At 35.8% G+C, this 72,089-nt stretch overlaps 3 protein-coding genes across 3 annotated transcripts; 2 read left to right on the top strand and 1 right to left on the bottom strand.

Moving 5' to 3' along the window:
• The first annotated feature begins 21,885 nt into the window (after positions 1–21,885).
• On the top strand, positions 21,886–40,717 carry Pc (chromodomain protein polycomb). Its single transcript, XM_077437162.1, has 3 exons — positions 21,886–22,134; positions 22,275–22,791; positions 38,077–40,717. The coding sequence occupies exons 2-3, from the start codon at positions 22,723–22,725 to the stop codon at positions 39,034–39,036; spliced, it is 1,029 nt and encodes a 342-aa protein (XP_077293288.1). The 5' UTR covers positions 21,886–22,134; positions 22,275–22,722; the 3' UTR covers positions 39,037–40,717.
• Positions 40,718–41,725: 1,008 nt separating this feature from the next.
• On the top strand, positions 41,726–44,220 carry Fuca (alpha-L-fucosidase). Its single transcript, XM_077437161.1, has 6 exons — positions 41,726–42,048; positions 42,293–42,561; positions 42,633–42,771; positions 42,869–43,338; positions 43,416–43,927; positions 44,009–44,220. The coding sequence occupies exons 2-6, from the start codon at positions 42,309–42,311 to the stop codon at positions 44,117–44,119; spliced, it is 1,485 nt and encodes a 494-aa protein (XP_077293287.1). The 5' UTR covers positions 41,726–42,048; positions 42,293–42,308; the 3' UTR covers positions 44,120–44,220.
• A 582-nt stretch (positions 44,221–44,802) lies between these two features.
• Positions 44,803–51,327, bottom strand: Tbc1d8-9 (TBC1 domain family member 8/9). Its single transcript, XM_077437160.1, has 18 exons — positions 51,129–51,327; positions 50,440–50,606; positions 50,189–50,356; positions 50,009–50,105; positions 49,666–49,929; positions 49,336–49,600; positions 49,034–49,248; positions 48,815–48,941; positions 48,457–48,736; positions 48,196–48,389; positions 47,774–48,118; positions 47,513–47,698; positions 47,074–47,265; positions 46,784–46,992; positions 46,548–46,705; positions 46,209–46,454; positions 45,971–46,080; positions 44,803–45,898 (listed from the first exon to the last, which is right to left on the bottom strand). Exons 1-18 carry the CDS (start codon positions 51,170–51,172, stop codon positions 45,722–45,724), a joined length of 3,444 nt encoding a protein of 1,147 aa, XP_077293286.1. The 5' UTR covers positions 51,173–51,327; the 3' UTR covers positions 44,803–45,721.
• Positions 51,328–72,089: the final 20,762 nt, after the last annotated feature.

Here is a 72,089-nt window from a genome sequence, read left to right as displayed (position 1 = left end):
GTGGGGGGGGGGGGGAAAGCGACGTTGCCGCTTCTCAGCAGTCATCGGTCGAGTCGCAGTCGCAGTCGCAGTCGCAAACGCAATCGCAATCGCAATCGCTACACATCACGACAGAACACAACAGACGCAATGCGATGAGATGACGCGACGCGACAATCCTGTCTGTCACTATCTACATATTTATACAGCTCTTTCGTCGCCCTGGGCTAACAATTATTTTTGCCGCCCTTTATATATGTATCATTATTTTAAAATATCAAAAAAATATATATACATAGATACATTTGAGATGTTATGTCAAAAAAATTGCAACCTAAATTTCCTTCAGTTATCATGCAGACGAAGTAACAAAAGGCAAGAAATTAAATGTGATTATGAAATTAAATAGTATTTTAATCAATTTCGGTAAGTATGTACATGCATATATTAATAGGCATTCTGATTTCTGGAGAACTCTCGATTTTACTTCTCAATTTTCTCGAGAAATTTTGATGAATGAAATAATGTATGTATGTATTAATATTATATTACATGTATGTAGTATTGCAGATAGCTTTGAATATGTTGGACTGCCAACCGACAACTCACCATATTTCATTTTGGTTGGCATTACATAGTTTGGAATTTGATAGAAATTTCAATTGTGAAATATTAAGCGGCAACTCACCACATTTCCATTTTAACTTTTAATAGTTAAAGAAACTCGTAAATGAGCTCGTATGTATGTACATATACCTGACTCGGCTCTTGCTGCTATACATGAACAATATAAAAAATAAATCTTTTTGGATTATTGAAAAAAAAAGTTTTTAAAATCGGATAGAGTAATAGAAATCCATTAACAATTATTTGCCATTCGAATACTTTCGACCTTACAAGAAAGTATGCATATTTTCAAAAATCTAGCACAAACCTTCGTCTTGTCTAAGTGGTTATTTTATTACCTAAGCAAATATGTGAGTGCTAGATAATTGTAAACAAATTTGCAAAATACTTCATTCAAACCCCTTTTAAAACCTTCCAAGAAGTACATATGTATGGATACTTTCAAACATTAGACACAAATCCGCCATTTCTTATGCAACGGCATAGAAAAGGCTGTGGTTGCAATACTTGGTACAGTTTTCGGCCAGTATTTTGCTAACAAAATGGTCAGTATTGTATTATTAAATGTTAGTGTATATATAAAAAATGGACATTGTAAAAATTTGACTTATATCGCCAGAAAATATAGCAATGCCCGTTGGATGGAATTGTCTATCAAGATCGTATTAACTTTGTGATTATACCAACCAAAAAGTAATATGTATTGGCCATTCATCAAAATAAAACTTATGTACCATTTAACATTAATACCTACTAACCATTTAGGTTTTATTATTTATACAGACTATTTGTATACTGATCAATCTACTATACTGGCCATTTAATATAAAAACTTAAAAATACCAGTAAAATACAAGTAAAATTAGCGAAGTGAAATATAGAAGAGGCTTGTAAAAAGCAATATTTTTTGATAAATTACAATTTCTAAAATTACTTTGCTTGGTCTATTTCTGTGTTCGCAAAATGCTCAACCTAATTTTGCTAATAACACTGAGCAACAAAAAATCACATTTTTGAGTTACCAGAGTGGAGACTAACCAATCTTTACTAAGTTTGACCCACTGAATTCGAATATGATATTGATTTTTGTTGGTGAGTGATCATTTACGATATATGAGCGATTTTTACAGTTTTTTGGCTTTTGCGGTCTTTAACTCAAAATTTAGGATGGTTACGCTCAAAGTGAGTATTGGAATCAATAGTCAGATATTATTAATTGTTATATTTCATTGCTTTAAAATACTTATAATTAATTGTCTAGCAAATTTTAAAAGTCAAAAATATATTTTTTTAACGGATTTTTTTCCGTGCTATTTTGCATTTATTTTATCCCCTCACAGAGTACAGAGGTCGGACTACATGCCATCTCGCTTGCACAAAAATCATTTCGCGTTACAAATGTATACACAACGAAAGCATTTAAATTGCAATTACCGCTCGAGTTAGTAAGCTTAGATAAAAACAAAATATATTGAGATAGAAAACCAATCCTTATAAACGAGGTGAAATAAAAAATTTGCCAAATGAATGCAAAATAGCACGGAGAAAAAATCCGTAAAAAAAATATATTTTTGACTTTTAAAATTCGCTATACAATTAGTTAGAAGTATTTTAAATCAATGAAATATAACAATTAATAGGAAAAATATCTGACTATTGATTTCAATACTCACTTTGAGCGTAACAATCCTAAATTTTGAGTTAAAGACCGCAAAAGCCAAAAAACTGTAAAAATCGCGCTTTTTTTTAAATGCTCATATCTCGTAAACGATCACCCACCAACAAAAATCAATATCATATTCGAATTCAGTGGGTAAAACTTAGTAAAGATTGGCTAGTCTCTGCTCTGGTATTTTTTTTTTGTTGCTCAGTGTAATTTGACTGTAACTACGATCCTAAATAAAATTTGACGCCAGTAGGTACCTATTTTTCTTTCGAGTCAATTTGAAGATCTATTGTTTACCAATTCCATTATCCATTGGTGATTGTCTTGTTTTAGACGAAATTATTTCACCGAAGGGTCGCTCAACTTCATTACCTGCGATGTGTTGAAAATGTAAGACACGTTTATGTCTCATAATTATATTTTTTCTTTACAACAATTTAGCCGCTCCGGGCAAATGCCCGGCTTGCCCCCCCCTGGATATGGGCCTGATTATATTACATATCTACATATATGTACGTACATACATACATATGTATGTATTACACGCTACGTTACACAGTGGAATATTTCGAGTCCGCAGCTAGAAATTATTATAACATTTATTTTCATTCATCACCAAATTTCATTAAAAAATCCTAGATAATAGTCTAACGCATTTTGTCTTATTTATGAAAAAAATGTATTTTGCACATCGAGAAAACGACAACGATTTAACTAGGTAAGTTGTCGAGAAGACCCAAGATTGAATTTTAGGCGGTTGAAGGCGCAATACGAATAAGTCTAATTTATCGACACATGATTAAAAAAATATATGTGTACAAATATACATATGGAGGTGAACAAACAAAGTATGAACTTTATAAAAATATATTATTTTTTATTTTTTGAATCTTAAAAGCGTTAAAAATACATATAGGTTTATATGTAATAATATAAAAAGTTTTTATTTTACAAATCGTATATTTAACTTGAGTTTTAAAATGTGCTGAAAAAAGATGGATTTCCATTTTTGTATTAATAGATAGATAAAATATTGCATATATAGAATTTTAATACCAGAAACTTGACAAATAAATAAGTTGAAAAAAATACGTATGAATTATCACTTCGTTCGCGAGGACGACTTTTGTAAATTTATTTAAAAATAAAATACCCAGAGATGCATTTCTATTTTTCTATCAATAGATAGATGGAATGTTGCAAATTTAGAATTTTAACACCAGAAACTCGACAAGTTGGCAGAAAGTTGAAAAAAATGCGTTATATATGTATGTATGGATATTCAAATAGTGTCGATACGCGTGAAATATAATCACTTGTTTAAGTCGTCCACACCCACCGAAATGTGGCCGCACACATGCTTTCTTCCCCCGCACACACAAGTACTAATGTATTTTCCGGATTCCGGAATCCTTTTTCAGTTTCGTATCTGGAATCCCGTTTCAGTTCTGGATCCCGATTACTGTTTCTGTTACGGATTCCGATTACTGTTTCAATTCCAGAACCGGTTTCCTTTTTTAGTTACGGATCCCGATTTTTTTTTCGGTTCCGTATTCAGAATCCTGTTTCAGTTCCGTATCCCAATCACTGTTTCAGTTCGGTATCCGGATTCCTTTTTCAGTTCGGGATCCTGATTCTACTTTTAGTTCCGGATCCCGATTATTTTTTCTGTTCCGGTTCCGCATTCCTTTTTCAGTTCCGGATCCCGATTCCTTTTTCAGTTCCATATCCGAAATCCTGTTTCAGTTCCGGATCCCAATTACTGTTTCAGTTCCGGATCCCGATTCTTTTTTCTGTTCCGGTTCCGGCTTCCTTTTTCAGTTCTGGTTCTGAATTCATTTTACAGTTCCGTACACGGTTTCCTGTATCAGTTCCGGAATAAAAAGCAAAGGAATATTTACTATTAGATTAGCCATGTTTAAGCGGTTTTAATTACAAATACCGTACGAAGCCGGGTAAAACCTAGAGTAATATTATAAAACAAAGTTTTAAATTTTAGTTTTGCTCAAATGCACCAAACCATCACATAAGTTTTACTACGGTGAGTGAGGTTGCTTTATTTCGACCAATTTATGGAGTTAGGTGGCTATCGAGGTATTTAACAGTTTGCGCTTTTGTGCGTAATTATATAATATCTTAATAAATTATTGCACAGAACAAGTGTAAAAATAATTACTGAATCAGCAAAAATAATTACCGAATCAACAAAAATTGCACAAAATACTGAAAGGTCCTCAAATTCACGTCACGATAATGCTTTTGAATGATGTTTTGTGTGAACTAACATCATTCAAAAGCAAATATGCTAAAAAGAGCAATATAAAAATTCTAAAAACCATTCAATTTGCAAAAGCAAAAATTAATAAACTAAGACCTCAATATTTAAGGGAGATTGCTTATTGGAGCGAAGATGTGAAAAAACATATAATCATTAAATGAACAGCAGCGATATAAATACAACCATGATTTTGAGATTCATCCAATTGCTCTATGAACATCTATTATAGAATTGCGATTTCCCGAAAGAGAATGAATGGAATGGTGTAGTTTTGATCACGCCGCAGTAGGAAGAACTGCAGTTTTTTAATACGGAAAAAAAACAATTAGACAGACTGATATTATCAATTATTTTATTAAATTAAATTATTTCATTATTATTGGTGTTCATTAATTAATACCAATTAGTGACAATTATATGATCGTAAATATGCATGAACATTATTGTGATCTTAAATTTAGGGCGAAATCACACACGGCGGGACGTGGTACATGGTTTTTTTTAGATACTTTTAAACGTGCGAAAAAAATGGGCATCCCTTCATGCGATACCCAGTACATTCATGCGATGCCCGGTACACAGCGTCAAAAAAAAGACCCCCTCCCTGGATGTGTTCGGTAAAATTGTATTAATCCTTGCTTTACAGTGATCGATAACGGTTTTAAGAAATATAGGAGAACTTGTCGACGCACCACATACTACATCCCGCGCTGTGTGATTTCGCCCTTATACATAGTTGCCGAGAAAGTAAAGACTGGTTCGACTTAAACATTTGCAGATTTAGTAATCTTAATAGGTACATAGTGAACCAGATCAACTCGGGGATATTTTAATTTTACTGGATATTTGTGGAACCTTCCAGGCATCAAGCGTTAAATGTGAACGAAGATTTATTTTGATGAACGCGATTAAATAAAATTCTAGAGACAAAATGGATGTTGAATACAAGTTTTATTTTATCCGAGAAAAATGTTTACTTAAATGTAGTGTATAAATATTTTGTCGATAGAAAGGTCAGGAGAGAGAAAAAAATGATTTTATGATTAAACTCTGGGAGCAGATTTTAATCATCAAACTGAGCAGTCTGGGATTATTTAATAATTTTCTCAATCTTATAAATTCTTATTTTATAAATAGGAAACAATATGTGTCGTACTGCGGCAGAGTTTCCAATGAATATCCTACCCTTTCTGGTGTCCCTCAGGGTTCTAATGTAGGTCCCCTCCTATTCAATATATTTATCAATGATATATATAAGGTAATTAAACATTCTGAATAATTTATTGTTTGCTGACGACCTCAAACTATTCAAATCTATTGGTGCCCATTGCGATTCAGCTGACCTTCAGTCGGATTTGGACGCGATTTTCAATTGGTCAATGAAGAACTTCTTGCCGTTCAACATCGAGAAATGCTGCTTTATTAGCTTCGCCAGATCGAGAAACCAATTTAGTTACTCTTACCATTTAATTGCGCTAAATTCGGTTGTTAATTTCTGTAATCTCGGAATCTTATTCTGCCCGAGTTTTAATTTTGGACGGCACATTGATAATATTTGCGCTAGAGCTCTTAAAATGTTGGGTTTCATACTTCGGGCAAGTAAGCCTTTCCAGAGTGCCTTGGTACTCCGTATCCTATATAATTCACTGGTACGAAGCATTATTATATGGAGCCCTAGTGATAGGGTTCATTGTTTGAGAATCGAAAGAGTATAGAAAAGGTTTTTCAGATATGCTTACATGGTTGTGTATGGTCGCTATCCCTGGCTCTATCCAAGTGCCTATCTACAGGGAGCACTAGGCTATGATTGCCTCGAGTCACGGCGTACAGTATATGTGGGAAAACATTTTTATAAACTTCTAATTGGATTAATATCCTCGTATTCTTGCGGAGTTGAAATTTAATGTTCCCAGCAAATTCAGAGCTACTAGATACCGCGAATTGTTCTTCCCACCTGAGGCACGTACCAATTTAATGCTTTCGTCCCCTGTCGCCAGGGGCATCAAGCTCCTCAACCGGATTTCTATTAGATTGGATTTGTTTAATCTAAAATATACTGATCTGGTTGAGGTATTGTTTAGTTTGAGATCGTAGCACCTTATAACATATTATATTTTTAATTTCATATTTTTACATTTTTATATTTTTGTTTTATATTTTAATTTTTTTATATTTCTTGCTTTCACAATTTTGTGTTTTTATATTTTTATTTTTCATATTTTTATATTTTATATTTGTTTTTTTTTTTTAAATTAATATATAATAATAATATAATATAATAAAAATTAATTTTCTTTTTATTTATTTATTTATTTATTTATTCTAAACAGACCATTGTGGCATAACAAGGAATTCCTAAAGCGCCACAATGGTCAAAAAATATAACACAAAAAAAAAAACAAAATAACAATTAAACATAAACATAAATACATCCATACATAAACATAAAAAATAGCATTTAATAATAACAGATAAAGTAAAAATATCAAATATAAAATATAGCATAAGGAATGCCTTGCACCTACAGCCAGTTTCAATAAATATGTAAGAAACAACTACAAATACAAAACATCCCTGTAAGGCCCAAATGGAAGAGAGTTAATCAAAATTTCACTCATAAATCACAATCAATCATGAAAACAATGATGAGCGCAGACTACCAGATAAATGGGTTAGAGTAATTTCCGACAATTTACGCTCACTAAGGTGGAAAATATCACATTCAGTCTCGGCAGCAACGATTTCATTAAGAAGTCGGATAGCTCTTGGAATAGGAGCCATTCGAAAAAGGACATTTTATGTAGCCATAGTGACGACTTGGAGTTGATCTGTAAAGTCACTATGGCAAATTTGTAAATAAATAAATAAATAAAATAAATAAATAACATTTTAAGTCATATTTTTATTGAGACAAATTAATAAGTGCTGTGTTTGAAATTGTGCAAAAAATTGGCTGACTGAAGTGTTTTATTTTGTTGCATGAAAGCCCTATATGAAGAATTCATTCATCTATGTACATATGCACAATTGAGTGAGTGGGTAAGATATCTATGTATGTAGATATATAATATTTGCACGCGTTTTTTTTCTGAAAATTTACTGCTCATAAGCGTTGATGATCCGCACACACGATTGAAAAATTAGAGGGAACGTTGTATAGCAGGGCCGCGCCTAGGAATTCAACCGCCTGTGTGAAAACTTACATACATCGGCCGCTCTTTAATTTTATCAGCATTTGTATAAATTATATTTATAAAATTAAAAAAAAGGAAGTGCATGCGAGTATAAATATTGTGTGAGAAATATAGCGTTTTATATTTTTCACACCATATTAATTGACAGATTTCTGTGATATCTTACCTTATCTTATAGTCTCAAGTTTGCCATTCATCTTTAGTTTGACACACAAAATGGAGTGGATATGTGATCGTAAAAAGGCGGCACATGCAGCTTCATTTATACTTCAAGTAACCTGCAGTGCAGAATATGCAGTGGTGTAGTGCTAAATAAAAAAGAACCAGGGTGCTGTTTACTTTTTACGACCCCCCCCCCCTCACCCACTTTTTTCGTTACATGAAAAATATGAATCCTAATATCGATAATTCAAATATTTATTAAAAAATTTAATGCTAATTAATAAATATTCTTGATTGTTGAAATAATGATTTTTTTAAAACGTTTTGGATATTTATTTATTTATTTTATTTATTTATTTAACATATTAGCCACAGTGACATTACAGAGATCTCCAACGCGTCGCTGTGGCCGGTCATTCAGTAATAATAACATGATAACAGTAATAATAACTTATAATAATAACAATATTAACACAACATCATTTAAATCATAAAAAAAAAGAAAAAACATAGATAAAGTAATAACAATCATTAATATTTATAATAGGCAAAATCAACCACTGGCATTCCTCAACAACCACTCAACCAGATTAGTATATTTTATATTGAAGAGGTCAATTTCACCAGAAATCCTGTTAAGCAGGTATATCGCTCTAGATATAGGAGCCGTTGACAACATATTTGTGCGAGCCACAGGAAGAACAAACAAATCACGATTTCTCAAGTCCCTGAATTTACAAGGTGCATTAAACCTAAATTCCTTTAGAACCTGAGGATTGTGTATTATCCCATTCAACAGCTTAAAAAAGTGTCTTCCCAGTAACATATTCCGACGAGACTCCAATTAGTTGAAACCTAACGCCCCTAATAGGAATGCACTAGGATATAGCCAAGGATAATAACCATACTGTTTCAAATAAAGATATCTGAGAAACCGTTTTTGGATTCCCTCAATCTTCAAAGAATGAGTTATATGCTCAGATTACTATTCGTTTGTAGTCACCAAATGTTACAACGAGAGTCAGCTCACAATATTTGGTATACAAAATTTTATATGAAATATTAGCTAAAATAATTATATTTTTTTTACTATCAATCTATGTAACATAATAAACTGTAAATTTTCCAAATAAATAATAAATAAAATATATTTTAATTGTACCTACTCGAAAAACAATTTTTATATCAAATCAAAGTGCCAGGGGCGGTGAGTTGGCGCAAAAAGAAGTGCCAGGGTGGTGAACTGGCCCGACTACAACACTGTCTATATGTAATTATGTACATACATAGATCTGTAAATTGAACTTTAAGGCATTGCCTGTAACTTTGCTTGTGTATGTATTCAAGTGGTTGTTCGTTGTTTTTAGGATTGATTTTACGATCTGAAACTGAAAAGCTTGCAGAGGTTTTTAAAGTTGGTAACAAATATCGGAAGTTTAGCAACCAAATTGGAGCAATTTTTTTAGTGAAAAAGTGAAAGTGAAATCGTTGATTATGATTCGATATTAGAGAGTAAAAGTGCATACATAAGTGCAAGTGCACAACGGAAAGGACAGTAGCAGAGATATGTATGTACATACATAGAGAGACAGTGAGGGAGTTTCGTTGATACAATATAGGTATGTCGTTTTGTATCGATCGGAGAAGGGCCGGGCCGGGCCGGGCCGGGCCGGGCCGGGTCGAGCCGGGCGTCTAGCGTAAGCCGTACTTTGGTGTGTTGGCCGTCTAGCGTAACCCGGCCTTTCAGTTCTCCCTCCGCATCGCTCACTTTTCACAACACTTCACTTCACTTCACCTCACCTCACACTCTTCACTTCACACTTTTCTACTTGTACCTACACAATTAACTCGTGCCACGGCATTAGTCGGGCCTTTTTTTACGGGGATAATGAATTCCCTGGATAAATATTATAAATACATATATTTAGAATATCAAGTTGAATAGAATAATCGATTTGTCTCTTTTTTTTTGTTACTCGCCTCTTCTTATTATGACTTTTTTGGACCAAATTATCAAAAACATTTTGCTATTTTGCCATTTTACTGATGATTATTATAGGTATATATTTAACGCTCGACGAAAATAAATTGATAAAAGCCTAGATTTCAGATCCGATTCCGACCACACCACACCCCCTGAACGTAACTAGCTGAAAATTTATATTTGTATTATTTATGTACCTACTAACTTAGAGTTGATAAGGTTTTGGACAGAATTCGTACACCGGAAGTAGTAATTTTTTTTAAAACAATTTTTCATTATTTGATTTTGACCTTTTAAATTATTTTTATTTTTATAGTGATTTTAAGTAATAAAAAATTTTTGAACAAAATCCGAAAACCGGAAGTAGAACTTTTGCCTACATTTGCGCTCAATTTGTATCGAAAATGCTCTCATAACCGGTATGTGTGAACGTGTATGTATGCTTAATTAATTTTGATCCAATTTTGTTTTGTGACCTTCTTATATTCCTCAAATATATAGATAAAGTCATGGGTTGGTCATAGAGATCAGCGGTCGAGTTGCCGCCATAAAATAACAATATACCTCTCCATTGTCCGAAAAAGCAGGTGAGCAAAAAAAATGGTTGATAATAGACAAACATTTTTTTAGCAGTCCAAGCATCTTGTCCGTTGGACCTTGGTCACATCCGAATTTTTCATCTAAATTTATATTTTTGCTACAGTTTTTAAACGTTTTACAAATCGAATTTGTCGTTTTACAAATCAAATTCGTCATTTTACGAGTGTGAGAATAATCGCCCACATCGACAAATATATTTATGTCTGTGGAACGGGAACGGGAAATGCACGCGTTATTGTGGCATTACAGCGCATGCCGGGTTCGGCTAGTTCGAAATAAATTTGAAATTTCATGACATTTTTTACGCTCGCAAGTTAACAAACAGGTGGTCGATTTTCAACCGGCTCTAGCACACGCACACCCCTGTTTATGTACCTACTCACTGATTCAATCACCATGATCCATGAAAAGAGATCAACTGGTCGTCGCATTTCTGCATTGATACTCACCAACACTCGACTGCTGCAAAATATCTTACGTAAAAATAAAAGAAATATGTACTTACGTAGTTATCTGAATTTTTTTTTCCAATTTACATGCAGCTATCTAATCTGAGAGATGAACGCAGATGAAGATCTAAGAATCCGCATCGAGATGGCTAGAACAGCATTTATCAAAATGAAGGCGGCGATTACAAACAAGCATCTCAATCTTCGTACGCGTTTGAGATTCGCGAAGAGCTACATCTGGACAGTATTACTACACGGATGTGAGACGTGGACTCTGAAGACCAGGATGATCAGCCTCATCGAAGCTTTTGAGATGTGGGTCTACAAGCGTGTGCTGAAGATCCCGTGGACCAAAAAAAAATATCAAATGAAGCTGTCCTCGGCATGATCAGGGAGAGGCGGGAAAATTGTTTCTGTCATCAAGCGGAGAAAGATGGAGTACCTCGGACACATGATACGGGGTCCAAAATATGAATTTATCCATTTGATAACCATGGGAAAAATAGAAGGTAAAAAATAGTAGTAATAGATTGACAGGAAAAAGTAGTCTTGGCTTCGAAACATGCGCATGTGGATAGATATGAGCGCCGAAGACTGTTGAAGACCGATGCGGATATCCTCAAATAATCGACGAGGTGGTCGCCAAGGTCCGAATGCGGACAGGGCATTGAGAAGAAGAAGAAGATCTGTCCTCCTCGGGACATTCTGCGCATTTCTTGTTCCTTATTCCCAAGTTTGTGGGTGAAATGCCCATTGGCAATTCACTCTCTGTTAGAGGTCCAAGGAATCACCTCTTTTTAGTCTTTTATTGGCTTGTTATCTAATAACTCCCTGGCCAGACTGTTGGAGTGGTTCCTAAGCCATTCTTTATATTTCGAGCCCGCAGAGCTTGACTCTTCAATGACCGTTGCTACTCTCGCATCCCGGTGGATTATGTCGTTCGGGAAAAACCAGGGGTATCCAGTAGAATTCTCAGGATTTTGTTCTGGATATGCTCGGTTATTCTCCAACCCTTTGTCTTCTCGCTTGCTTTTCAACTCGCTCGTGAGAAGTAAACTGGAGTATAATGCGATTGTGTGGAATCCGCATGAAGCCAATTAATTACTCTCTTATGACCGAAAAAGTGCAAAAAGCATTTCTTCGATTTCTCTATAGGAAAGAATTTGGTTATTACCCATATCTATACCCTACTCCTTTCCTTTTGGGCATGCTTGGGTATAATTCCCTCGAACTTCGGAGAAACTTCTCATTAATTGGTTTCATTCTCCAGCTACTACGTGGTAATACGTCATGCCCGTTGTTGCTGGAACAGTTGGGACTTTATGTCCCTAATAACTATGTGCGTGGTATACGTACATCATCATTTGGTGGTTGTAACTCCTGCTCGCACATTTCTTTTTCGAATGGCTCCTATTTTAAGAGGTAGGATTCAAGTTCTCAATGAAATCGTTGCTGCTGTGCCTGAATGCGAAATTTTCCACCTTGGTGAGCGCAGATTATCGGATATTATTTTAACGTATTTGTCTGGTAATCTGCGCGCATCATTATTTTCATAATAAATGAAATTTTAATCTACTCTCTTCCATTTGGGCCTCGCAGGGATGTTTTTGTATTTGTAGCTTTTTTTCGGAACAGGCTGTAAGTGCAAGACATTCGCTTCTTTGTATTTTTACTACTTATTTAATTATCTTTGTATTTTATTCCTCATTTAACTTTTCATTTATCCGCTATTTTATTACTATACTGTTTTATTTTTATTTTTTTATGATTGTTTTTAAATGTTGTTTTTTTTTCTTTTTAAATTAGTAATAAAATAAAAAAATTACAAATAGTTTAAATAAAAAACATTTTTTTTCTTTAGGTAGGTGAGTAGGTACATACAATTGTTTCAATTTCAGACTGTATCTAATTGTACCTATCATTAATTATCCACACGAATTTTTCTACCTATTTAAGAGTATTTTCTCAAAGACAGACATCTACAATATTTCGATAGCCTTGTTTATTCGACTGCCTGGCGATAACAGACATACATACCTACATACATGTATGTGCATACATAATAAGGCTTCCAATCCCGGGATCCGGGGATCCCGGTGTTTTCTGGTACCGTGAATCCCGGTGCTGAAACTAATCTGAATACCGGGATTACGGTGCTGGCAGAAATTTCTTTAAAAATATTATTTTTACAAAAATAATATGGAAAAAACATGAAACAATATTATATAATGAACAATGGTGGGATGAGCAATGACAGTCATAGTCTATTTGTTTGTCACCCATTTCTTCCACCCGTTTCGATGCCGGATTGCCGTTTCCACGAAATGGTATGAAAGTAGTATTTTTAATTTTGAGAATCAAGCTTTTTTATGCTTTTCTAAGAAATCCTTTAATTTATTGAACTGAAATTTAATATCTAGAGTTTTAAGTTTAATACCAAGTTAAATATATATAAAAGTTGGTAAGCATCCATCAACTGGAAGTGGCAGTTTACTCTTGTTCAATTTTTTCTTCCACTATTTTTTTCGACCCCTTTGCTCTTTGCGACATGTGTGGTGCTCTTCACGTAAAAATTGAAGTATAATTGTTGTATCAATGTGATGAAAAAAAAAATCACTTTATGGATGCGAACCGAAAATTTAAAGAATGTAGCCAAACTCCCAAAATTAGTACGCCAATATGGGAGTATTTTTTGCGTGAAACATCGGGCGAGTTACCAAAATGCAATTGAACGTTTTTGAAATATGAAAACATGCAATTGAAATTATTTTTCTTATACATTTGAAATCCCGGTGCCCGGGATCGGAAATTCCCAGCACCGCAATCCCGGTGCTGAAGTAACCTTCCAGGATTGGAAGCCCTAATACATAATACTAATGGAAACGCATGACTCATGCAACTAAAGTCGTAATTCCGATCATCGATGTCAAAAGCCTCAACTCGTGATGCCGTCTTTCAATTTCTCATAAAACTAAGTGATATACATATGTATGTACTACATATCTATTATTTTACATACGTATAAGTACTTTGGTAAATAAGTACCTACATTGTAGGTACTTATTTACCGAAGTATGTACATATTTTATTTATGCAGGTACTACAAAATTATAAAGTGAGATATCAATACTACTGGAACTAGGGGACGTATGTATGTACCTACATATCTTAGAACTGGACAATGCTGGTCATGTTGGGTCGTATAGTAAGTCTATGCAGGGCCGCCGAAAGGAATCCCGGGCCCTGGAAAAATTAATTCCAGGCTCTATGACAAACTAAAAAAAAAAAAAATTATATATATATATTTTTAATATGCGAAAAATCTATTAGAATTATTAGAAAAATACTTATATGTCGGTTGTCAATTTTTAAAATAATTGAATAAAAAAGTATAATTTATAACAGGTACGATGTTACATGGAGACAAAGAATGCGTGGATCAAAAAAATATAAACATTTAGCATTAAATAAATACATGTATTTTTATGGTCCGATAAGTACTTAGCCTACAAAAGAAAAACGAAAATTTTGGAAAAGTGGCGATTTATTTCTCAACATAGTCTCCATTTAGCTCGATACACTTGACCCAGCGATGCTCCAACTTCTTTAACCCGTCTGAAAAATACGTTTTCCCCAGGTCTGCAAAGTAGGCCTCCGTGGCGGTGATGACCTCCTCATTCGACTCAAATTTCTGCCCGGCGAGTGACTTTTTCCAGTTTAGAAACAAAAAGAAGTCGCACGGGGCCAAATCTGGAGAATAAGGTGGATGGGGCAGCAGTTCATAGCCCAATTCAACCAATTTGGCCGTGGCGAGGGCGGAGGTGTGAGCCGGTGCATTGTCATGGTGGAAGAGCACTTTTTTCTTCGCCAAATGGGGCCGTTTTTTCTGCAATTCGGCGTCGAATCGGCCCAATAATTCTGCATAGTACAGCCCTGTGACCGTTTTGCCCGTTTTTGAAAACGGTGGCCATCACCTTTCCGGCCGATAGGACAGTCTTCGTCTTCTTCGGAGCACGTTCGCCGGGTGAAGTCCACTGTTTCGACTGTTTCTTGGTCTCTGATGTGTACCAGTCACGAAACGACGCAGAAACTCCTTCGGATTGCGCTTAAACAGCGTCAAACACTGCTCAGAAGTGGTCTCACGGTTGCGCTTGTTGTCCAGAGTGAGCAAATGCGGCACCCATCGCGCCGACAGCTTTCTCATGCCCAAAATTTCATGCAGGATATGACCCATGCGGTCTTTTGAGATGCCTACTGTCTCAGCTATCTCGCGCACCTTCAATTGGCGGTCTGCCAATACGAGATCGTGGATTTTTGTCATGTTATCCTCAGTGGTAGCCGTTTTCGGAGCACCTGCGCGTGGCTCATCTAAAACCGACGTGCGACCACGTTGAAACTCGTTAAACCAATTTTTGACGGTCGTCATCGAAGGAGAAGAGTCACCGTACAAAGCAACCAAGCGCTCTTTGATTTCGCTTCCAAAACAAGAATCGAATCAGCGACCAATATTGCTCTTTTTCCATTTTTCTAAAATCCACCGACACGCCCGCTTCCACACGCTGCCAAAACAAAACTACAAGTCCGATTCGGCTGAAATTTCGACAGTAGCCGTCTACGAGAATGTACTACACGATAATAAATGCGAAAGTGGGGCCATCGGGCGGTGAGGCTAAGTACTTATTGGACCGCCCTCGTATAATAATATAAAATATAGCCGGACGTCTCGACACGTGGCCCCTCAAGTAGTCCGGGCCCTGGAACTTTACCCCGGCTCCCTTCCCCTCTCGTCAACCCTGAGCCTATGTACATATGTATGCAAGTATATCCATATCTTTCTATTGCATACATTTTTACCTAATTAGAAGTTGAGAAGTTTAGACAATATTGAGAAGTCACTAATAGGGCGAAAAAACATAGAGATGAACGGCACGGCACGCGGTCTTGGCTTCGAGTCGAGAAAGGGCTTTCCCAGTTCATTGTTAATTCGTACGATCTTACTATTTCGACAAGTTTTATATTGGCAATTTCAATTATAAAAAGCTATTATTATATTTAGCTTTACATAATTGATTAAGACAGCGCGAAGAAAAGCTAAATAAGGGGTATGTTTTCTGATGAACAAGTAAATATTAGATATACTCAAATGGTGTAAGTAAATGTTAAAATCGAGTGGAAAAGTGTAAGATTGAAATAAGTTTTGCGGAAAAATAAATCAAATCCTATAAAGTGAGTTGAGTGATTCAGATATTTACGAGACAAGTGTCTATGTTTAACTATTTTAATGGATGATACGCCATATCTTTATGATAAACGTAAGCGAGGATTAATTGTGTGGATTTATAAAAGTATTTTCTTACCGATCACTTTTTCAAAAACGGAGGTGATTCACGGAGCTATTTATAGCACAATAAGTTGGACAATGAATAAGTTAAATAAAAAAATTGTAAACGCAATTTTGGGATCACATTGACGAAATTTTCGCTAGAAGCAGTTGGCAATTGCTCGCCATTACCTATTGGCGGTTTACGAGCATCTGATTGTTCTAAAAATTTGAGCGATTGGTTGTGTAATAAACTGAGAGACAAATTGCAAGTCGCGTCGATAGCCTGACTACATTTCTCGTGTTAATTGAATATCCAGCCTGTTCTTGGCAAGAAAATAATTTGTGCAAGAAATTCTTGCACACATTATTTCTATCATTAGGTAGGTACCTATTTATTTCTCGCAATGGGGATTTGGACGATTTTAGTGTATAAAAAGTATCGAAGTCGGAAAAGGACGGTAACCGACCATCTCGCTCGTTCAAAATTTACCAAAAACAAAATGTTATCAAAATACTTACATAGATAATGTCTTTAAGTTGATGAAGTCTCATCTATTATTAATAACTGCTGTATTAATAAATTGTATACCGGCAGAAACGTCGTGTAGACTCTTTTTTTTAGGTTTTTGAATTCAATTATCTCCCAAATCGCTAACCGAATCAGACTGAATTTTTTTTACATGTAATATAAATTATAAATTTTATACCGTAATATTTTTACTACTTTTACTCTAGAGAATCGAGGTTTTTTATGTTTTTCTCAGAAATATTTTGGTTTGTTGAACTGAAATTTCATATCTAGAAGCTTAATACCAAGTTAAGTATAAAATTTGGTAAGCATGCGTCAACCGGAAGTGGCAGTTTACTCTTTTTCGATTTTTCTTCCACTATTTTTTTGGACTCTTAAACATGTTCTCTTCACAAAAAAATTTGAGCATATATCTTGTATCAAAGATATGAAAATAAAAAAAAACCACTAAATTTAATTAATCGGAAGTAGATTTGTGTTCTTTATCTACTAACTTAGAGTTGTTAAGGATTTGGTCAGATTTCGTAAACCGGAAGTAGTATTTTTTTTATATTTCATTATTTTATTTTGACGTTTTAATTTATTTTCTTGATATTTAATGTGTATAGTATCTATAGTGATTTTAAGTAATAAACAAATTTTGAACAAAATGCGACAACCGGAAGTAGAACTTTTGTCTTGTGCAAGTTTCCATACATTTGCTCTCAAATTGTATCGAAAATGCTGTCATAATCGGAATGTGTGTATGTTTAATTATCGAATTTTGTTTTGTGACCTTCTTATATTCCTCAAATACATAGAGAAAGTCATGAGTTGGTTACAACCGATTTTCTTTTATTTATTATTTTCAATTAGGCCAATATCAATTCCAAAATGGCTCCCACCTTGATCATTTCTGGATCCGCTAGTGCCTTGTACTTGATATTACTTGAGCATTATATATGTATATACCAATGGCGTGCTGTGAATTTTGAAACGGGGACGAGGTATGAACAAAAAAAAATATATATTTTTAATTTTAGGCAACAAATATTTCACAAGCTTTACTTTTCATGTACTTACGAGGGCTGGATACCTGGATAATTTTGTTGCCGTTCCTTTCTTCGAGATATGTATATATTGAGAGAATATCAATATCTATATATATTGAGTGAATGCGACAGTTGCGCCTTGACCAGATAATATTTATTTTAAATCGACAGGTCTCGTATTCTCCAGTTTTCTCCTCCAAAACTGGACCAACTTTAAAAAAAATTTCATCATCGGTATAAGAAATATATTTTCTATGTTTGTGTGGTCGTATTTTTTTAAAAATCAACCGTTAAATAAACACGCTGGACTATTTTCGTGGGTGTAAAAAAGAGGCGATTTTATAGATGTTTGGCGGCTCCTAACTGATATAAAAAATAACTAATAAAAAAAAAAAAAAACCACAAACATGCCAATGGTGGATATCCATAGCATATTAAAATAAAAAATAATTTCTCTAGTGCCATTATTGAGGAAGAGAGAAGTGTAATACGTTTGTATGGACAAGGCGCTGGTGTACAGCCCTTTTAATACTAGTGATAAGCCCGATGAAATATCATCGCATGGGTTATTATACCATGTTAAGTTATTCAATAAAAAATAAATAAAAGACATATGACGATCATGTGCTAGATTCGCATCGCGGTCGTATTTCTTTTCAAATATCTTAAAAATATAATTAATTTAATATTTTTATTTAATTGTTTAATATGAAAAAAAAATGGTGTAATACCTAGATAAATCAAATTACCGCTATAGATTTTTTATATGGTGTGACGTAAGCAATTTCTGAGAGACTTGCCTAGGAGGAAACATTGTTAGCAAACAGTATATATACATATGTAGAAGTATTTTCTTTTGTTATTATATTCATACATTTTGTTGGCAGTGTTTAGCTGTGACGTACATATGTACATATGTATGTCGAATCGAAACGACTATTAGATATAGTACGGTGAGCGTTATCGCAGATACACACACACACACAGCCGTACAGACACGCAGAATAACGATATTATATACCTACCAGTGGCGTGTGGTCAAATTCTCCCTGTTTTCGTCGCACAGCCTTACGTGTGTGCGAGCAAGACATAGGAGGATGCGGTATGACGTCACAGCATCCTCTTGTATCCTACTCGCTCAAATGTAAATAAAGCTGCGCGATAGAAACAGAGACATTTCCACTGCACGCCACTGATACCTCATTCCGATATATGATATATCGGAATGATATACCAATCATATATTTAATAGGTACCAAAGTTTCTGATAAAAGCTTGAAGCTGGACCAAATTTTCAGAATCGAAAATTGACTGTGCTTCAGGTACACTTGTCATGCAAATTGACAGCTACACAACTTCAAGTTGACACAATTACTCGATCCAATCTATCGTATCATGAAACCTTGACGATAGACTCGACGGTGTGTATTAAGTTACAGCGTTGCGTATGACGTACGCTACTTACATTAAAATCCGTCGTAATTTGCGTACCAACAGAAGAGAACCGATATTAATCGGCATAGGTTTCGACGGCACAATTTTCGCAGCGTTCGTTCATTCATCTTCTTCTTTTTTTCTAGGAGATCGACAAGAGATTGCGAACTTCAGAGGTACTACCTACGTGAAAAAATATTTATTTATATTTGATTTATTATTATTATTATAATAAATACATAATATAAATGGATAGATTAAAATAATAACAAAATCATGACCAATGTGACCCAACAGGTTGCCCCAATGCGTCACACCAGTCTTACAAAAAAATAACAATAACAAATTGGCAATCATTTATCTCATTCAAATAGACGCTTGTTGAATCTCATGAAACTGGCCAGTTCGTCAACATGAAAATCAAACAGGTTCAACTGTTCATCTATCACATTAAGGAACCGGATAGCCTTTACAAGAGACGAGTTATTGAAAGCAGACGTTCTCGCAGCAATAAGTTGGAAAAGTAAACGATGACGCAAAGCTCTACCTAATTCAGGCGCCCAAAATTTAAATTCCGATTATATCGAAGGATTGTCAATACTTCCCTTTTAACACTCCAAAGAAATATTTGGAAATGACAATAATTTTTCTAAGAGGTCGAGATAGTGAGTCAAAGCCTAGAATACCTTGTAAAAAGGCAGTGGGAAATAAACAGGGGTAATATTTATATTTCCACTTTTTTTTTTTAACTCTTTTTATCAAGGGAGAATTTAGTTTCAGTGGGACTCCAAATAACAGACCCAAACTCTAATATGTTCCCGACAAGCGAACAATAAAGCAACACCATTATGCTCGGATCTCGGAAGTAGGGAGCATTGTGCAAAACAAATCCAAGCATTTTGGCAGTCTGCTCATCTGAAATATGAGTCGAAAGTTCCTCCTAAGCGTCCAGTTCGCGATAGCTGATAGTTTCGAAGGCTATAAGCGAACTCAGTAGGAAACGGAGACATCGAAAGGAAAATATGGAAGATCGAACGGGATCGACGGTCGTACGAGGCGGAAAAGTGACGAGATGGTCGTCTCTTCAACGTCGACGGATGGGATCGACTCTCCCGCGGCAAACGACAATCGGCGCAACGCGAGTTACGGTCGGATGTCGTCATCGAACACTGGAGCTCAAATTGCGATTACATATTTTGTTTATCGTACGGAAAGATAAACGTAACGGACAAAAAATGGGAGGATTTCGCGCCATCGTCGTCGGGAATCTGAGATCGGGTTCGAGAGGTATATCCCGGTTCCGAATCAACGGAACGGGTGGTGTCGGAGAAGGAAGCGGAAGCGGAAACTTTCGAGTCAGATTTCTCGACAAAAACGACATTTTTTCTATAGCCTCTATAGGTGGACCGACCGGGCCTCGAGCTAGATCCTCCGGCGTTAAGGCGAGAGGCGTTCTTTCGGCTCGTATACCTTCAATATTCAATCTTTAGTCTAATCTTCCTAATCTCGGCTCTTCCGCCTATTCGTAGAGGTTCGATGCCGCACCGAGCTCATCGGTCGACGTGGATTTCTATATTTCTACGTTCCTCCGAGATTGTGAGAATCGATCCTCGATAATGGCGAGGGATCGGCGTAGTCGTAAGAGTGTTGTTTCGTCTCGGTTTTGGAGTAGCTCGAGTGACAACCGGCAGCCGGCATTCGGCAGCCGTGTTGATTTTTGGGCCTACGCGCTCGCGGCAGATGGAGTCGCGGTGCGGTGCGGCGCGGCTCGGCTCGGCTCGTCGAGAGAGCAGAGAGCGGAGACGCGCGCGCGCGCGGCCGGAAGTGAAAACGGTGAACGCGAACGGCAAAGAGACGTTCGTTCGTTTTGCGGCGTTGCCTCACTTCCTCACCTCCTCACGTCGAGTCGGGTCGGTCGGGTCGGTCGGGTCGGGTCGTTCGATTCGGTCGTTCGAAGCGAGAAGAGCGCGGCTGACGCCCTTTTGTGCAACTCGGGTGGCGACGTCGACCGTTTTTTTCCCCGACTCGCAGTGCGCGAGGGAGGTGGGGCGAGCGATGCGAGTGCTCGCCTGCGATTGGCCGAGGCGCCGTGCCGAGTGGAGTGGGGCCGAAACGGACCAATGGCGGGGCCGCTACGATATATAATTGTCCGTAGCGGCCGGCGACGGTGGCGGCGGCGGCGGCGCGGGGGACCTTTTCCTCAGTCAGTGTTCGTCGCCGCTCGCCGGCTGACGCGTCCGCTCTTCACACACCCCACCCCGCGATTTCACTGTGCGACTTCAACTGCCCCCCCCCCCCCCTGCCCCCACTTTCCGCCGCATTTTGAGGTTAGTCTTTTTGCATTTTGGTAGTTCGAGCCGCGTAGACGAGGACGTGAGCGCGGTCGCGATCGCGATCGCGTTTTTGGGCGCGCGGGCTTCGCTATATGTATTACTATTCTCATTCGTTTCGATTGCGATCGGCCGTTCGGCGTTCGGCGTTCGGCGTTCGGTGTTCGGCGTTCGCGTTCGCGTTCGCCGCTCGGGCGGGCGCAGTTCGGCAACGGCGCTACGCGTGCATCGGTAGGGTGGGGCGGCCGTCTCGCTCGCACCCGCGGCCGCCGCGCGCCGCTCTCGCTCTCGCCGCGGACGAGTCCATTGTCGGCGGGAGGCGAAGAGAACGAGCGCGCGACGCGTCTGCTAAGGTGCAGCCCCGCGCACACCCCGCGCCTCCGCTCGCTCGATTCGACTTCGGCCCGAAGAATCCTTTCGAAGGTCCGCTTTCGTTTCGCCGAGAGCGGGTCTCGCGAGATAGAACGCGGCGCGGACGAATTTTGCGACGTGCGGAATGCGACACCTTATCGGCGTGCGCGCGCGCCCGTTCGCTCGTACACGTATTGGTAAACACCGCACCGCACCGCACTTTCAACGATTTTTTTCATTTTTCAAAGATGCCCTACAGAGAGAATGCCCCGTGTCGATGTGATGGGAGCTATGTAGTGATGCGTGTTGTTGACGTGTTTCAGGAATCTGGAGTCAGGAGTCGGGAGCCGGGAGTCGAGAGTCGGGACGGTCGCAACCGGCTGTCGGTGTTATCGCGGTGTCGGTGGCGCCCTCTAGCGACTGCCGGCGACGAGAGAAGAATCCCCTCCCCCGCCCCGACCGCCCCGCGCGACTTGGCGCTCTTCAGTCGGCCAGTCGTCTCGGCGGGAAGTAGTCGTTGTCGCTGTCGCTGCCGCTGTCGCTGTTGCTGTAGTTGTCGCGGTTCGATCGCCGATCGCGCTTCCCACGTCGACCGCCACTTCCGTCGCGGCGCCACTCTCGCTCTAAACCCCCTCCCCTCCCCTCCTCCTTCCCGCGCCCGTCGTTCGGCGCGCTTTTCGAAAGCCATGCGCCGCGGCTGTCATCACTGAGTGTTGCCGACCGTCACGTCACCAATTGGATTGCAGTGTCACTTTACGTGTATAGGATTACTTGGATTAATTGACATGGAATTGGGAATCGTCGGAGACCGGGTCTACGCCGCGGAGAAGATCATCAAGAAGAGGATAAGAAAGGTATTTTACATTTTTATACGTACACTGATGCACAATTTTGTTTCTGACCATTTTTAATCGGGAGACTCGTTATAGAATGCGCGTGGAAATTGCCCCATTTTTTTTAATCCCACAATAAAACCGTTTAGACGCAACGTGTTAAAAAGACCCGACCCGTTCGAAAAGAAACCCAGTTTCTTATGTATGTATGTAGGTACCCGCTGGATCCGCGTTGCAAAATTGTGTACACGAGTTGTGCGAAATTCGAAAGAAAGTAGATACCTACATACGACAAATGGAAACGTAAACACTGTGCAAAGGAGAGGTCCTATTGTCCCGTTAATTCCAAATATCGTCTTTAGATGAACCGACAGGAATAAGTTCGGAATGAGCTTAGTCTTAGGTTTGACGTTTTCATTCCTCGAAATAAACAAATCAACGATACGCTTTACTATTGTGATTATTATGACAGAATCGTCGGTATGAATTTGAGCGATTTCGAAAAAATGGATACACGTCGAGTACATGCGCGCATGTATGTGTATAAGTATTATTATAGATATATTCTATAATAATATAATATAATATTTGGGCAAGCGATCGACGTTTATTTATAAAACACGCATTCTCGATCTCGTTCTCGTTTCCCCCGTTCGAGTTGAAAACTCCCCCTTGTTATTTTGTAAGACGCACCCCGTATGAAATACACCCGTGTATATATATATATATATATGTAGGTATATAGGTATATAATATATGTATATGCAATGTGCAATGCACGCATTGCGTGGACCGTCGAGGGAACCCATACCCAACCCATAGAAATGTTTTCATCGTGAAGACATCAACTTTAATAATATATGTATATTGTATGTATGCACAAACATAGATACACATCTATTGTACAACACGTATGTATTTGCGCAAAAAATACTCGCGGTTGGGGTATCGGTGATCAATTATGACATTTTAAGTACCTATGTTTAAAAGGTATACGTTCTACATGAACATTTGAAAATATACATACATTGTTACGCTAATTTATAAAGAAATAGTAAAAACAATCGATCGCGCATCGCAATTTGTTGCAATATTAATTAAATCGTTAAACGATACGATCACTGTTGATATTCTCTTTACTTTGTGGATTTGTGGACGAATAAAATATAAAAGAAAGCAATACAGTGAGACAAGAAAGATACAAATATAAATGAAAATACGATATTCCAAGTACAGTGAGCACCACATGGTAATTAATATGTATAAAAAAAAAAACAAAAAGAAAAATTACAAAAACTTATTAAAAATAATAAATAATGAATGACAATGAAGGTGAAGAAGCAAATCAACCATAGATTTGCTTATTCACTTTAGCCCGAAAAGTACTGAAAGAGTCGAATCATCTATACCATCCGTGCGATTACACTATTACATGATGTGTTGTAATGACAAATTGGTGGATAGAATTTTTTTTTACATCTGGTGAATCGGGCATTAACACTTTGCAGTTAAAGACATGTCTACGTGATGAGCCAGATGTTAAATTACAGAAAACAAATATCGGAAGGTAAAGATCGAAAATCGAAAGATCTTGAATCGAAAGATAAAAAAAGGGTGCATGGTAAACAGTACATACTCACTTAATTTGCGCGAGCAGGGTACAACAGGAACAAGAGGAACAGGCTTTTCCTCCCGTATTCTGCGCGCGCACATTAATATGTACCGTTTACCATGCACCCTTTTTTTTTTGATCTTTCGATCTTTGCCTTCCGATATTTGCGTTTTCTGTAATTTAACATTCTGGCTCGTCAGGGAGACCGGTTAAATACACCATTAACCATCTTATATAAAATTAACAAATCAGAAACCTTTCTACGATGAGACAAACTTGCGATCTTGAAATAAGAGTGTCATAAGTTGGTAACAATCTTACAAGAGCAGTCTTATTTTATTTTTAATATACAAGTATACCACAGTGTCTTTACAGGTCACCCCAACATGACACTGTGGCCAGACAATTATGGGATAGATAGCACATAAAACGCTTCTGAATTGTCTCTAAACGATCTATACGAGTTTGGTAATAAGGAGACCATATGTACATACATATGTATGACTGAAGCCTACTCCATATTGCTGCGAACTAAACTGTTATATGTAAAGCAATATTAGAGGATGCGGATTCTTAAAGAGCTTCGCAACTCGGCAGATAAATCCCAATAGCTTATATGAATTAATGACTATATGGTTAAAATGCTCAATGAAGGCAGTCAAATGCGTTTGTCTTGTGCAATGCAATACAATCTTCAACTTTCAAACTTTTAATTATTGTCCTGATTGCGTATGCGCGTGTTTGATTGTCACCCATAATCTTCTCTACACCCGTTCCTGATAAAACAACTCGTTATCTTTCGACGTGTGTTTGCAAATCTTTTTTATTTCGCTTTTCGAACCAAAATAATACAAAAAACCTTTTCCATTCTGGTCGTTTTTTCCCCAAAACCAAACCACAGCACAGAAAATTTCGATATATTAATTGAGATAAAAAAAAAATTTGGTTCGTTTGCTCTGCTCTGGGACATGATCATTCGTGTCCATATAAATTCGTTTTTCGAGGAAACTATATTTTTCCGTAAATATGCTTTTCGTCAATTTATTTTATATAATTTATTTATTTACTAGTAGTTTTATCCGGCTTCGTTCGGTTTTTGTACTATAAACCGCTTAAACATGGCTAATCTAATCTAATAGTAAACATTTTATTACATTAATAGAATAGTTTTATTTTATTTAAATTTATTTGAATATTCATTTGTTCGATGACATACTTACAAAGTCGCTTTCGAAATTATATGTTAGATATTAAGAAGATTTAACAATACTTGGAAGAGGCCCGATGGAATCATTGATTATAATACCATAAAGATATAAATGAAAATAAGACATAAACAAGAAACACAACGTTATATTATACTAGTGATTCTACCCGGCTTCGCTCGGTATTTGTAAAAAAAATATTTGAATCGAAAAAAAAATATATTTGACGATATCGATGTCGTTGTCATAGAAACTTGATGATTTGTTTTCGATGCTCCCAACAAACCTTATAACCTTACATAGTTACGTACATACAATGTCTCTTTCGAAATTATATATTAGATTACATATGTAGGTACGCACCTAAGTGAACGATTAAAGAATTAACTTGACACTAGATACATATGTACATATGTACCTACCTACTTAAGAAAAATGAATCTATCTCACAAAAAATATTTTTTAACGATTTAACAAATATATTGCACTTACGTATGTACATATGTATGTGTATGCAAATATTTTTTCACTTGGATCAATTTAAAATATCGAAATGCGACGATTTTTTTTGCTACTTGAATGTGGTAGCTGTCAATTGAGTCAGTCTTCACATCTACATATGTATGTATGTATTCATGTCCCGTTTTGCTGAATGTAATATATAATATAATATATTAATGTATATATGTATGTACATAGTTTAGATGTTTTGATTCGTTTGGGTGAGGGGTGAGGAGTGAGGAGAGAGGAGAATATGCCAAACGAGGCTAAAGTCCTACCGCTTGGGCTAAAATTCAAGAGATGTCGCCACTCGACACTCCAAAAAAGCTCTTTTAACATTCTTTTTTTATTTAACGATACCTATCTACATACATATGAATATTTTATTTGAATAGATAATTGTTACTAAAAATATGTTAAAATAATCTGTTTCAAAATACCGACTCCAAATTAAAGTTGACGTTAAAACATTTGATTAGAATGATCTTTTTCCTGCTTCAGTGCATAATATATACCTACCTATATAAAGTTAATTACCATCTAATGAAAATTTCAATTATGGAATCCCCTTTCAAATTTAAATGCATACATTGTATTTGGCATTGCTCGTATAATATGTAGTTATGTATTTAATTTAGTTTATTTTTTTTTAGAAAAGTTATATACCTATGTATGTACTGTACAATATTACGCCAACTGGCGATCCGCAAGAAAACTTTGGTAGTTTTTTTTTTTCTATTCTATTAATAATTAGACAAAAATAATATTTTAAGAAATTCTCTTAAGAGGGCTGGACCTCAGCGCCTTGTCCATACAAATGTATTAGACTTCTCCCTTCCTCAATTATGGCACTAGACAAATTATTTTTTAATATGCTATTTATATCCACCATGTTTCAATTTTTTTTTTGATTTATCAAAAAATGAAATAAATCAAAAAATTAATTTTCGCATTTATATTGATGGCACGAAATTCGAGAAATTACTAGAAAGGCGACAGGGGTATTTTTAAATTGTAAATTTTGATTCAATTTTACAACTTATCTAATTCACATTGTGTTATAAGTTCTCACAATTTCATAGTTTGCACGCATCTACATATCTATTGGTTAATTTGGAGCGGTCGAATTGCGTAGTTCTACAATTATTGAAAATAAACGAGCCCGTTATTTAATTTTCTATTTAATAAATTTTTTAAATATAATAGTCTGATTTAATAAATATTTCTTTTTATTAATTACTTTTAATATAATTGTTAATATTATTTTTTAATCTAATTTGTTAGCAACGATATTTTAATAATTCGTTAGAAAAAAATTTGCCAATATTATTAAATTATATAATTAAAATATTTTTTAACCGTTTTGAAATTACCCCCATGGTTTCAAGTCGCGATCCTTTAATGATTATTAAACGTATTTTATGTAAATAATTCATAGATGAATATGGGCTAAATTTATTATATTTATATTCTAAGAAAATGGGGGGGGGGGGGGGGGGTAGACCGTGGGATTGAAAATTATGAATTTAGTGGTCCGTGAGGTCCAAAAGGTTAACAACCTCCCATATATGACAATAAAAAAATTCCGGAAAAATAAATTTTAAATAAGTGACAACTCGTGCAAAGGAGCTCTGCGGCGTTGACGCACCCCCAGAAAAATTACAATTACATCTTGCATTTGGATATTCAACATACTCTATTAATAATGCGTAGATATATTAAATATCTAATCGTTTTTATTTTAATTATATTCACTATGTAGTTGTAAATACAATTTTTTCGTAGTTTTTCCGAGAGAGCTGCAACGCCGTTAGATATACAATTTAAAAAAAGAAAGGAGAAAAGAGATATGGGATATTAGGAAATGGGATTAGATAAATAATTACACAATAAAAATTTAAAAGAAGACTAGACAAATACATTTGGCAAATATCAAATAAACGCCCCTTACCTACATACATATGTAGATATGTCTTTTTTGATATACATAAAAAGTTAAATTATATTATATTAAAATTATGTTATATTATATTAAAGTGGCAAAACCATTAATTTTACCAAGAAAATTATTTATTGTATTAAAATTACGTTATACAAAATTAAACTTTTTTTAAAACAGTAAACATGTGAAACAAATTTATAATACAACATTAAATTTATTCGTGGTACTAATTTAACTATGTATTCATAATTGAGATTTAATTAAAGAATGCATTACATATGTATAGTTTTATTTTTCTCGCTTTTAAATTAGCAAACACATAAAATATATCGTCAAATTTTAAATCAACCATGAATTTATGTTCTATTGACAAAACACTTGCCTAAATCAGAAGTGCGAATTGATTACTGAAAGATCTCAAATAATTTTTGATTATTCTTAATTTGCTGAAACTTCTTTCGGTCGTGTTAGAAATTCATTCATTGTTAGAAATATGTATGCGATTATCTTGCACATACATATACAGTGGCGTGCGGTGAAATTCTCTCTGTTTTTAGAGGAACAGGTTGTTCCCCTTGCATCCTGCTCGCGCACACGTAAAAAAGGCTGTGTGATAAAAACAGAGAATTTCACCGCACGCCGCTGAATTATTATATGCATAATGATGTGGTGGTGTTACTTGACAGTTAATAAAATAAATACATACATATGTATGTAGGTACTTACTTATGTACGATTTCTTTTCGAGAAAAATGCCATATTTCATTTTAAAAATATTAAATGTGTACGAATATTTTAGAAGGTTTACCATTTTCAACTTTTTTATACCCCTGAATAAGAAATGGCGGGTTCGTGCCTTATGTTTGGAAATATGTATCTACTTCTTGAAGTAGTTTTTGGTTGCAAAATTTGTTTACAAATCTCTCGCACTCGCACCCGCCTTATCTTTGTTTAGGTAATAAAATAAACCACTTAGATTAGAAGCAACCTTACTTTCTTGAGTCAGGTGTACATAAATACGACCGCGAATTATGTTGGTAATTTAACGTTCTTAGCTTAATAATAATGAATCATCTTGACATCTGTAACGACCATCGAACTCTGATCTATTTAATTAATAATATTTTGTACGTAGATACATAGACATGTGTGTGTATGTACAGTGTAGGTAGGTATGTATGCACACTTGCTAGTTTCTTCAACCTTTTCTACTCCGGCTCTTAAATACTATTGTGCGAGTTGCCGCTTGATATTTTATTGGGAATTTATAGCAGATCCCAAACTGAAGCCAATCATACTGTAATTTGGCCAGTTGCCGGTCAACAATCCAACATATCTACATATAATAGAATATATCTACAGTTATTTGCAATAGACACAAGGTATACGTATAGATATTGTAACATGATTACATACTTTTTTCACAATTTCTCGAGAAAATTGGAAATTTTCGTTTCTCCATAAGTGAAAATCATCGAAATATCAGAATGTACAATGTATGTAGGTATTTACACCTACCCGCTTTAAATATTTTACTTGTATTTAGTGTACGGTTATCTTATAATCCGGTTCTACCGTGGGTAGGTATTCGTGCGATTATGAACTAAGAAATATTAATTCGAAATTCAAAGAACGATCGTATACCTATAATAACAGCGGTATTTTAAAATGCGTCTCCGTGCCATTCTCTCGAACAATTCAAACGGTGTATCTATTACCGAAATCACTAAAGATTCAGAGTTAAGTTGAAAATGATTTGAATAACCTGTGTAGCTCTCGACGAATCTAAAGGTATTTAAGATAATCCGTAGTTTTAGATCTGTTACCGAGAGTTGGCGTGAGCATTGCGCTTGTGTAGAGTCGAACTGCATTCAATAATCAAAATTCAAAAACGCGCCAACTCTCAGTAACGGGCCTGGAGCTGTATTCGTCATACTTCTCATAGAAGCAACTCGTAGTGTTAATGTCGAGACTGCGCCAAATACAATATTGAACAAAGTTACATTCGAACACTTGTAAAGAACTATCGCCAGTTCAAGAATTTCCAAATGGTGCATCTCTTTCTGTTGCCTCGTGAAGTGGCTATCAACATGCAAGGTGTTTAATTTATTTGATAAATTAACTTGATCGGCGATCAGCTTCCGATTTCTCAAACAAACTACAATATGTACAAGTCAGATTTTAAAAGCCTGGCTAAACAGGTACGTAGCTTTGCACCCACAAATTCAATAATCAATTCACCACTATTAAGAAACGATAAATAATATATTTATTGTTAAAAAATAGTGAAATTTACAATTTATTGTTTCTCATCGTTAATGATTCCCCTGAGATTCTTGCATGTGGTTCGTAGTGACATGAAGTATAATAATACAATAGATATTTTTTGTCGGTTATTTTTTCGTGGTGGTTATAGTGACTGTTCGTTTGAATTATTTTACAGACGGTTTGGTTTAACGTCGATTCTAAGAACATCCGAGAGAGTAGGGTACGGTTCGAAATACATATGTACATATGTATGTAGGTAGCCACGGAAAAAGGGTCACCGGTATGGTAGGGCAACGTTTAAACTGAAAATGCACGTGTGTCATATCGTAGCTGTAGTTAGCCCATGGATTGAGGAGAACTACTGTATATAATAATTAGCACGAGAGTTCCGATTTGTGTTGGAATAGATAGGAGCGCGCGTGATTGACGTGGCGTGTGGCGTGGCGTGGCGTGGCGTGGCGAGTTGTCAGTGCGAACGCTACTGTGACCACGCAGTGAATGCACGCGGCTCGCTCGGCCTCGGCCTGCGACCGACTGAGTGACTGAACGATCGCAAACCGAGTCGAGGCCGTGCGTCTAGTGGAGTGGAGTGGGGGTAGCCGGGGCGTGTCCTCGACGCTGATTGGAGGGCCGCCCGGCTTGCTCCTCCCCGTACACGCGATGCCCCAACTGTGGGGCGCGCCCTCTTTACCTCGTCAACGTCACACTCACCACTAATTACATTGCATTTTATTTTTATTGTATTTCAGTTGATAACACAACACACACGAGAGAACGTTGCCGATCACCTACACGTTCCATGCGATGCTTTGTTCCGCGCACTTTTTTTTTTTTTTTTTTTACTTATTTGCGCCTATATTAATATTAATATCTATATTTTAAACATCGCTCATCGCCTACCGACCAACAAATATTATTCACATTTTTTGCAAATTAATGTGTGTTGTCGTTCCAGTTAAAAAAAACGAGGATGATAAATCTAAAACGGAAAATAGTTCTCGACGTGAGACGACTCGTGTTTTTGTTCAACTTCTCTATCGTGTTGGAGTTATAGTTATAGAGGACTAGTTGTTTTACCCGGCTTCGCTCAGTATTTGTAATATAAACAGTTTAAACATGGCGAATCTTCGCTCAGTATTTGTAATATAAACAGTTTAAACAACAAATATTATTCACATTTTTTGCAAATTAATGTGTGTTGTCGTCCCAGTTAAAAAAAATGAGGATGATAAATCTAAAACGGAAAATAGTTCTCGACGTGAGACGACTCGTGTTTTTGTTCAACTTCTCTATCGTGTTTGAGTTATAATTATAGAGGACTAGTTGTTTTACCCGGCTTCGCTCAGTATTTGTAATATAAACAGTTTAAACATGGCGAATCTAATAGTAATTATTCCTTTTTTTTTTTATTAAATTTATTTTAATCGAAAAAATATATATCAAATCGAAACCATATCGAATCGTTATCATAGAAATTTTGATTTGTTTTCGATGTTACCGAACAACATTACATACTTACAAAGCTCGTTCGAAATTATATATATATAGATCCGTTGTGCCTTCGCACAGGTAAAGCGGAGGTTATAATTAGTCTTAGGCGGTCCATGGATGCTTTGAAAATAGCAAAAAACTCCCTAATAACTAGTGTTCAATGCAAGGGAGCATGGTTTTGCAAAAAAATTAACAATGGCGAACCATTTTTAGTGTGAAAAATCATCCATTGAACGCCGATCTTTGCTTATAATTTATTGATTTATACGATTAAAAAATATCTATTTTACGATAAGAAAAGAGAGACAAAAAAATAAATATGTTAAAAAAGTAGGTATTTGGATGAATCGCATTTTAACTTACATTTACTATAATTAAATGAATCAAACATATAGAGCTCATTGCCTGGTCTGTGCAATCTTGACATGGTTGAGTTCGAAGAATCAGGTGGTAAACTTGGGCATATCAAGGAGATGGTTACATCTAATTGATCTGCCCGGTACATGGGATCTGATTAAGCTCACCGATTCAGAGCAGTCCATGATGCCATAAAGAATACCACATAAACATTAAGTATAATTAATTATTCTTCTGTCACACAACTTTCATAAATTTATTTCTTTATAAAAGTATATAATGCTATTGATATAGTTATACATTTGAAAAAGTTTAAATTTAACAAATTTTGTAAACTTTTTTTGGATTTTAATGAACAAAGAGACCAATTGGTATAATTGATTTCTTACTATAGTAATATCCATATAACATTTTTATTGTTTTTTATATTTTTAAAGTGGTCGGAGTCTCTTATTGGTAAACCCAGTGATTTGATGGCATTTTTTTGTAATATATTTTATATGAAAATTGAATTCCCAGATCTTTGATTTGCGAAGATGTCGGTAAAGTTTCATTACTTATAATATAATTATAAATAATTTTATAATTTTACAATTTGATCTAGTGAACCTTTTCACCAATCAATTAAATAGTTGAAATTAGTTTGTAGTGTGGTACAATTGTTGGTGTCTTTTATACATTTAAATATAAGTCGTCTGCAAATAAGAGCAATTTAACATAGTTAAATAGTATATTGATTATATGATGCCACGCGTTATCATGTAGGTATGTGTATGTGTCACTCGACTAAAAAGTGTTTTGAGAAGCACTGGCCCGGCCGCGTGGCCCGAGAAGAGAGCGCGCGTCTTTTTCCCAGGGGTTTCGTGCGTGCATTTACATTACATACATACATACATAGATACAATGTAATTCTAATCACTCGTATGATGAATGATGATATGTCTCAAGTGCAATATGCATTTTACAAAGTCACCTACAAGCACGTACTTAAGTTGGATTGAGGTGCGGATAGTGGAATTTCACTGCAATTTCAATCGCGTATTTCTTCTCACCTATCTTCACATCGCAGGTACTTGCATCATGGTGTATGCAAGGTTGCATTTCCGTAGGTACCGATGAACTTGAAATGTAGTCTAGTAGGTACGTACTCGGGGGTTCATATAGACGATTTGATTATTTTTGCATTTTAACGACTCGTCTTACACGTATGTCAATCACATGATGCAGTGTGGTATTTTTGTATCGAGTATGCAATATAATGTAATAGGTAGGTGTTTGTGTACCTACATAGATACATTGTACCTACTCGCTTCTAAGAATCGTTAAATTCGAATGTTTCGGTTGTCGCGTAGATATCCACTTGCGGTAAACTGTGATAATCGGTTTTAAAAGCATCGACTTAAACCTACATATACCTACCTACATGTACAGTGGATATACCTACATATAGTGCTATATTTTTTGCGTGCGAAAAATTTCGAGGGCTTCACTCCTCGAAGAGAGACGGCGTTCCAAAAGTAGTATCTGTATTTAGCTTCAGGTCTGTTGAAAAAAAAGACAACTGAGAAGACAGTAGTGTTGCTAGACGCGTGGCACCAGAGCCGAATTTTTGCATATTGATTCATTCCAATCTTTGGAATATTACGCTTTATTTTGCGAATTCATTATAATTGTCAACTATAGATACGTATCTATACGTATCTATAGTTATGCTATACGTTTTCACTATACGCAAATGTTCATTTCGATTTCAATGTCTTACAATGAGTAAGGATCGGATGGAAGTTAGGGCTCAAATGAAAAAATGGTCACGTCAGAGGCCAAACTGGGAATTTGCTTTAGATATATTTTATAGGCACTTATCTATTTTCAAGGGATTATTATTATTTGTAATTATTAGAACCAACTCAATGGAAATCTAATATTAGCGTTGAATATATCTATGAAGCGTGAAAACCGAAATTTTTCTTTAGACATATATTATATAATGTTTTACAACGATGGTCTATGCTCCGTCTCTCTTTCTCCCCTTGGAGTCTTATATCGTGGAAAGAGTCGCGGTATAGTGTGGGCATAATGCACTTGCGATTTTCACTTAGTCGCAAAAAAAGAACATACACTTAAGTACGATTGCGCGCATATGCGACCAAATAATCACAGCCACTTTAGATGGTTTCTGTCACGCAAGAAAAAGATCGCGCGATCGAAAATCGCGTATAGGTAGTGCGTATAGGGCCTAGTATAAAAAGTGCGTATAGGGCCTAGGAGTGGGCTTTGCGTATTCGCGATAATAATTCTTCATGTCGGCCTATCAAATGGCAGCTTCCGTTGATCCGAATTTCGATCTTTTTACCGAGTGCCCAAGTTTGTGCACCCAGGCCACTAGTGAGATAATAAAAGCCTACCGACCACAGTATTTGATCAATTTTATCACAGCTATGCGGTCTGAATTTACATTTATAAAAACAAAATATTTACATACTTAATTTTCTAAGCCCGCTTTAAAGGTCAAGGAATTTGACCCTTAAAGCCCTCAACATGAGGCCACCACCCCCCGCCCCCAACGAATACAGTCTAAGCTACCCTTTCGTCGGAGAACGAGACGGTTGTTCATGAATATCGCACAAGAACAACCGCACATCACTGTTCTATTAAAAAAAAGCACACTGTACATAACCAAGTACAAAATAAACAACAACGCATGAACACATAAAGCGCGCATGCGTTAGGAAACAATACTTGAAATGTGCCGTGCGAATGCACGCACACTTCAAGTAAACTTACATGTGTGCATGTTTATACGTGCACACACACACACACACACATACACGCACGCACGCACGCACACACACGCACACACACACACACACGCACACACGCACACACGCACACACGCACACACGCACACACGCACACACACACACACACACACACATACCAACACACACACACACACACATACCAACACACACACACACACACACACACACACACACACACACACACACACACAAACCAAAAAAAACATACACACACCTAAACAGCAAACGCACACTCACACACATTCACAGAATAAAAACAACAATAATAATAAATAAATAAAAATGAACTCATAAATGCTTATGCAATCAAGTGGAGTAGTAGCATGCAGGGGAACACAGCTTCCCAAAGCATTCCGCGAACTTTTCGAAAGCTCTAAACGATGCTTTATTCATTATTAGACTTGATAATAATGTATGTACATACCTACTTACATATATTTATATGAACCTTCATAGGCACCTACACACTGAACATTCGATCAGGGAACAACGCCATCTACATAACTTTATTGAAATTGTCATAAATAGCATTACCACCGGCAATTTCAAGAAAACTGGTCAAAAATGTAGGAATGCTGAAATATTGATGGCGCGTTGCGGCGTCGCAACACACACCGCGAGTGTTGTGAGCCAGCTGATAAATATTACATAATTTACATTTCGTCGGTTGATAGTCGCGGTGTATTCGCGAAAAATTAGCAGTAATTTGTTCCGGCAGCCGGCAGTGCGTAACTGCTGTCTGGTCTGCGAAAGAGCCAGAGAGAGAGAGAGAGAGAGAGAGAGCGGGCGATGGGAATAGAGACGTTTATATAAATGTGTACATTAGAGAGAGAGAGAGAGAGAGAGGGATGGAACAGTGCAGGGAACGAGTGCAGCTGCACCGGAAAACTGCAGTCGGCACTGAATTGTCACGGGAGTTGCACGCGTTCCCGGTTTTCGTTTTCGTTCTCGTTCTCTCGGCCATTGCGTTGCGCTTACGAGACAAGACTGTCATTCGCGTACTCGTTCTACGCTTCCGATTTGTGTGAGTCTCCTTGTTTCGCGTAAATATTATACAAACTCGACCTGTCACATAATATATGTATATAGTACATGTATGTACAATGTAAAGTCGGGTTGCGGATTGTTGTCGAACATATGGCGTGCACGAAACATGCGTATTGTTTTTCTGCGGTCAGTTCACCATCGGAATGAAACGTTTTCGAAATGACCGTTACGTGCTAATAAAGTGTAGGTACATAAGAACATACTTAAATAATTTGAATGTGCACGTCTACTCAGTGTTTCCTATCGAGACCCCTTTTGCCGTATAAAAGCGAGGGGTCGAGAGAGTGTGTGTGTGAGTGAATGCGTTTGCGTTTCTCTCCCCCTTTCCCTCATTTGGGTTGAAAAACGTGTGCGTCAACGTCAAGTGCATACACTTTTATGACCAATCCTGCGCTTGCTTTTAATTGAATAATAATAAAATATTTATTGAACAATAAATACATGCAATGTAGTTATTTATTGAAAAATACATACGCACATCTTGTATGTATGGGATAGCAGCCGAGCGCGAAATTCCCAGAAAACTAAACAAATCTGCATACCTGCATTTTTTTCTCAATTTTGTAAGTGTAGGCGTTGTATTGTGCATATTCGAGTAAAATTGTTTAGGTACAGCGGTCGGAAACCTTTTAGTTGATTGGGTAAATTATTTCTGTTTTGAAATTTTAGATGGTAATGTTATTAATATTATCTTTACTCGACGTCCACGTCTATGTTAAAATTTCACGGGCCTTAAGTATATTTGACATTTTTAAATAGAGCGGAATGGATGTTTCCATGATATAGGTGACCTCGAATGTGCAACTCGTAACTAGGTCAAATCGGGATTCAATTACGTGTTTGTTGTATCAGTAGACATGCCGTGAAAATATACCCGATTTTATCACACAGCCTTACTCGTGTGCGCGAGCAGGATACAAACAAACTAGGTTACACACTAGCACATCCTCACTTACCCAAGTGAGGCTGTGCGATAAAAACAGGTGGATTTTTCACGGCACGCCATCGCGTACATTATTCCACAGTTCGATTCTACCCGTGAAATTTTCGATCGGTTAAATATTTGTATCGCCTTTTTTGTCTTCGGTTTCTGATAAATGAATGTACTATACATACATACATACATAGATAGTATTTTATATCATTGTGAAATCAGAAAGATGTGTGGAATGAGATGGACGAGGGTTGCTCAAAGCAGAGACGAATGGAAGCGTGTTCTATTATTTATTTGGAAAATTTACAGTTTATTAAGTTACATAGATTGATAGTAAAAAAACATAATTATGTTAAGTAAACCATTAATAATTTTCACATATAGGTAAAAAAAAAGAAAAGCTCAAACATTTAAAATAAGAAACAAAAATGATAATAGAGTAAGATAGTTAGAGAAAACAAAAAGAAAAAAATAGAAATAACAGTATAATAAAAATATCAAAATAATAAGAATAATAATATGATAAAAATTATGAAATAATAAAAATAATATATTATATAACAAAAAACAAAAAGACAAAATAAATACATCAAAATAAAAATTCATAATCACAATCGTAAATTTTCGATAAAATTAATCATCGAAAAACAAATTTGCAATAATCACTCTAGCTTGTATAGCATTAATATTAAATAAGTCAAACATAGAAATTGTTAAAATTAGTGTGTTGACGGTGGAGCTTGCACGCCAGATGAATGAGCTTCTTCCATAATTAGAAAAAGTATTAGGTATGTAAAGGAGCTCATTACATCTAGTCATTCTATTTGGCACACGCAATGATAGTCTGCTCAATAATTGAGGACAGTCGATCGAGCCGTTAAGGATGTTCAAAATTGTTGAGATGTCAGCTATCTCCCTTCTTTTGACAAGTGGAAGTAGATGCTGACACCTACAAGCATCTTCATAGGAAGTATAGGATAATCCAAAACGGCTACTGATGTACCTCAAGAATCTCTTCTGAATGCGCTCTAATCTGTCTCTTGCACCCGAGTACTCTGGTGCATATATATCTACATATGTGATTTGTGGAACAAAAGTTTTGATGATAACTTTTCTTTTGCTTTCAGAATAAAGTGGAGTACTACGTGAAATGGAAGGGCTGGAGTCCCAAGTTTAACACATGGGAGCCGGAGGAGAACATATTGGACGCGCGGCTCATCCACAGCTTTCTGATGACGCGCGGAGAGAGTGGGGGGCGGCGGGGGCCCCGCAGAAAGTCCCCCCCTTCGCCGCCCTCGCCCCCGTCCCCCCCCTCGCCCTCCAGCTCCAGCTCGGAGGATCGGCCGATCCTGCCCGCGGGCACCAAGCGGAAGGCTGAGGTGTTGCGGGAGTCGGGCAAGATCGGGGTCACCATCACCACCAGCCCCACCAGCCCTGTGCCTCCTCACATCCACGGCCACCACAACACCCACAACACCCACAACACCCACCACCCCCACCACACGCACCACAAGCAGCCGCGCTACGACCACAAGCTCAACGGCCGACACAAGCCGGTCAACGGCCTGCAGCCGCCGCCGCCGTCCGCGCCCTCGCCCTCGCCCATCGCCGCGCCGCCGCCACCACCGCCGCCGCCCTCGGATCTCAGCAACCTGCAGCAGCCCGCGGCGCCCCCGGAAGGCGCTGCGCCCCGCTCCGGAACCGGAAGGCGGCCGCCGCACTCCCCGGAAGCGGAGACGCAGACTCCGGCGTCGCGGCCGCAGTCCTCGGGCCCGGCAGACCCTCCCCCGGGAACCCTCCTCTCCACGGCCACGGCCACCACCACCACCACTTCTACCTCCACTTCTACCTCCACCTCCACCTCCACGTGCGAGGCTGCGAGCGCACTCGGATCGCAGCACCCGGCTCCGCCCAGGTACTCGGCCGCCTTCTGGGTGGCCCGGAGTGCGCTGGCCAGCGAGATCTTCATCACGGACGTGACGGTGAACCTGCAGACGGTGACGATCCGAGAGTGTCGCACGGAGCGAGGCTTCTTCCGGGCCCGAGAAGCGGCCGCACTTCCGGTCTCCGTGGGTGAAGTCACATGACACCACCACTTCCACCTCCTCGAAGCTCTCCTCTCCTGTGATCGGAACGCGGACTAATGACGTTTCTCTTCTTGTGTACAAAATATAGATACCTATTGTGTATGGCACGTTCAAAATGTGTACCTATTCTCTAAGCATTCAAATATACATTGTATAATTATTTATTTTATTCTAAGACTTTGTGTACATACATGTATTCGGCTAGATAATTTATTTATCATTATTTTATGCGACGCCCGCAAATTGTAAAATAGTATTTATTGAAAATGTGTATTGAATTTATGTACATACATACATGTACCAGATTAATACTGGGTACACGATTATTACACCGAAATAATGTTGAGATTCACTTTATGTTAATTATTATTAATCGTTTTTTTACTTTTTATTCAGATTTTATTGCGTTTATTACGTTTATTGTCGATTTGCATTGTTCGTTGATTTTCATTAGTTGAATTAAAGTTACGTGTAAAATTATCGATACAATTTAGAAAAAATATCATCTAAATTTTTTCCTTTTCTAAAACTAAGTCATTTCCATTATGAATGTTACGTATTATATATTATTACATTATATCTATTGTATGTAATATTATAGTAGGTATATGTATTATAGATATGCATGTGTAAAATTGTATCGAATGTATCCGCCGCAGTGTGCTGTCACCCAGCGGGTTTCCAGAAACCACACATTGTTAAAAATCTGTAGTTCCAATTATAAAATTTCTCTAATTTTTGTTAAAAATGTATTACAGCTTCGAAAAAAATCTACAATTGAGATTTGTTAGTTTCACAAAAATTGATAGCGTAAAAAAAATCAATCTAATATATAAGCTTGAATGTATGTAGTTTGCCCTGAGTAGCATTTTCCAGCAAATTTTGGTAATAATAAACAACATGCTGCGCTTCTAATCATATTCCATAAGAAATAAACTGTCCAATTGTCTATTTTAATTAGAAAATCCATATTTTTTTTGGTATGTCTCATTAATTTCGTATAAATTCTATATCAAATATTGACACCAGTGGCGCATATTTAAAAATTTTATTATATACATATATATTTTGGTCCTCACACATATATATATATATATAATATATAATATATTTGCACAAAAATAATATAATTAATTTTTGGAAACCCTTTGTTCCAAAATTGAGGTGACAGCACCGAATGTATGCACATGTGTGTAGTTCTGATTTTCTACACTTTCAAGTTGTGTTGAATTTTGCTTCGGTAAGATATTAATTTTTGTGATATATGATCTGTTTATTATGATAGATGAGTAGGTATATTTATTGTAAATAAGCACACTTCTTAGTGGATAACTGTACATAACAGTAGCGAGTGTATGTTATCACCCGGCGAACGAGGAAAAGAGTCCCGTCCCGTCCCGGTGAATTCGCGAGAATGCATAAGTACATATGTAAATACGTAGTGTAATTATGTAAGTTTTGAATTTACTCGTTTTTATTGTTCCTAGCGTGATGTTGAAATGAAAAAATATTGTAAAACTGAGAAATAATCAGTCGGAAACTGTCAGTACCTTAAGCTTTTGTTTTGTCACAATTTAAAACACTCGCATTATACCATTAGTGTTGCCCCGATACTTATTTGTAAACGTGACAAACAATGGCGAATTGATGACCAATAGATTCTCTGTAATATAATATCATGAAATAAATAACATAATATAATGCCATTTTGTTTTTTTTTTCTATTTTTATTTCAGAAATTATAAAAATGTCTTGCACTTTTAAACCTAAAATGAACTGGTTGAATCTCGGCAAATTGTAAATCACTTTTAACATAAAAGCATACAAAAATGCACCCGAGTGAATCAGTGGAATCTGGAATACATTTTGGTCATCAGCACATTCATACATATCACCACGGCCATAGCAAGGATTTTTTTAGGGAAGGGCTGAAACACAGGCGCACCCCTTCCCCCTCCCCAAGCGTTTAAAAAACAAACAAATTATCAAATGGATAATTTGCTCCGAAGAAGTGAAATTTTTTTGAAAAATATTTACTTCATAATTTTTTTTAAATTTAATACGTTTTTCTTATTCAAATAATTATGTATAATATATTATTTTTTAAATTTTGGAGGTCTGACGCCCCTTTAGCTCCCTCTTCCGACTCCTGACTATGGCGTGGTATACATGTAATATTTCTTGAATTACAAGTGAATAATTTGTATACATCTTGAACGAGCTTACATTTTTTTTTATTAGTATCGATAGATGGCACTAGATGAAATATTTGATGTGGAAGAGTTGATATTATATAACACATGTGTGTATGTAATTTAAATACATTATTTAATAGATACTATCAGATGTTAAATCGGTATTGGTATTACTCATTAGTAATGCCAGACATATCGTTAGTTACTAAGGCCAAATAATAAACCTGTTTTTGATGTAAAGTATGGCCTGCTTCCCTTCGCCCCCAAACTAAATTAAATTAAATTTCGCTAAAAAACGACGACCAAAGTAATTCAAGGGCTTTCTATTTGGAGAGTTGAATTTTATTCATTAAATACATTTTTATAACTGCTTGCTTAGTGAGTTTCATTAAATTTGAAAAAAACTATTTCCATCCATATAAAGAGATTAATATGTAGTAATAATAAAAAGTAGCTCAAGTGGCTAATAATACTCAACATTTTATATGTATGGCAAGTACATAGAATAACACGACAAACAAACGATTTTATCTTGTTGCAGATGCCTATCATCCGACTCTTTGCAATAAAGATTCTGTTTAATTAAAAAAAGTAATCATCAATCGACAATACATTGTCCACAAACGATTTTCGATACTATCGAAGTTCATAAATAAACTTTCTATTATAAATCATTTCATTTCATCGATAATGTACATATTTCAACCAGTAAACATATAAATCTTATCATCGAGAAAAACATGTTGACTTTATCACGACCGTTGGGATGATGATTGTTCCATCGGGTCAGTGCTGGTGTGATCTCGCCGTTAGCTGGGTGTGTCCAATTGTCGCTTTATTACTTTTGATTGATATTTTATTTTTAACATACATACATAGCTTTCTACTGTAAGATACATAAATACATACATACTCTGTATATTGAAGTAAACAAATGTAAAACTTATTTTAAATTAGAATTTATAATGCTTTTAAGTATGTATGTATTTACTGTGAGTCAAAGGTTGTATCGTTGTTATGTTAGATTTAGACATATTATACATGTGTATGTTTTTTTACAGAAACGAACACTGCATTATGAAGTTGAAGATTTTTTTTTTGATCATTCCATTTGGAGTGTTGGCTTACAACGATAGTGGTAAAGAAGTGGTCGACTCATATGTGAGACGAGACAATGGTATCTCGGCCAAGTATGATCCCACCTGGGAAAGCTTGGACTCCAGACCTCTACCCGAATGGTACGACGATGTTAAATTCGGCATCTTCGTACACTGGGGAGTGTACGCCGTGCCCGGATTTGGTAGCGAGTGGTTTTGGTCAAACTGGAAAGGTAATATTTGGGGTAAATCGCAATTTAATCGCAATCTAGCCGAGGTTTCACACGGACTCATTTCGTTCTAGGTTTAAACCCGAGTTACGTCAAATTCATGTTTGAAAATTACCCGCCCGGATTCACTTATCAACAATTTGCCCCCGAGTTTAAAGCCCAGTTCTTTAATGCTACTGAATGGGCCGAGATCTTTCACGGATCGGGTGCAAAGTAAGCATTTACAATACAATGTGTTACAGTAACATGCATACATAAAATAAAAGAGAGAAAGTAATAAAAAATAAACGAATGACACGTTTTAATTCAGGTATGTGGTTCTGACGAGTAAACACCACGAAGGATACACGCTGTGGCCGTCGTCTCGAGCCTTCAGCTGGAACGCTATGGATGTGGGTCCTCGCAGAGATCTAGTGAAAGAGCTGTCGAATGCCGTGCGAGCACAGAACGACATGCACTTTGGCGTGTATTATTCGCTGTACGAATGGTATAATCCTATGTACATAGCGGACAAGACGTCCAAATTTCAAAATCAAACGTATGTGGTGGAAAAGATGTTGCCAGAGTTGCACGAGCTCATCAACAAGTATCATCCAGAAGTACTGTGGACAGACGGGGATTGGGAGGCCGAGTATGACTACTTCAAGTCTACTGAATTTTTGGCTTGGTTGTACAACGAGAGTCCCGTTAAGGACACCATTGTCGCCAATGACAGATGGGGTCGCGATATTCCTTGCAATCATGGTGGCTTTTACACCTGCACTGATAGATATAATCCAGGTATGTTCATTTAGACCAGTTCCATAAAAAAACGTTAGTACACACGGTATATTTCAACTTTATGTATGTATGTGTAGGTGTCCTTCAAAATCACAAGTGGGAGAATTGTATGACGATCGATAAAAAGTCTTGGGGATTCAGAAAAAACGCAAAGCTTTCCGATTTCTTGACGGTGCACCAACTGATAACCGAGTTGGTGAGCACCGTCAGTTGTGGAGGTAATTTACTGATGAACGTGGGGCCGACTAAAGATGGCACCATAGCGCCAGTGTTCCAAGATCGTCTGCAGAGTGTGGGCAAATGGTTGGACGTCAACGGAGAAGCGATCTACAAGACGAAACCTTGGATATATCAGAACGATACGGTGAATTCCGACGTGTGGTACACGGCTGCCAAAGCAAAGTTGAGGGACTTGACTTTGACGGGTGGCGTGCGCAGATTAGTCAAAGATCCCAACAGCGAAACGGTGTTCGCTGTAGCTCTCAAGTGGCCCACAGACAATACTTTGCGTTTGGGAGCGCTCGCAAAACGACTGAACAAGCGAAAGACAAATATTGAGATGTTGAACGATCCAGACATACAGTTACAAGTCAGTTCATTTTACAAGTGACTCAACGACCGTTTGTTTGTCAACGACCGTTTGATTCAAATATATCTTTTAATTTTTCAGTGGACTGAAGGAGCGGACGGAGTACAAGTCAAATTTCCAGATATGGCAACGGTCAAATCGCAAGATGCGTGGACGCTGAAAATTACGGATGTCGATTCTAAACACGTATAAATATGTATGAAATAAACCACCAGATGTATAATGTTTTTTGTAAAATATATTTTTTTCTTACACAATAAAATTAGTACTTATATATCTATTTTATAATCACATTTTGTAAATTTATTATGTGTATATTCACACACACACACACACACACATGCAGACATTACAGCATTCGTATCAATTTAAAAATCTTTACAAACGAATGTGTGTGTGACTTTCAAGCGAAATTCAGCAATAAATGTATGTATGCATGTATGTGCATGAATGCTCAAAGCATGCCTTAAATCAAAACACAAAACAGACCCCATTTCGAGATTTGCTCAAGTCATAAAACACATTAGAATGGACCACGCATTCGATTATGCACATAATAAGCGTGTTAGTATTGCACACATGAAAAAATATGTATTATGTTATATATATATATTAATAATTTTGAACGTAGCAATAGAACATTTGTACTAAAAAGTTTACAGGCAATATATTATGTACATTTGCACACTGGTTGGTAAAAATTCGATTGAGAAATTGCGTATTATATCATCTTGGATGATTTTATCATTATGACATACACCTACATATATATAAATATATTACACTTCACCATGGAATGATTAAAATTAAAAAAAAAAAATCAAGCGCTCGTTCTATGTATATTCATACGAATTAACTGAAATAAAATTCGCACACAATTTTTGAAAGCAAGCACATTGCTGTAATTGTATGCACAAGTATGTATATGCAAAATTCATTATTATTACAACTCAGTCTTAAAGGCCAATTGTATTCATACATTAATAGTTCTGTCTAGGTATACATATAGTATACATACAAATCATGTCACATCTCGAATTTAACAGTGAATAAAGTAGCTGGTAGTAGGTTTAAAGAGCGGGAGATTCAGATTCGAGATGAAATTTCATTATCATTCCTACATACATATGTGGTTGATAATGCATTATAGTAAAATACATAATATGCAATTGGAATGATCAACACCGATGAAGGTTCATAAATATGGCAACAATAATGATTGATAATATTACAATCATTGTACATTGTACTACTACTAAGTATATGTATAAACAATCTATAAAATTAATATTACAATATATAATACATTAACTTAAATATTTGAGGGATAATTATTCGAATGACAAATACATAAGTACACAATATTATATTATAATACAAATAATGTGTATATGTTCTAAAAAAATTGAATTAGCATGCAATTTGATTAAAATTAAGGCTATTGAAACCTCGTAGAAATAAATTTTGATCAGAAAACTGAAAATAAAAGAGTTCATGATGCACTATTTAAAAATCAGTTCAAATTGAATCTATGATCCATGAAACGGTTGACTAATACCAATTTCACAACATTTAGTAAATGTATGTAAAAGCTCAAGCTGCAGTGCATCGGATATTTGTATATGATATTATAATAATAATGTAAATACGGTATGTATACTAATAAAATGTAGCACCATCTGATTACAATATTGTGTATATAGGTGTATTATAAAAGTAAACGGAAAGATGACGGACGATACGTAAAAAGAGATACCTAAAGTAGATGGATATGTTGAATAAAATGCAACGCGTCTATGACACAGATTGCAGTCTGCCTTTGGGCCTTACGGTGGCTAAATTTAATGGTTCTTTATTTGAGAAAAACTCGACTATCGACTGTGACGCGAGGACTTCGTCCAGGAATTGATCCAAGGACACAGCCCACTCCAGTGTGGGTGCTCTGAATGGATTTCCGTTGCAGTCCGACATCTGAAATAAATTACAATGATGGATTACAACTAACAAAAACAATATCACAATGTTTCATAAAAATAAAAGTACCGGTGTGAGGGCTTCGGTGTTCGATTCGAGGGCCAAACTATCCACAGACTCTTCTCTACCTAGAGACCACTGGTGTCGTTTCATATCTCCAATTTGTAACAAATGTGTTCCTTTACAGTGAAAATTTATGTTAGTTGTATATAAATATGTTCATATAATATAAGAACGGATGACAATTGTATTTAAGAATTTTTGAAAAAAGTCTAGTTTGAATGACTAAATGGGCCAATCAACTTACCGGCAGTTACAATGCTATCGTACAATTCTTGGTCCAGTGGGTTGGATTGGCTTTGAATTATATCTTGCATCAGTGTCCACAGTTCTATAAAGTGCGGTTTGGGAAGAATCAGAGATTTTTTCGAGACAGTTGCAGAATTGGATGTAGCTTTGGAAGAGAGTCCGGACGACGATGTGTTGGAATCGGAACCGAGTGCTATAGATCGCAAAGACGACATGCTGCGTACTTCCCAACACTCGCTGATTCCTATTGCGAAAGAATACGTACGTCTAAAGATGCCCAAAACATTGCAACTCGATAAATATTATATATGTATATACAGGAAATGGGGAAACTTGCCCGTTTGACTGTTGCCACTTTCGATCGATTGCTCCATGTCAACGTTGTTTTCAGTTCCCGGTATTGCTAGACCAGACATGCTCACCGAGCGTTGAAAAGACGGTCCACCGATAGCATCCAGCAGCGGTGATTCCAACGGAGTTCCCGGAGTTTCAATACTGTGCAATTGAAAAAACACGTGAAATTTGAAATGAATTTCTCCCCACATGAAAGTTACATACATATGCAGATGGTACCTGTCGAAGAAGTCGACGGCGTCTGTCGCCACTTCTTCACCGGTGGGAAGGGTGGATTGCGTTCGAAGTTCGGCGGCGGACAACAAAGGTGGAGCGTGTAAGCAAAACAGGGTACGGAGACGCACCACGGCCGGGGCACGTGAACTTCTACCCAGCCATGCCACCAGAGCCTGTATGTTCACAGTGCCGCATTCGTTCTTATCGGACAACTGAAAATGTCATCACAATCATAACATAACATATCATATGTACAAAGAAAGTAACGAATGTAAAAAGAAAGGAAAAGTTACTCTGAACATGCGAGCTGCAATATTTTCAGCAGAGTGTCCGCGAGTCCAGGGCGACAAAGTGGTGATTAGAGTTTTGAATTGTTCAAAGTCTAACATGTATGCATCGCATGGACTTCCACTAGCACTGTCCACTCTCTCGTATGGTGCCCACTTGGCACAGAGTAGTACTTCGCGGACCACCAGCACTATATCCTACAATTGCATTCTAAATGTACATACATACATACATACATAGATATTTTATACAAAAACAGGTAAACATCAATAAACAATTATGTTTATACAGACAGAGTATCATAACTAAATAAATAAGTGAATGTCAATCTGATCGCTGGCCAAATTCAAGTAACCTAAGGCCCGAGTAATATACAAGTGTAGTATGTTCAATTTAAGTCTGTATGTAATGGATACTATATCATATATACATATATATATTTACCTGCAATTCTTCAGCGGAATAGTATCCATCGTGCAGCATGCATCGGATGGCATTCTTCTCGAGTCCTTTTTCCAACTGGCTGATGACGCGGAGTCTGTGCTTGAGTCTGCGCTCTTCGATCGCTTCGCTACTAATTCCTCCGTAGCGCCTGTACGATTCGTACACCAGTGTTTGCACACGAACGACCTAATTTGCACACAATATGAATAAGTAAATCAAATAAGTAAAAATCTCGCTAAAACAAAAAAAGCAAACTATCACTTTATTGGCAGATCTGGGTTCCGTTGTAACGGCGACTGCTTCGTCATTGTATACACCTTCTAAATAGAGTCCGAGAATCTGCATGGCTTCTCCGTCATCGAGACACTCGATCAACTTGTCCTTGTTCCATTCGAGGACAGTCAAAGCCACCTGGAAGATCACCTTGGCGCCGTCATAAAAGAAGCAATCCATTATGTGAACGGCGCTTTCGTACGGCATTACGCTGATGAATATCGTCAAGAACCACGACAGCGAGATCATTTTCATCATTCCGAGTTGCGACAGTTTAGTGTGCAAGTCTGGAAGGTGTTCTTGAATGAGATCGTCCAGTACTCCTTGATCGATCTACGAGTATAAATAAAAAAAGTAAAAACATGTACTACATTAGTACACTAACGATAATGCGCTTATTGATTACTCACCAACGCTCCGATAACTCTGGTATTGTAGTAATCTGTTAGTAAGGTTTCGCAAATGGTCGTCAAGAGCCAGAACGCTTGCTCTTCCGGACAGTAAATGAGCAACACGGATGTGACGATATTCATAGCTTGACAATAGCCGATTTGTGGGTTGCGCAATGCGTAAGCACAAAGCACTCGACGCAGTGCACATATTCCTACAATCATTCTTTATTGTACAAAATGTACCTTGTAAAATAATTACAAAAAAAAAGAGGTAAATACCGATTTTATTTTGGAAGGCAGGATGTTCTGGTAGCGATCTGTGCAAATCTCTTTCGATTTCATCATTTGCCTGAGTCCGCGATGACAAAGCTTGATCGACCAACTTTTTGTAAAGCCCATGATTTTGAGCTCTTCTTATGACAGAACCGGAAAACACTCCCCACAACTCTCCCCGTAACGCTTCTGGTATGCCGTTTACTACTAAATTGCTACCGGTGACAGTTCGGTACATACTAACGCCCCTCCCCACTTCCATCATATGTTGCTCCCATTGTTTTTCCTGAAATGATACCACACCATGATAGTTATCAAAAAAGAATCATAATAATGTAAGTATAATAGATGGCGAAAAATATACTTTGGATTCCTGCTTCTCTTTAATGGCTGCCGATGTATTAGATTTAAACAACGTCGAAAGTGGTGGTTGAGGACTCCACGTACTGTCTTCCGAATCGGAAACATTGAAAACCTTATTTGGTTTATCTCTGTACGGTGTAAATACGTTAAGCATCAGCATAATTTCGAAAATATACAAAATTATTTATCATACATATGTACATAGATTAAGTTTGCATACTTGGGAAGTTTTGCTAAAAGTTCAGATAATTTCTCAATGACGAAATCTCTGTCTCTCAAATGAGAGAAAAGAAAAACTGTATACTGTGACGTAGTGATTAAAATGGACGCCTTATCGCCGCCGCTCATTTGGCTGGAGTTGCTGTCCGATCCGTCTGCTTTTTCCACCTGATGTAGTGTACAAAGCGGTAATATCAATCTAACGAGATGCGGTACCTGTAATTTCCAATCATTTAAATGCTCTATATAGTAGATAATATATTATTGTACCCAACACACATATCACAAAAAAATCGGGCGTACCTTGCTATCGAAGCAAATGTAGTTTTGCGACAAATAAAGACAACCCCAGTTTTGACTCTTGTCGTACGGGGTCCACAGTTTGCATTCGACGATGCCATCTAATTTTTCAGACTGGGGTAATCGGAATTTACGGGTGAACGCGGCCGAGTGATGGCGAGCGTCCAAGTCCCGTTTCAAAAACGACGGCTGTTTCGGCACATTTTTACTCAATTTACTCAACAAATCTTTGTCTTCGTTGAATCCAGATGCTTTATCGTCGATTAAGCTAAATAAATAATTGATAATTAAAAAGCGAATATACATATATGTATATGTATGTATGTAATGTACCCTTTAATCGCCATGTTAGTGAGCTGTTGCATCAATGCAAACGTTTCCGTGATATGCAAGAACATGGAGAAATTATATTCCTTGTCACGGGTGGCAATTTTGATGGAGTTGGAGGCGAAAAAATTGTTGGTCTTGTCGAGTTCAATGATGTCGGCCCAACGGAGGACGACAGTTGTTTCGCTGCCCAAAATGTACGCGTAAAAGCAAATGTGATTGACAGACAGGTACATCCATCCTTGGCGTGGAATTTTACCTTTCCAATAGCTAAAAGTCAATCAAACCCATTGTACGAACCATATACTACATACATATAATATTACTGACGGAACACTCTAATACGAACCTACAGGAATAATAACTAACTAATTTTTCGTCTCTGGGGATGGAAAACAATTTTTGAAATTTGTGAAATACATTTTTGAACGACGTCGTATCTTCATCTGAAAATTAAAGCGATCAATTCAATTGAAAGTTGGTCAATTCTTCGGTCAGATCGTTGCGATAATGTATATAGATTTTTCACCCTCTGTTATGCTCTCTTGATTTGTGGCAATGACGGACCGAATTTTTCCACACACAAATTTGGTAATTTCATCTTCCGCTTCTATCGAGGGAAGAGTCGGCGAAACGTTACTCAGCAACCAATTCCAATCTCTCGCAATATCTTCTTCGGTCAGCGCACAAGCGATAACTGAAATTGCACAAGGCCAACATCGAATCGATTTTGTTTCGTTTATTTTATATGTACATAAATATTACATGACAAGCGGATACCATAGTATACTTCAGAATTCGGTGTCACGTGTAAAATTCTGAAAGGCGCTGGTTTCGTATCGAACACACTATCCAAAGTTCCGACAAATAGGGACGATAATCCTCTAGTTTTACCGTGTCCCTTTCGTCGCTGCTGTATAAAATATAGGTTGGTCTGGTCCGTTTCCCTGCGAAGCATAACAACAAAGTTGAATCGCAAACTCCACAAAACGGGGGCTAAAAATAGAATCTTTCAAAAGTATAATACGTAGCTTGGGGCAGTGAAAAATCAAATATTCAACATTACCGAGCCTAATCGGTAGTTGGAGATTGGAGAAGTACATATTGAATAAATAAACACGACTCACAAGGCGACGTATGAATGTTTACTGATACATTCATAGATAAACCAAAAATAATATAAACACTTTTTGGAATGAAATAGATGATTTGACACTCGATATATGTGTACTAACGAGAATGAGTACAAGTGCGCAGTATAATTATTGACCACAACGATATGGCAAATTTGAAATTAGATACACGTTCGCACACACACACACACACACACGTATGAATGTTAATGAACACAACAACGTAGAGCACAAGTTGATGTGAAAGAAACATAGTAAGAAGTTTGGAAATGATATTCTCTATATATGTATGTATGTATATAAACATGCATGAGTGAAAAGTGAACGGAATCTGACCAGAGAGCCGAGACGAGGAGGACTTGTTCGGGGCGGACCCACATGTCGCAGCACAACTACGCGACCTTCAGCTTCAGCTTCAGCTTCAGCTACACCGACACAAACAGAAATAGAGACATGGACGAATGCGAATGCGAGTGTGACAGATGACAGCTGAGCGGTGAACAGTCAGTGAGCGGTGACAGCCAGCTTAGAACTCGCCGAGCAACTTTCTGCCAGGAAACTTTCGATCTGTTTTATTCGAACAAGTCTTAAATAATCTTGAAAATATCCTGTTTTCGAGTAGCCTAAAAAGGATGGGTACATCCGAATATCGAGTACTCGAGTACTCGGATTGGAAACTCTAATCCCAATCTAAATATCTTCAACAGTGCTTTCCCAGGAGGGTAGCCTAAATGAGGTTAAATGTTTTTTGATTGCCAAGAGCATGCCTCCACCTTCCTTTTTGGAGCTATTCAAGAAATCTCTGTCCCCGTGGTAAACTACATATTTTTATTTATTTTTATTACAATCAATGTACACTCGTCATTACAGATCGCTCCAATGCGACGAGTGTACGAGAACGGCCAGACAACATATACAGTACGTTCAATAAACATCGTGTCCGAGCCAAAAAACCCACATGGCCGTGTTTTAGGCTCTTACGGGTGCGCACTCCTTTTACGAGGCGCGCTCATCTGTCAAACCAGACGCCCGCCATCCGCCGGCCGAGACGGTATTGGCGTGGCTGGTGGCTGGTCTACCTTGCCTGACCAGTGACCAGTGACCAGTGACCAGCTGCAGCCAGCCAGCCAGTACTCATCCACAGCCCCCGCCATAAAGGGGCACAGGCGAGAGGCGCCGAGAAACTCCCCGGCTCGCCATCTACTCCTTAATAAATCGAGGATAAAACGACTTGACGTGTCTAATTCCCCACGTTCCAGCGTCCCTGTTCAAGCACGTGCTCCAGAGCGAGCTGAACGAGAGACGACGACACACACCCACACAGCCATTGGTCATCCAATACATACACACACACATACAGCTGCTGAAGCTATCGTTCACATCGAATACAATAATTAATCAAGTAAAGAAATAATAATCATAGAGGCATCTATGGATTATTTTTAGATTTTGTGCACAATTATTATTACAATTTTTATACACATAATAAACACGAAATTATAGATTTCAGATTTCTGTGCATATTTTCTTCAAATTATACACACAGATTTTTGTGACAACAGGAAATTATCTATTACCAATTTTCAGGAATCGTTTCAACAATGATCAGATAAAATTGGTAAACTCTGATAGAGAAACGATCGATTTGGAGTCACAAAACCCCCAAATCTAACCAGCAGTTTGGCGAGTCGAACCATCGATCGCAGTGGTGCTAAATATATACGCTACCATTGAGCCAAACTGCTGGCTATGTATATATGTATGTAGGAATGAACGAGCCGAGCCGTATGTGTGGTTGGTCAAACTGCTAGGGATAAAGTATGTGTGTGGTATGCATGGGAGAGACCGGATGCGTGTTGTTATGGTCACTTGTTGGAGAACAGGCCCGACGATATGTTATAATAAATATTTCTGACTGCGAATCTGCGCGTTTCGCTTGGAATCCTTCACATCCGGATCCTATATGTATGTACATATTTACAATCGAATAATTTTTAATTAAATATAGAATCATCGAAATTGGTTTCCGTAAGGCAGATAATGTCAAAATTATTAATAAGTATTTGAAGGTGGATATTATATAAATTTTAGCCTTTAAATAATTCGGACAAGTGTATCGTGAAAATGGTATTATGGGACGTATGGAGTGAAACACCGGATATGTTAAGGCACGACTGTTTAATGTGATGAGTGGAAAGAAAGTCAAGTAGCAACGGACTAACAAGGACGAGTTGGTCCCAACTCGCAGGATGATGATGGAACTCGCAGGATGATGATGTTGAAAATTTTGAATATTTCACAGATAAAAAAGATAAGGATACACAGCATACACAGACATTAAACCAATTTACACACATATACACCAGGGCGTATATTCAGGGTGTGCTAGGTGTGCGTCGCACACCTAGCACACAAAAATTTAGAACATGAAACGATATATTTAAATGTATTTAAAATTAATTTGTATTAGCTAGTATATCGTGTATGTTATTCGGCAAGTCGTCCACTATGGCAGCCGCACGATCAGCCAACTCATACACTGCATACAATCGCGCAGTCTCTGCAGGCGTAGCCTCAACCAATACATTTGTTCGCAGATTTAACGACCAAAGGCGACCTGTCCAGTTGCAGCACACAACTCGCTACGTACACACTACGCTCTCGAACTTAATGTGCGTACTTCCACAACTCTTGCGCCTATGCTTTTTACATTATTAAACCGCCCCCCCCCTAGATATAAGTTGTTTGTCTTGCTTTGAAAGATTTTCAGGAGATTATGTTGTACTTTATATATACACTAGTGTTGGGCCCGTTGATTTCAACGGGTGGTTTCGAAAAGGAATTGAAACTCGAATAAAATGAAAGATATTGATATATCGACTGGTTTCGGAAAAAAATTGATGCACGAATTAGAAATTACGAATGACAAATTACGAAGTGATTACGAATTACGTTTTGTGCATCGACGACGCCCCGACGCCTTTGCCCCCAGCGCCCCCGATGCCTTCGGCACCCCGGGGCCCCGGGGACTACGCCCCCAGCGCCGTCGACGCCTCCAGCGCCCCCAGCGCTTTTTTAGTTTTTTTTCATATTTTTCATTTTTCTGCCATATTTTTCAACTTTCTGCCATGGAACTTTCGATCTGTTTTATTCGAAAAAATCTTAAATAATCTTGAAAATATAATATATAAGTTGTACTTTATATACATATATATGTATGTATTACTCATTTTTTAAATATAATACATCCTCCCCTAGATAGTCATTCCTTACTGGTCAAACATTTTGCCCCCCATGGAAAAATCTGAAATGACGCCCCTGTACAATACTTAAACATTCCAACTGTGAAATAGATAAACAAATTTAAATAATATTAAAATCAAAATCGGAAAATTGAAAGTTCATATGTATGTACATATAATAATTGATATTTCGCTTAGTGTTAATTTTGTTTTTTACTAGCTGAACCCGGCATGTGTTGTAATGCCACAATAACGCATACAATTCCCGTTCCCGTTCCCGTTGTTGGGCGATTTTTTTCACAGAAACCATCGCTTTCGTTTCGTTTCCGTGTTTCAGAGCATCATTTCCGTTGCTAAATATACATATGTATTTGGATGTAGATATATGTATGCAGTGGCGGATTAAGCGTTTCGGAGGCCACAGGCGCAATGTAATTTAGAGGCCCCCCCCCCCACTAATCATAAAGTGACTTTTTTTCAATTGTGAATTGTAGGTGTGTTATTTTGTAATTACAATTGTTTATTAAATAATATAAATCTATTTACAAACAAAAAATTATATATTATACAATTATATAAACAGACATCTATTTACAAACTTATACAAACAATCAAGAAAAACGTAAAGGAGGTATGTAAAAAAAGGAAAACATTTTAAATTGGTACTTTTCGAGCTTTTGATCCCGCAAATTTATCTATTATGTTATCACAATCTAATAAATGCACCACATCACTTTCAATAAACATCATCAATAAATTATTTAAATTGTTTTGATTTAACGAATTTCTTAAACAATTTTTAACTCGTTTTAAAACTGAAAATGAACGTTCGCCACTTGCATTGCTTAAAGGAAGCGTTACAAATATTCTTAAAATTGTTTCAACATTTGGAAACGTTGAAAAAATTAATAATTTGTTTTTAAACTTTCAATTAATAATTTATAATTATCGATAGGATTCGTAATATTTTCGCTTTTGATATAATATCATTGTTATATTTTGAAATTATTCTTTCAACACATTCTTTATTATTCTTAAATTATTCTTTCAACACATTCTTTATTATTCTTAAATTATTCTTTCAACACATTTGACTTATTTCAAAATTAAAAAATAATTAAAAATCTTTCAGTTCACTATCATAAATTGAGCTCCTTCTTGATACTTAATGCATCGCAGATAATGTTATGAATATTTATTATAAAGTTTTCTTTTTGACTAAAATTAACGTGAACGCATATCTCTCCAAATTGCAATTTTCATTTTTTACGTCTAGTGTCTTTATATTTATGATTTTTAGTAAGAATTTTAGAATCTTTTTCAATTTCACTGAATTCATTTCTCGTATTTGGCATAAATTCTGAAAGGGATTTTATCAATCTTGTTCCAAACAAAAAATTGTGCTACGTATTTTGTAATGATTTAGTGGAAGCATTGATGCGCTGTAACAATTTATCCCACAAAGTAAATACTCAATGATAAACTAGATTTCTCTGAACATATTTCTTTTATTACCAACAAAGCATTTAAATCTCTTGGATTCCTACTCCGCTCAACAAAACCCTTTAATGATCCTTACGTACTAAAATTACTTTATTTTTCCTTTGTAAGGTCTCACCTTGAATTTGCCTCAATTATCTGGTCACCTTTTTATTTATCCCATATTAATTGTATTGAGAAAGTTCAACTTAAATTTATTAAATCCTTACGCTACCTTTTTCCTACCTATACCCATTCTACTGTTTCCGACATTTTAAAAATCCTTTCTTTTAACAATCTTTCTGTCAGGCGACGACATTCTGATGCTATATTCTTCTTTAAGCTCATAAATGGTTTCCTTGATTGTTCTGATTTACTGAATAAGGTTAATTTCAGAATCCCAGTTCGATACCCTAGACGCGTTGCACTCTTTTCACTTGATCCTTTCAATACTAATTCCCAAAAATATTTTTATCTGCAGCGCGTTTATCGTATGTTTAACGGAGAGCTGAATGAGGTTGATCTGTTTGGTATTTCCCTACATCAATTCAGGTCTAACATCAAGAGAATCTTGACCGATTGATTCATTTTTTCTTCTATTCTATTTTTCCAATATTTCCATTATTTTTATACTTTAGTTTAGTTATGTAATGTGCTATTTAATCATATTATAGCTTTCATTCCTTTCCATTTCATTTGTTTATTTTGTATTTACCTTTTTCATTTGTTTTTTATATTTGTAAATTTCAATTTCTTCTTATATTCTATCTTATAACCTTTTCCAATTATTTTAATACTATAGTTTAATTATGCAATGTACTACATATTTTGTCATGCCTTTATTCTTTACTTTTTAATTTGTTTTCCTTATATTTATCTTTTTCATTTTTGTAAAAATCTATTATTGGACTCGGGTGTTACATATATTATTTATTTATTTTTTGTGTTTTTATACCTATCTCTGTACATCCTGTCTGTTGATTTTTCAATTAATAAAATAAAAAATAAAATAAAATAAAATAAAGTAGTTTGCAGTCTCATATTAATCGAAATAAACTGCCAATTTTGTTGCCTCCAGTTTTCCCATAGGTTTTTCAAATACGGACGTACTGATTTTAATAAGAGCTTCTTTAATATATTGATTTAAAAAAAAAACGGCCTCTGATCTGGACGCCCATCGCGTACTATTTATTCTTTTTGAATATTGGTTATTCAAAATATTACTTAAGGGGGACCACTAGTGTGACCGCGCGAAAAAAAGGTGATTTTTGGGAATTGTAATAAAAAAAGCTACTGAATGGAATGTTTTAATATTTTATAGATATATTTATAGATATATACTAAATACATAATAAAAGTTTTTAGACAAAATAATTGAAAATTCAGCGAGTTATACGTAATCTCCCAAGGCTCCAAAAAAAAAGTACACCCACTGCGGCAGTGATATCGACCTTCACAGTGCCTGAAATCAAAAAATTCAAAAAGTCTATTAAACTAGAAGATATTTCCCGTATAATGAACCTCGATCAAAAAAAAAATTGAAATTGAACAAAATGGCGGAGTTTTTAAAAAAAATTCAAATTTCGCGCATAAATTTGTTGATTTTTGGCCAGCCAAAATTACATTTTTTTATTCAACCGGAAAACTGGAGAAACATATATAAAAGAAGCTGAAAAAAAATCAAATCGATCGGATGATTCATTCTCGAGTTATAACTGCAGCAAATTTGAAAAATTTAGTTTCGAGAAAAATGCGTTTAAAGTTACTGATTTCGTGGTTATTATAATGCACCTTCCTCTTCTTTGAAAGACAGTTGTTGGGCTGATGAAGCTTTTCTTCGAGCTGATAGGCCCTCTTTCGAAGCAGTCTGTTGATGATGATCTGCTATTGTCAGCGGCATAATCATAAGCAGGTCCAACTATTATTCCCATCGCATTGAACATTTTAAAAATAGAAGAATAACTGTCATTGAATATTGACGTAGCAAAATAATTGGATAATTCTATAGTTTTAAGACCACTGGAGTTTATTAATTATTTTGATAGTTATTTTTTATGTATCCTTGCTTTTTTCTCCTAAGGTCTTATCAACGTTTTTCAAACTACGGCATCGTGATCCCATTCTTTTCTTTACATGTATGTACATAGACAGCACTCAAGTGTTTGTATTGGAATATCATATGGATTCAAATCCAACAATCCTTTGTAAGTGGCACTATCACCATCGCCAATATACCGCCTATATTTCGCTGTAACTCAAGAACTATTCGAGATATGCACTTGAAATTTTAGTATGTTATTTTTAAAGGTATAGACTATCGAAATATGTAAAAAAAAGATTTTTTAAAAATGTCACACTAGTGGTCCCCCTTAAAAAAATATTCCGTCGTCAAGTCGATGATGAAAAAATAACATATAAAATTTGATCAAAAACAGATCAAAACAAACAAAGATAAAAAACAGATCGCCAATATCTCCGTTCTGTTTTTTTTTCTAAGTTTATATCTATACGCCCATTAATTGATAACCGTTTTTGGAAGGTGAACATCGATTTGAAATGAACTGGCGAAAATTCGTGTTCTTTTAAACTACGTGTTATGTTTTTCCAATCGTTAAATCCTGTTAACAATTTAGTTTTAGCTTGTGAAAATATTTTAAATACATAACAATAAATGGATTTGCTTTTTTCTGAAAATATCAACCTGTGTCGGAGTCCTTTATTACAATTAAAATTTGATTCATAGATATTTCTATACTATGTTCGGTTTCTCTATGAATACCTACTATACTTTTATTTTTTTTACGTATAGCACGGTTTATTTATTAAAAAGAAAGAATATTTTTTTCAGATATATGCTCTGGCCACAATGCTAAATCCATAGGATAATCATTGGGAGCCATTACAGTATCATTTTTACCTTTACTTTCTTCCTCATTTTCTTTTTCAGAAAACTGTTCTTTTCAGTACTTTCAGGGGTCTGTTCTTCAGACGTTGTAAGATGCTGCTCATTAATTTTTCCAAAGGGGTCTTCATCAGTTCTTCTACAGGGTTGCGTTTCGATCCTTTCCAGTGGTTGGTCTTCGTTCTTTTCAGAGAGCTGCTCATCAGTTCTTCTACAGGGCTTTTTTCGGCCCTTTCAAGAGGTTGATATTCATTCCTTTCAGGGAGCTGCTCTCCAGTTTTTCTACAGGACTGCTTTTCGGTCCTTTGAAGAGGTTCGTCTTCGTTCCGTTCAGGGAGCTGCTCTTCAGTTCTTTCAGAAGACTGTTCTTCAAGTTGTTCTGATATTCTGCCATTTTGAATTTAATTAATTAACGAATTATTTTGTAGCAGTGAAATTTATCTAGTATGTGTGTATGTATAATATATGTACATAGATAATGTAAGCCGATAAGCACATTTGTCATAGATAAACATATTTGTAAATACGTACATATGTAGATAATCTTAAAACCGTTCATTAATTTTAATATCTCTATTTCTTTTATCAATTTTATCATTAAATTTATAATAAGCGTTTCAAAACAGTTTCAAGGTAATGATAATTTGATGTAATTACAACTCCTCAATAAAAATAGATTTAAAATAATCAATTTAATTCTTCAAAGTGGCCCAAATTTATATTCAATAATAAAAGAAGTGCCAATTTTATATTGTATAATTTTACTTTACAAAAATTAAAAGAAGATTTCCAGCTGTTAAATCGATTACATAGAACGGCCTATTTTGAGATTTTTAAGGAAATGAAAATGTCAGAGATGTCGTTTTACATTAATTCTATAATGCTTCTAGAAAAACTCAAAACATTAGAATTATACCTATGTATGTACATACATACATATGAATAGAGTACGGATAGCCAAGGTGCCGCTTATTGTTTAATTGTTTTAAATGCTTTGTAAAAAAGGTTCGGCAAACCTTTAACAATGCATTTACAACATTTGAACAATAAACGGCACCTTGGTTATCCGGGCTCTATATATGAATGTATAGCTGATATGAAAGATTGGAAAATGTCGAGACAAATGCTAAGAATTTTTTTTCTCAATTTGAGAATTGTCTATGAATTAGAACGTAAAACATTTTTTGTTTAATACAAAAAAAATGTTTTTCGTTTAAGTACGTTTAATTCTTTAATTTAATTAATACTATAATATAGAATTTATTTATTTAATTTAAATAAGTACGTTTAATTCTTTTTAATTTAATTCTCTTAGAAATTTTTTTTATTACTTAAAATCAATATAATAATTATACACATTAAATATTAAGAAAATAAAAATAATTTAAAAGGTCAAAATAAAATAATGAAATATTGTTTGAAAAAAAAAGAAACTACTTCCGGTTTACGAATTCTGACCAAAATCTTATCAGCTCTATGTTATGTAGTACATAAAGAATGCAAATATAAATTTTCAGCTTGATACGTTCAGGGGTGTGTAAACAATAGTGGCCAAAAAATTTTTGACCTTTCTAAGAGGAAAAAATCCCACTTCTGGTTGGTTAAACACGTTGCACTCTTTTCACTTAATCCTTTCAAAACTAATTGAGCTGAATGATGGTGATCTATTCGGTATTTCCTTGCATCGATTCAGGACTGCCATCAAGAGAGTCTTGATTGATTGATTCATTTATATTTCTATTATATAATCTTTATCATGTATTGCAGATCTTGTTCAAGCGAAGGCATAAGACCTATTTATGCGAATCATTGTTTTCAAACATGAATTTAATAAAATCAAGATATAGATATCGACTCACCGATGAGCATCTTTATGATTGTTTGCTAACAGGATTATCGTCATATTCTCCTAATTATGAGGCACTGGCCAATAAAATGCAATGCCAAAGATCACACTGACAGATTGATATTATATTTTTTTATAAAATGTTTTCTTTGTACATATGTGTGCTTTTTGTTTACTTTGTATTACATTTTGTATATATGTACATACGTTTCTTTGTGTGTATGTAATTTGAACAATAATTTTATTATTTTGAAATTATTTTTGTTTATTATTTATTACCCTTGTCCAATTATAAATATCCTTAGAAAAATTGGTGGTGCCCGCCGCCCTACCGATATTTTAGAAAGCGCTCTAGGGTGCAAAAAGGTTGGGAACCCCTGGTCTATACATACATACATATGTATTAGATATATTATGTATTTTGTAAAAATCTATTATTGGACTCAAATGTTATTTTGTTATATATATTTATTATTTGTTTTTATGTACAGTCGATGATCGAAAATCCGGCAATTAATACTGTTTTATAAAAGACAAATATAGAAATAGATTGAATACAGCTTCAGCCTAAAGGGAATATTTCGCATCATTTACCGTGCTCTTTTCGGGTTACCTAGGAGCTGTAGCGCGTCGCAAATATTTGTAGAAGGGCATGTGCCTCATTTTGAAGCCATTCTCAGGATGAGAGCGGCCTCTCTACGTCTTCGTATATTTTTATCGCCTAATTGTCTTCTTGCTGCTGCATCTTCTCATTTGCATTCTTCATTGTATGTTCGATGGATGGAACTGCTACACCGACCGCCTTGAATAGACATAAAATTATTATTATTTATTATTATTAGACTTATTTATTATTATTTATTTATTATAATTATTATTATTATTATTTATTATCAGTAATATTTATATATTTACTTATTTATTTATTTTTTGTTTACTATTTTTCAATACTTTTTTTTATTATCTATATATTATTTATATGGACGTTGGGGATTGCACTATTCTCCTCATCGTCTGGAATAAAAGCTATTATTATTATTATTATTATTATTAAACCGAATTTTAAAAATCGTTCCTCGAAACAAGCACAAGAATCTCATTAAATTTATTTTGTAAGGAAAGAAAAAAAAAAAAATTATAAATAAACATACTTAAGAAAACAAAATATATTATATGTACTTTGTAATTTTGTGTTTTTTATTAAAACCATTTATCAATAACGAAATAGTAGATAAATATATAAATCTTTGAGAATATTATAATTGTGACTCCGCAAATAACTTTTTTTATTATTTTATTAGTTTACTAGTGGTTTTACCCGGCTTCGCTCGGTATTTGTAATATAAACCGCTTAAACATGACTAATCTTATAGAAAACATTTTATTAAATATATTTGAATAGCTTTATTTTAAATAAATTTATTTGAATATTCATTTGGATTTTTATTAAATTAACTGTCACGAACAAACAAACATATATACTAAGTCTCTTTCTAAATTATATGTATACCAGAATCCGCCGCCTGCGCCCCCTGCACCCTCCGGGGCCGGAGGGGAATTTATTTGTCGTCATAAACTTTGACTTGTTTTCGTTACCCACCCGACTATAGTTACAAAGTCTCTTTCGAAATTATTTATTAGATTAACTTTTTTTAACAAAACAGATCCTTTGCGTCTTTACATTCCTTACCATGCAAATACTATATAATTACACTTGCAATAAGAAATTTCATGAAATACAATTATTTTTATATGGTGGTACAATTTAGCGTAATGTACTACCAAGTGGTACGCGAGTCAAAAAAGGTTGGTAACCGCTGGTTTATATCATTATTATATCGAATTTAATCTAAATATTAGATTCAGATTGTACTTACATATCTATGTTATATAAAACCTGCCCAACTACTTTAGTCAGTGATATAAATACATTGATAGCTATGACGAGTGCAACATTCAGTCTACGTTGAATTACTCACTTAGATATACATACATATGTATGTATGTATTATAAACTTTAAATTCATATGATTTGAAATGTATTTGTATTTTTGTAAATACAAAGATCGATTTAAATTTTATTTGGTATATTTGTAAGTGCTGAAGAGTACTTTCGTATAATAGATTTTATGTCTACTTGTTTCAGATTCGAAAATCAACAAGTGCAACGCATTTTGCAGAATATTGTCTAGGAACGTCGGAGTCGAATTCAGCTTCACATCGAGGTATGTACCAATCTATCGTACAAATTTTAATTTTATATAAATACATATGTAAATATAAATATGTAATATATGTATAATACTACTAGCTGAACCCGGCATGCGTTGCAATGCCACAATAACGCATGCAATTCCCGTTCCCATTCCCATTACCGTTCTCGTTCCCGTTCCCGTTCCCGTTTCCGTTCTCGTTTCCGTTCCCATTTGTCGGAAAAACGCAGGCAGCGAACACATTTGAAACTATTCACTTATTTGTTTATTTTACCCTAAAAAACATTTGAAATTATTGCGTTGCAAAGCCATTCATTCCCGTTTTTCCCGTTTCCGTTCCTGTTTTTACACGAATAAAGTAGATGGTTTTCCGATGCGTGAGCAGACCACATACTCCGGTTATTTTCATAAACTCCTTTGCAGTAAAAGAGTTTCCAGTCTTGCATCCCGTTGCTCGTCTGTTTTTTTCGTGCTTGAGGTGTAGATTGACCAATCGCTTTTCGTTTGGGTGGCATAATTAATTGAATGTTTGAATTGGTATTGTAAATATTCCTTTGTTTTTGTAATTTTAATTGTTCGTTGGTTTTCGTTGATCGTCTGTTTTTTCCGCGACTTACGCGAATACGAATTTGCTTTCTTCAGTTGGCAGACGTCGCGTTTCAAATAATGGTTGTAATTGTCGGACTTGTATATCAAATAATGGTTGGAGAACAAAGAACGTCTTTTCAAAACCGTGTCGTCAAAAACCAACTGGCTATCGTGGTTGTCAACAAACAAATTTCCATGACAACAATGGCGCTTTATTCGAAATTTAAATTCTTATAATTTGAAATTCGCAATTCGCAATTCGAAATTCGTAATTGGTAATTCGAAATTCGTAATTTGTAATTCGTAATTCGAAATTCCAATTATAAATTACAATTATAAATTCCAATTATAAATATCCTTAGAAAAATGGGTGGTGCCCGCCGCCCTACCGATATTTTAGAATGCGGTCTAGGGTGCAAAAAGGTTGGGAACCCCTGGTCTATACATACATACATATGTACTAGATATATTATGTAGTTTGTAAAAATCTATTATTGGACTCAAATGTTATTTAGTATTGGACTCAAATGTTAATTCAAAATTCGAAATTCGAATTACAAAATTCGACTTGTAATTGATTCGAAAGTAATTGCGAATTGCGAATTACAATTACGAATATTATTATTAAGATGTATTTTCCCGTTTTTACACAGTAAGCTTCCTGGACATGCATACAATAAATCGTGAAAGTTCCATCGTTCCATCGTCCAATAACGCATGCAATTCCCGTTCCCGTTTCCGATTCTCGATACGTTTCGAAAAGTGAAAGTTTCAGTTTCAAATTAAGCTTCAAAATAAGGCTTCGCTCGGTATTTGTAATATAAACCGCTTAAGCATGACTAATCTAATATTAAAAAATAAAATAAAAAAAAAATTTATTTTTTTTTATTTTTTTTTAAAAAATATTTTTTTTTAATCTGTCTATTATAAATTACATATATATTTAATTAAGAACGTTTCCTTTGTCCAACCCCATGGAGCAATGGTCTACGTAGTGGAGCAATAGGGAAGGGGGAGCCAGGTTTGACTCCACGATTTGGAACTAATTTTATTATTCAAATATCGTTACGAAAAATTCAATAAATGTTTAAAAAAAGGCCATTTAAATATTCTACGATGGTGTCACGGCTAAGTCTCTGAACTAATAAGAGGATATTTGTGTTCGTGTGAGGGGTCTCCAGTTTGACTCCGAATGAGAATTTATACAAAGTTTAGGCTTTTTATTGATTCATTCATTATGTTCGGCTAGCATTAGGACACACACACACACACAGATTAGCGTCTTTATATATATAAATATTTATAAATTGAGAAATTGGGCAAGACCCAAAGTGAGCCGGGAAAGTAATAAAAAAAAACTGTAAACGCTGTCCACCAGTGGTGTTTTCAAGTTCAAGGCATTACGTGAAAATTAAATTAAAATTAAAATAAATATAAATTTAATTTTTTACATAATAATGACTTGGGTGAAAATTTTTCTTATATATTACGTGAATGTTATAATATTTAAAATAATTATTTGTATAAATCCACTAGCTTTTAAATTTGAATTCAATAGTGTAATTTTAATGAGTTTAAGAATGCTTAAGACATATAAGAATCGAAAAAAAATCGAATCATTTGTTCGATGACGTCACGGATCAAAATTGGTTTGGTTGATATCACATCTGCAGATCAAGTCTCTCGTGCATTTCCTACATATGAAGAAAATGCTAGGTAACAATGAATTAAACGTGTCATTACTTACAAGTGCTTCAAAAACAGTTTGCGGAGAGATTTCTGCAGTTTACAAATATCGAGATAATTGCCTCCTTCTGTATCAATCCTTTTAGTTGCCAAATAAATGAAATGGAAATAGCCGCATGTATTGCAGATCTTGTTCAAGGGAAGGCATAAGAACAAGAGTTAGAAATTTTGGACCTTAAGAATGATATTTTGCTAAAATCCTTAATAGGCACTGGCCAATGGAATGCAATGCCAAAGATCACACTGACAGATTGATATTATATTTTTTTATAAAATGTTTTATTTGTATGTGTGTTTTTTGTTTACTTTGTATTACATTTTATATGTACGTTTCTTTGTGTGTATGTAATTTGAACAATAATTTTATTATTTTTGTTTATTATTTATAATTGTCCAATTATAAATATCCTTAGAAAAAAGGTGGTGCCCGCCGCCCTGCTGATATTTTAGAATGCGCTCTAGGGTACAAAAAGATTGGGAACCCCTGTCTTAGGATATCCGTCACGGACTCTTTTGGTGCGACAAGTTGTCGTATCTGTCTACTTCCCGTTGTACCCTCCCAATTCATTTATTTAATAGCAAGTTTCTAATAAATATGTAACAAATAACAAAAGTTACAACTAAAATTAATAACTATAATATAACATAATCAACAAAACTATAATTAGTAACCATTACATAATATTATATAATGCCAAACATTGCATTTTATTAAAATTATATAATTCTTCCACAGACGTATCTATTAACACCCTTCAAGAAAGCACCTATATTAGAGCAAATACAAACGCATCCTAATTTTGGAGATCTTGCATTGAAAATATTTAATATTATAGCCTACCTGTCACCTGAAGACATTCAAATTGAAGAACTGTTTTCAAGAATAGAAAAGAATATTGAAAAAATAAGAGAAGCAACAGAAATTTTGGACGACTACTCATTAATCAATCTGGTTGACGGCAAAGTAAATGTACATCGCGTCGTCCAGAAAGTGACAAGACTGAATTTAAGCAATAAAAATGAAGAAGAAAACGTATTGAGAACTGCATTAGATTTATTAAATGGCACACAATTTAAGGAGCACGCGGTGTATGTCTGGGAATATTCGAGTAAATATCCTCAGCTAATTGAGTACTATTTTGGCAAATCAATATATGGTGAAATGAGAAACAGTCCATTGCATTTATTGGCAGCAAATCGGGATAATTGCAAAGCTATAGATAACATATGGACACATAGTAAAGATATTGATGTAAATAGTCGCAATTCATGGAGTCATACACCTCTTGATATGGCAGTTCAAAACGGCAATAAGAAAACAGTGAAATATCTTGTTGAGAAAGGAGCTATTATAAACGGGAAATCATTTGTTATTGCAGCAGCCAATGGCCATAATGAAGTAGTTCAATTTCTGTTAAATAAAGACAAGACACTTGTACATTGTAGAGGATATAATGGCCAAAGGGCATTAGACGCTGCTGTTTTGAAAGGCCACCCACAAGTTGTGAGTGCGTTAATGCCAAATTGCAACGAGGAATTAATGTTTCATGCGAAACTAAGACAAGTTATAATTCAGAAAAATACGAAATTATGTGAAGAGCTAATAAAAGCTAAAAATAATATCCGATATTTACAATTAAAATTAGGTCAAAATAAAGAAAGTATTTTACATTTCGCTGCTACAAACGACAATGTCGAGGTCATTAAACTGCTGATTAACTCTAAAGTTGATATTGATATTTGTGACAAAAACAACAAGACACCAATTTGCTATGCACTTAAGGCTGAAAAAGAAAATGCTATTGAATTCTTAATAAATAAAGGTGCCAAAGTGAAAATTAGCGATAGAAGTGGAAGGACTCCTCTTCATTACGCTGTGACTTGTAAAAACGAAAAATTCTATCAAATGATTTTAGAAAAGGGTGCACATATCAACGCAGTCGATAGAAATGGAAAAACACCACTTCATTGGGCTGCGACGTATAAAAATGAAAACATTTTTCAAATGCTTTTAGAAAAGGGTGCACATATCGACGTAGCCGATAGCAATGGACATACTCCACTTCAATATGCTGTGATTTATGGAAACGAAAAAATATGTCTAATGCTTTTAGAAAAGGGTGCAAGGGTCGACGTAGCCGATAGCGAAGGAAAATCTCCACTTCATTGGGCTGTGAGGAATAAATACGAAAAATTCTGTCAAAAGCTTTTAGAAAATGGTGCATGTGTCGACGTAGCCGATAGCAAAGGAAAAACTCCAATTCATTGCGCTTCGAGGAATAAAAACGAAAAATTCTGTCGAATGCTTTTAGAAAAGAGCGCACATGTCAATGTAGCCGATAGCAAAGGATATACTCCACTTCATAGGGCTACGGCGAATGAAAACGAAATCGTTTGCCAAATGCTTTTAAAAAAGGGTGCACGTGTCGAGGTAGCCGATAGCAAAGGAAAAACTCCACTTCATTGGGCTGTATGGAATAAAAACGAAAAATTCTGTCGAATTCTTTTAGAAAAGGGTGCACATGTCGATGTAGTCGATAACAAAGGATATACTCCACTTCTTTGGGCTATGGCGAATGAAAATGAAATCATTGGCAAAATGCTTTTAGAAAAGGGTGCACATGTCAACGAAGCCGATACCAAAGGATACACTCCACTTCATTGGGCTGTGTGGAATAACAAGGAAATATTCTGTCGAATGCTTTTAGAAAATGGTGCACATGTCGATGTAGTCGATTGCAAAGGATATACTCCACTTCTTTGGGCTATGGCGAATGAAAATGAAATCATTGGCAAAATGCTTTTAGAAAAGGGTGCACATGTCAACGAAGCCGATACCAAAGGATACACTCCACTTCATTGGGCTGTGTGGAATAACAAGGAAATATTCTGTCGAATGCTTTTAGAAAATGGTGCACATGTCGATGTAGTCGATTGCAAAGGATATACTCCACTTCTTTGGGCTATGGCGAATGAAAATGAAATCATTGGCAAAATGCTTTTAGAAAAGGGTGCACATGTCAACGAAGCCGATACCAAAGGATACACTCCACTTCATTGGGCTGTGTGGAATAACAAGGAAATATTCTGTCGAATGCTTTTAGAAAATGGTGCACATGTCGATGTAGTCGATTGCAAAGGATATACTCCACTTCTTAGGGCTATGGCGAATGAAAATGAAATCATTGGCAAAATGCTTTTAGAAAAGGGTGCAAGTGTCAACGAAGTCGATTGCATAGGATATACTCCGCTTCATTGGGCTGTATGTAATAACAACGAAAAATTATGTCGAATGCTTTTAGATAAGGGTGCACATGTCGATGTATTTGATAGCCAAGGATATACTTCACTTCAATATGCTGTGATTTATAGAAACGAAAATATCTATCTAATGCTTTTAGAAAAGGGTGCACATGTTGACGTAGCTGATAGCGAAGGAAAAACTCAACTTCATTGGGCTGCGACGAATGAAAATGTAATCCTTTGCCGAATGCTTTTAGAACAGGGTGCAGGTATCGACGTAGCTGATAGCAAAGGAAAAACTCCACTTCATTGGGCTGCTGCGAATGAAAATGAAATCGTTTGCCAAATGCTTTTAGAAAAGGGTGCATGTGTCGATGTAGCCGATAGCAAAGGAAAAACTCCACTTCATTGGGCTGTGAGGAATAAAAACGAAAAATTCTGTCGAATGCTTTTAGAAAAGGGTGCACGTGTCAACGCAGCCGATAGCGAAGGAAAAACTCCACTTCATAGGGCAACGGCGAATGAAAATGAAATCGTTTGCCAAATGCTTTTAGAAAAGGGTGCACGTGTCGACGTTGCCGATAGCAAATCATATACTCCACTTCATTGGGCTGTGAGGAATAAAAACGAAAAATTCTGTCAAATGCTTTTAGAAAAGGGTGCACATGTCGATGTAGTCGATAATAAAGGATATACTCCACTTCGTTGGGCTGTGAGGAATAAAAATGAAAAATTCTGTCAAATGCTTTTAGAAAAGGGCGCACATGTCGATGTATTTGATAGCAAAGGATATACTCCTCTTCATTGGGCTACGTTGAATGAAAATGAAATCGTTTGCCAAATGCTATTAGAAAAGTGTACACATGTCGACGTACCTGATAGGGAAGGAAAAACTCCACTTCATTGGGCTGTGAGGAATAAAAACGAAAAATTCTGTCGAATGCTTTTAGAAAAGGGTGCACGTGTCAACGCAGCCGATAGCGAAGGAAAAACTCCACTTCATAGGGCAACGGCGAATGAAAATGAAATCGTTTGCCAAATGCTTTTAGAAAAGGGTGCTCGTGTCGACGTATCTGATAGCAAAGGATATACTCCACTTCAATATGCTATGATTTATAGAAATGAAAAAATCTATCAAATGCTTTTAGAAAATGGTACAAAAGCTGGATTTCAAATTAAAGTAACCTAATTGTGTTGTTTATTGTTAAATATGTATACATATATATAAATATATATATGTAGAATTGATTTTTAAACGAGCCGAGACAGAGTGTGTGTGGTATGCCTGGGAAAGACCGGATGCGTGTTGTTATGGTCACTTGTTGGAGGACAAGCCCGAAGAGCGTGTACAATAAATAGTTCTGACTTAATCTGCGCGTTTCACTTGGAATCCTTCACATCCGGATCCTATATATATATATATATATATATATATATATATATATATATATATATATATATATATATATATATATATACATACATATATATATATATATATATATATATATATATATATATATATATATATATATATATATATATATATATATATATATATCCATATATTATAATAATGCGATATTTTTGTTATATTTTAAGTGCAACTTGTGTGAGGGTCAAATTTTCAAAATATAAGTAAGTTTCTTACTTAAAAAATATATTGTTATGCTATTTTTTTTTTGATTAAATAAGTTTGTATTTTAATATAACACTTTTTTTTCAATAATATTACAATTTAATATATTTATATATTATTATATGTATTTAATATTTATTTTCCATTGAACTAAATCATATTTATCATATTTTTGTTAAATTATTCAATCGACACTGCTGTGTGCCACCTATCAAAACTATTTCTTGAAGAATTATATATTTTTCATACAAAATTTACAGTGTATGTATAATATTTCTTAAATATATTTATTTCTTGCAAAAAAATTCGCGTTTTTATTTATGTTTTATATTTTTTTATGTCATCATGTTTTAAATTTATGTTGCATATAAATCAGGGGTCTTCAACCATTTTGGGCAGGTTTAGAAATTCAAAATTATATAGAGGACCGGTTAAAAAAAATATATTAAAAATTAATATAAAAAATGTATCAAAATATAAAATAGTTTGCAAATATAAATTATAAATATTGAAGGGTCTTTCAACAAGGACCCTCGATTTTAAAATGTAAATAAAACAAGATGAAATTCACTCAATTTTTTTTCATTTGAAAGTATATTTTATGGCATTGAGTGTGGAAAACGTCGTTCAAATATCCGATGCGGGTTTGCTTGTTGGCATGTATTCAGGAGGTCCAATTTTCAATGACTTTATCGCATAAATGCATATTCCCACAACCCATGTGAGAATCCTTTCACTCTTGCACATAGTGAGAGAGTGAAATGCGTTATATGTGTTTCCACTATTCGCTAACAGGCGTTATAGTCGCGCTGTCGGCCATTTGACATGCCAACGGCCAAAGTGAATCGAGATTGGGAGAGAGACTCTTTTGCTGTCGTTACTCTGTAGTGCGTGTTCGTTTTCAATTACCTCAAATTGGTCAACTTTCCTGACAAATATAGGTATAAGGTGGTTTCGATCTCAGACAATGGTTTGTCGATAAAGCTCTTTGCTGAAATCCACGACATTGACATTTTATTTGTTTGCCTTATTTGTAAGTGGATTGTATCCCAGTCGAGAGACGATGGTGGAAAATACGGTTGCAGGTAAGTTCCTATCTTCTATGTACATACATAGAAAAAAGGGGCTCCTATTCATAAGAAGCACGACAAATCTTGTGTAAGGAACTACAGACCAATTACTATCTTGTCAGCGCCAGCCAAAATGTTTGAGGTAATATTACACACATACATTTTTCATCATTTTCAAAATACGCTCATTGATCAGCAGCATGGCTTTCGTCCGGCCAGATAAGCTATTATCAATTTGTTATGTTTCTCTAGTAATAATCAAATGGATGTAATTTATACTGATTTTAAGAAGGCGTTTGATTAAGTTAATCATACAATTTTAGTTAGTGAATTAAGTTTTATTGGATTTACTAATATTCTTGTTAGTCTTTTTATTTCTTATTTACAGTATCGACGTCAAATCGTTAAGTTTGGGAGTTGCTTTTCTTATGAGTATGTTGCCACTACTGGAATTCCCCAAGGATCAAATCTTGGCCCTTTATTATTCCTAATATTTATCAACGATATTCAATTTTCTATTCACCATTCTTAATTTTTATTAAATGCGGATGACTTAAAAATATATAAGAGAATAATTGATTTACCTGACGCTCTTTATTTGCAAAAGGATTTGAATTCTATTTTTGATGTAAATAAACTTCCCTTCAATATCCTAATGTGTCACGTCATTTCTTACTCTTGTTCTCGTTCTCCTATTAAATATCCGTATAAATTTCATGATTCTCTTCTTCAGAGAGAATTATTTATATCTGATCTGGGAATAATCTTCGAAAATAGTTGGAGTTTCAACATCCACATTGAGAATATCTGTGATGAGGCAACAAAAATCATTGGATTCATAATCCGTAATTCGTCCGATCTAGGGCTCATTGCCATTCGTCTTTTATATTGAACATTAGTTCGCAGTGTGCTCGAGTCTGGATCCATTATATGGTCTCCCTATCAACTTCGCTACTCTCTAATGTTGGAACGAGTCCAAAGGAAATTCCTTAGATTTTAATGAATATCTGAAGAAATTCGGTTTTTATCCATATCTGTTCTCTAGTGCCTTTGTCTTGAAATCATTGGGTTTCAATTCTCTGGCAAAGAAAAGAGATTTATTTCTTGGGAGACATTTCGAAAAATAACTTAGAGGAGAGATTCACAATTCCGCTATCCCGGAAAGACAAAAATTCTGGGCCCCGAAAAATCATAGAGTTTTGCAAAAGTCTATGATTTATAATGTCGATAGTGAAAATGGAAGAAATGATACAAAAAAAAAATTATAAATCACAATCTGATTCTAATTCTAACTAGGGTGAGTTGAACTCTTGATCATATGTCATGTAC

The sequence above is a fragment of the Arctopsyche grandis genome, chromosome 8 (assembly GCF_051622035.1).
Source record: "Arctopsyche grandis isolate Sample6627 chromosome 8, ASM5162203v2, whole genome shotgun sequence".
Taxonomy (NCBI): Eukaryota; Metazoa; Arthropoda; class Insecta; order Trichoptera; family Hydropsychidae; genus Arctopsyche; species Arctopsyche grandis.
The sequence above is the reverse complement of the archived record's forward strand: the minus strand, read 5'-3'. Positions and strand labels throughout refer to the sequence as shown.

What these genes read in the sequence shown, in the direction of transcription:
- Pc (XM_077437162.1), top strand. Translation starts at nt 22,723, where the DNA reads ATGGAATTGGGAATCGTCGGAGACCGGGTCTACGCCGCGGAGAAGATC. An exon ending in TCAAGAAGAGGATAAGAAAG is followed by an intron (nt 22,792 to 38,076) that starts GTATTTTACATT and finishes TTTTGCTTTCAG; the next exon opens with AATAAAGTGGAGTACTACGT.
- Fuca (XM_077437161.1), top strand. Translation starts at nt 42,309, where the DNA reads ATGAAGTTGAAGATTTTTTTTTTGATCATTCCATTTGGAGTGTTGGCT. An exon ending in GTTTTGGTCAAACTGGAAAG is followed by an intron (nt 42,562 to 42,632) that starts GTAATATTTGGG and finishes ATTTCGTTCTAG; the next exon opens with GTTTAAACCCGAGTTACGTC. An exon ending in ATCCAGACATACAGTTACAA is followed by an intron (nt 43,928 to 44,008) that starts GTCAGTTCATTT and finishes TTAATTTTTCAG; the next exon opens with TGGACTGAAGGAGCGGACGG.
- Tbc1d8-9 (XM_077437160.1), bottom strand. Translation starts at nt 51,172, where the DNA reads ATGTGGGTCCGCCCCGAACAAGTCCTCCTCGTCTCGGCTCTCTG. An exon ending in TGCCTTCCAAAATAAAATCG is followed by an intron (nt 48,390 to 48,456) that starts GTATTTACCTCT and finishes GAATGATTGTAG; the next exon opens with GAATATGTGCACTGCGTCGA. An exon ending in AACCCAGATCTGCCAATAAA is followed by an intron (nt 47,699 to 47,773) that starts GTGATAGTTTGC and finishes TGTGCAAATTAG; the next exon opens with GTCGTTCGTGTGCAAACACT.